The sequence below is a fragment of the Polyodon spathula genome, chromosome 2 (genome assembly GCF_017654505.1).
Source record: "Polyodon spathula isolate WHYD16114869_AA chromosome 2, ASM1765450v1, whole genome shotgun sequence".
NCBI classification, from domain to species: Eukaryota; Metazoa; Chordata; class Actinopteri; order Acipenseriformes; family Polyodontidae; genus Polyodon; species Polyodon spathula.
In genome coordinates this window covers 61,829,310-61,901,398 of record NC_054535.1, presented here as the reverse complement: position 1 = coordinate 61,901,398, position 72,089 = coordinate 61,829,310, and the positions used below count along the sequence as shown (strand labels likewise).

Genomic DNA, 72,089 nt, shown 5'->3' with positions numbered 1-72,089 from the left:
TCTGAGCATGCAGCAGGAAATTCAAATAATCTCTTTGTTTGAAAAGTATAAAACCCCTTGTGATGAGTCAAAGGGATTTCGGTCTGTGATTCAGCCTCCCGACAGTAGATGACATCAAACCAACTCGGCACTTCCCTTACCAAGATCTCTTGACTATGGCAAAAGCCATCTTTTTGAGGGGAGGCACCTTGGTGAGGGGCGGAAGTACGAGTATGTAAATTCCAGCCACTGGAGTCAAGTGAAGGATAAGGACACTTGTCAGTTGGGGATTGGTGTTCCACTGACTACAGAGGCGGGACATTACATACTAAAGGGAATGTAAGATAGGCAGAGTAACGGGTGGAGGGAGAGACTAGTTTGGTGCAGCGGGATTTTTGAAAATACTAACATTTCTTTTGTCTTTTTTTTGTTTATGTATGGTTCGCCACGAAGACGATTAAAGACGAGTTCTCACGATCTGTTTTGGATTTCACCCCTGCACTCCTCCCTCATGCCGTTTTGTTTTCTTTTGTTATTTAATTATTTTGTTGTGTATAGATAATAAAAATAAATTATTTTATTTCTGTACACATAAATTACTGTCTGGACATTCCATTTAATACACTCTCGCTCACACCCCTGCTTTAGCCCCAGCTCCTTGCTGCCCCAGACCTGCGATAGCCCCCTCTGCTATCCACTCAGACAACTACAAGACTGCACCTGGAGCCCTCAGCCCTCAAGGATATCTCACAGGTGGGCTATTGGTGTCTACCTCCTGCTGCCACAGGGCAAATGTCATCTGCATCATCCTATCGATGAGGGGTAGGGTTTTCTCAGTCTTCAGAACTTCTTGGATTATCTCCAGCCTCTGTCTTTCAAGACTTGCCAAGTCCTGTCCTTTGGGGAAGTCGGGCAAAAAGTTTACTTCAGCACACTTAGGTCTCTATGTTTGAGTGCGATGGTTCATTCTCTGGATTACTTCTGCTTCTTTTTCCTGCGTTTACACTGACCTCTTGACATCCTGCTGTCCTCAACTTGGTGCTGTTACTCATTTTGTATTTTATGCTGTTCTTCCATCCATACCAGCCAGTCTCAGATGCAAGCTATTTCAGGCAGGGGTGTTTGGAAACAAGTGCTTCAGCTGCTTTTGAAAACTTTCTGTCACTTGGGTAAGCTCTGAAACTGTAAATAATAGCTGCAACTTTCTCTAGGATGTCATGCTTTTGATCTCTAGATAACTGAAGACACTTTCTGTTTCTTTCAAAGGCAGTGTTTCCTTCTCTAAGCTTCAATTCTACATCATAAGCAAAAGTGGGTATGGGAAAAATACCTGGCGGCCATCTACTAAGTCGCTCTGGAGAGGACACATCTCACAGCAACTCTGTGTCTAGTTGAAATAGAACTGGTTTCCACCTCTGCCATGAAAAGTTTCAGCGTAGCTTTCTGTGGCAACTTGTCAATGTCCACTAGGGAGATAAGTTCTCCATCAAAATCAGGGTATTTGTATTGCAAGCTGAAGTCAGCATCCAACTTGAGCTTGTCCTTCAAAATGCTTTTCAGGTTATCAACAGACTCAGGGCAGGTGTCAAGTGTAATCTTCCTTATATTGTCAGCTTCAAAAATGGCACGAAGTTTCAAGGCTTGAAGATACGGCTGCCATATTTCAGTGGTATGTTAAACAGTTTCAACAGTTTGCATGCCCAATATCAAAACATATGAGGCAATAGTAAGGTAGTTACATAAACCAAACCAAAGTAATTTCACAACTACGCCCACTTGTAAAAGACAATGCGTCAACTAAAAGTACAGAGCAACTCCTTTACTTTAGAAACACAGTTGATCTAGGCACAAGTATCACCCTTAGGGAAAAATATGTTTTTAAAAAGTTTTATCACTAATGAACCAACAGATAACTCACCTCAAGATTACCTCAGCACTCTCTCAGTAAAATGTATCTCTTGGGGGTCAACAGCAGCTGGCCATCAATGGTGTAAGCAGCAAATGTAACAGTGTTGTTGAGCTCAGATAGCAGGTGGACAGACAGGCTCACTTGCGTAGGTGACAGCTCACAGGAACGCAGATGTTCAACATACCATGACTCAAACTGACTACAGAGAAAGGAAACAATGTAATTTACAAGATAGATCTGAGCAATTTTGCAGAATTGACGCAGACAGCCATTCACTCCAACAGATACAAACATTCCAGTAGCATAGTGAGTGCATCAACAGTGACTTTAGATGTACTGTAGATTGTGTTACTAGTTGTCTATCCTTCAATGTACACTTTTGCTACATCTGGTATTACATAAGAACATAAGAAAGTTTACAAACGAGAGGAGGCCATTCGGCCCATCTTGCTCGTTTGGTTGTTAGTAGCTTATTGATCCCAAAATCTCATCAAGCAGCTTCTTGAAGGATCCCAGGGTGTCAGCTTCAACAACATTACTGGGGAGTTGATTCCAGACCCTCACAATTCTCTGTGTAAAAAAGTGTCTCCTATTTTCTGTTCTGAATGCCCCTTTTTCTAAACTCCATTTGTGACCCCTGGTCCTTGTTTCTTTTTTCAGGCTGAAAAAGTCCCTTGGGTCGACACTGTCAATACCTTTTAGAATTTTGAATGCTTGAATTAGGTCGCCACGTAGTCTTCTTTGTTCAAGACTGAACAGATTCAATTCTTTTAGCCTGTCTGCATATGACATGCCTTTTAAGCCCGGAATAATTCTGGTCGCTCTTCTTTGCACTCTTTCTAGAGCAGCAATATCTTTTTTATAGTGAGGTGACCAGAACTGAACACAATATTCAAGATGAGGTCTTACAAGTGCATTGTACAGTTTTAACATTACTTCCCTTGATTTAAATTCAACACTTTTCACAATGTATCCGAGCATCTTGTTAGCCTTTTTTATAGCTTCCCCACATTGTCTAGATGAAGACATTTCTGAGTCAACAAAAACTCCTAGGTCTTTTTCATAGATTCCTTCTCCAATTTCAATATCTCCCATATGATATTTATAATGTACATTTTTATTTCCTGCGTGCTACATTTTTGAAGAACAACCATCCTTCTTCTGTGGGTGTTTTCTCTATTTTACTCCAATCTACTTCTGTTAGTCTCTGTTTCATTCCTTCATAGTTTGCTTTTCTAAAATTGTAAACCTTAGCTTTAGTCTTTACTTTTGAGGATTTAAAAAACACTTCAAATGAGACCATGTTGTGGTCTGAGTTTGCCAGTGGTTCTCTGACCTCTGTTTTAGTTATTCTATCTTCGTTATTTGAAAAGACTAAATCAAGGCATGCCTCCCCTCTAGTGGGTGCCTTCACAAATTGTGTTAGGAAGCAGTCATTTGTCATTTCCACCATTTCTATTTCATCCTTCGCGCTACCCACCGGGTTTTCCCATTTTATTTGGGGGAAGTTGAAATCCCCCATTAGTATGGCTTCTCCTTTGCTACACACATTTCTAATGTCATTGTATAACAGATTATTGTGCTCACCGTCTGAATCTGGCGGTCTATAGCATGCTCCTATTATTATGCCTTTTGAATTTTTGTCTGTTATTCTGACCCATATTGATTCGGTTTTATTTTCTTTGTCCAGGTTTAACACCTGGGCTTCAAGACTGTTTCTTATGTATAGCGCTACCCCTCCTCCTCTTCTGTCCTGCCTGTCTTTCCTATACAGTGTATACCCACAAATATTATATTCGTCCCCGTCACTCTCAGACAACCACGTTTCTGTAACACCTATCACATCATAGTTACCTGTTAGTGCAGTAGCTTCAAGTTCTAGAATTTTGTTTCTGATACTTCTAGCATTTAGATAAATACATTTAATGAGTTGTTGTTCTTGTTTTGATGCGGTCTCCCTTCTGTTTTTTTGTTCATTTCTCCCCCCTTCCTTTCTAGTTTAAATGCTTCCGAACCTGCTTGAGGATCTTTTCTCCGAGTAGACTAGTTCCCTTGTTATTTAAATGCAGTCCATCCCGTCTATACAGATAATCCTCGTTGTAGAATGTGATCCAATGATCAAGATAGGTGAAGCCTTCCCGTGTGCACCACGTCTTCAGCCATTCGTTTTGATTAATTATTTCCAGCTGTCCATATGGTCCTTTGCAAGGTGCGGGTAGTATACCAGAAAATACCACAGTTTTGGTTTTCTCTTTTAATTTCCTTCCTAGCTCTCTGAATTTGTTTTGCAGGGATTTTGGTCTGTCTCTTCCAATGTTGTTTGTACCGATGTGGACGACTACTACCGGGTCATCTCCTGTTCGTTCTAGGAGCCTGTCCACGTTTTCAGTGATGTGCTTGACCAAGGCTCCCGGAAGGCAGCACACTGTTGTAGTAAGGGGGGCCAAACTGCGAATTGAACTTGCTGTGTTTCTCAATATGGAGTCCCCAACAATCATGACCTCCCTTCTTTTTGCTGTCTGGTCACCACTGTCAATAGGGTCCTGGATGTTGTTCCTTTCATTCTCTTGTTGTTGGTTCTGCTCATCAAAATTCTGAAGTGACTCAAATCTGTTGGTTGTTTTGATTTCTGGTGGTTGTGTTTGACGAAGTTTCTTTTTTTCCCTGCTTCTGCCTACCTGAACCCAGCTGTTCTGACCTTCTATCTCCCTGGTGGCTTTCAGTCTGTTAGGGGTGATGCAGACTTCCATGAATTGTGGGTGTGCCAGTTCCTCAAGATCCTGTTGCTGTCTCACTTCTTCCAGCTCCATTTCTAGCATACTTACTAGTTTATGCAAATCCTGGATCGTGCGGCACTTTACGCACACTTGGTTTAGCTCCGCTGGGTTTTCTCGGATTTCCCACATCAAGCAGGTGTCACAGATTACTGGCTTGAAGACCATGTTGAGGGTTTTTTTTTGAAGTTTAGTTTCTTCTGCAGCCGTCAACCTGCTTTCAAGCTGCTTCGAAACTGCTCTGTACTTTTCCACGCCTGTACTTCTCCCACTCGCTGTCGCTTCCACTCGCTGTCGCTGGGAAGACTGCCTCGTTTAACTGCGTTGTTCTGCTGTGCTGTTGGCTCCTCCCCTCGCCCGTGTCTCAAAACGGCGCTGAATTTGAATCAGCTGCTCCGAGTTTCAGCTTGTTTGTTATCAGAAAAACACACACGGCTGTTTGACTTTGAGCTGCTGCTGTGTTTCCCCAATGTCCTCTGTTTTCTGATTAAAGCAATTCAAGATGCAATTTCTCCTTTCTGCTTTCGAAACTGCTCTGTACTTTTCCACGCCTGCACTTCTCCCACTCGCTGTCGCTTCCAGTCGCTGTCGCTGTCGCTGTGTATTGTTGAAACCAGTAGGTGACACTAGATGTTTGTATATGTGGTGAGAAATATGATGGTGCACTAAGATGATATGCCATTATGTGTTGATGTCTGGTTGCCACAGTCTTTGAAATGTTTTTGAAGCTCTGTGTGTTGTGTACTACCTGTTTGAAGAAGCAATGTTTCAGCTCAAACAGCATAGTCCAGAGGTGCACTAGGGGCGCACTTAAGGTCTGGATAGTGCTTGACATAGTGATGTTTGGGGTGAAGCCTAAACTCAGGGAAGACCTCTCTGAGAATCTGTCAGTTGTCACTTATTTTACACTGTAATACTGGATGGTTTCTACCACTTCTTTCAAGTCCATCAAGACTGCCCATGTCTTTTCTTCCTCAGGAACTGTACTACCCACCAACAAAGGAAGTAGTCTAAGTAATGTGGCATTCTCATGCTCATTTCCTCCTATTGTCCCCTTTGATGCAAAGGTCTTGGGGATTGACTGTGGTCTATCAACTTTGTCTATGTGCTGATATTGGAATAATGCAATCTTACTGTTCACTCTAAAGTAAAGTATTTAAGGCGGATATGATCTTTAATGCAAAGACACAAACTCAACCAGTACAATACCCTCCAAAAGATGAAGTATATCTGGTGGGAAGCCTGTGATAGGGTGGAAATGCTGCAGTGACTCACGCAACACACAATCTCTTTTCAACCAAACTGACTGCTCAGAGTATCACTTTGCACAACACCTTTTACATGAAGATCACGGCTGGCTTTTGTTCATGCAAAATTTCCCCTCTCCGACTTCAATAGACTGAATCTTGTCTCTAGTGGCCATACAGAATCTACAAACATACTCTGCTCTGAAAGACTCCATAAAACCTCCTAGTCCATGATTGTCAGCAGACACGCAGGACAGTGCCCTTGACATTCTAACCAATAGATTAAATGAAAACACCATCCTGTTCAAGAGTGTGAATGTCCTTTAACAAAGGTGCAAGAACAGTAGCATAACCATACTTTTGGAGATCTGTCACTTTACACAGTACTGCTAGCTGAATCACGTACAATGCTGACCGATACTTACTGGGCAGATTGGCAAGGACCTACGTGACAGAAATACGAGTTCTGGTGATTAATCTTCCTCCCGACCTGTGAGGGCGCTAAAGAACGAGAGGAGAAGTATCTGGAAGGGCTAGCCTGACAGTTCATTTCCGGGTCAGGGAAGTGGGTCAGCCTGGAAAGAAACGAGACTCTGTTGTAAGGCTGTATTGAATTGAAAGGTAAACGAGAGGCAGCTGCAAGTAATAAGGCAGCTGCAACCGTTTACCTAGATATTACCGATCCACAAAAAGGGAAACAAAACTGAACCAGGTAACTACAGACCAGTAAGCCTGACTTCTATTATATGCAAACTTATGGAAACTATAATAAGAGCCAAAATGGAAAATTACCTCTATGGTAACAGGGTACTGGGAGACAGTCAACATGGTTTTAGGAAAGGGAGATCGTGCCTAACTAACTTGCTTGATTTTTTTGAGGATGCAACATCCATAATGGATAATTGCAAAGCATATGACATGGTTTATTTAGATTTCCAGAAAGCTTTTGACAAAGTCCCGCACAAAAGATTAATTCTCAAACTGAACGCAGTTGGGATTCAAGGAAACACATGTACATGGATTAGGGAGTGGTTAACATGTAGAAAACAGAAAGTACTGATTAGAGGAAAAACCTCAGAATGGAGTGTGGTAACCAGCGGTGTACCACAGGGATCAGTATTAGGTCCTCTGCTATTCCTAATCTACATTAATGATTTAGATTCTGGTATAGTAAGCAAACTTGTTAAATTTGCAGACGACACAAAAGTAGGAGGAGTGGCAAACACTGTTGCAGCAGCAAAGGTCATTCAAAATGATCTAGACAAGATTCAGAACTGGGCAGACACATGGCAAATGACATTTAATAGAGAAAAGTGTATGGTACTGCACGCAGGCAATAAAAATGTACATTATAAATATTATATGGGAGATATTGAAATTGGAGAAGGAATCTATGAAAAAGACCTAGGAGTTTTTGTTGACTCAGAAATGTCTTCATCTAGGCAATGTGGGGAAGCTATAAAAAAGGCTAACAAGATGCTCGGATACATTGTGAAAAGTGTTGAATTTAAATCAAGGGAAGTAATGTTAAAACTGTACAATGCACTTGTAAGACCTCATCTTGAATATTGTGTGCAGTTCTGGTCACCTCGCTATAAAAAAGATATTGCTGCTCTAGAAAGAGTGCAAAGAAGAGCGACCAGAATTATTCCAGGCTTAAAAGGCATGTCATATGCAGACAGGCTAAAAGAATTGAATCTGTTCAGTCTTGAACAAAGAAGACTACGTGGCGACCTAATTCAAGCATTCAAAATTCTAAAAGGTATTGACAGTGTCGACCCAAGGGACTTTTTCAGCCTGAAAAAAGAAACAAGGACCAGGGGTCACAAATGGAGTTTAGAAAAAGGGGCATTCAGAACAGAAAATAGGAGACACTTTTTTACACAGAGAATTGTGAGGGTCTGGAATCAACTCCCCAGTAATGTTGTTGAAGCTGACACCCTGGGATCCTTCAAGAAGCTGCTTGATGAGATTTTGGGATCAATAAGCTACTAACAACCAAACGAGCAAGATGGGCCGAATGGCCTCCTCTCGTTTGTAAACTTTCTTATGTTCTTATGTTCTTAAGTGTTGCTCTGTCTCAAAGGCTAGCCACATTTTTCGTTTTGCCTGACAACTTCAGGGAGATTTTAAATTAATAATTGGTTTAACATAAACAAAGCCCTTTTCATTGGTTAATATACAGTATATTGACATGTTTGAAATTATTTTGATTGGTTCTTTTAACTAAGAAAAATGCATTTTGACATTGTATTGTTTTAAAAGCTTAGAGCAAGTTTTTTTTTTTTTTTTTTTTTTGTAAAACATCTTGACAAAGAACAATACATAATCCAAACATTTAGTATTCTACAGTCAAAAGTGTTCGCTTTTCTGCACAAACTATGCAGAATAAAATGTTTTGTGTATATATATATAGTGAAACATATTGTTTGCTGTTTTTCTTGAAACTGAATATAAGAATGATTTTTACCTTTATTACAGTGCATATTCATTATTTTGCATAGTTTATGCAGAAGAAGAGAGACTTAGAGAGATTTAAAGGCCCAGTGTCACAAAAATGTCCTTATTACAGACTGATGAATGTTCAGGATTTGTTGCTCAAGGTCTGAAGGCATTTGTCAAGTGTGAAGCATGACAGCATCACATATTTTTATTTTTTCAAAGGAACAAAATAAATGTATATATTTGTTTAATGTTTGTTTATGTTGAAAGATGGTGAACACAGATTTGTGTGAAGATTTAGTTTTTGTGAGCAAGAAAGAACACTGTCATGTATGTAGGTCTCAAACAACTCTCATTGCATGTGTCTCATTTGTTGCTCATTGTATTTTTCCAATAGCGCTTTTAGGAGAAACATTTGAGACACTGAAGAGGGGTAATTGATAGGAAAATTAGATATCACTTATTTCTCATACTGCTCAGTTTTATTTCTCTTCTAATGCTCATGTGTCTCATATTTCATTTTGTTGTCTCATTTGTTGCAAATGTTATTTCTCCAATAGCGCTTTTAGGAGAAACATTTCAGACATGATAGAGACATACATGATATGAAACTGAGACTTCAGTTTCTTCTCAGGAGAACTAAAATACATAAAGATAAGCAGTAGAATTTCCCTCTGTATTTTGATGTCTGCACCTGTTGTGAAAAGGCAGTCTGTGGCAAATGCACTGGTACAGTTGAAAAGTGTGTTTTCTACGTAAGAAAGCTGTAATAGAACTCTGAACAGACAGACAGAGCCTTTGAACTCTGTTTCACTCAAAGCACTTTCATGTTGCATAAGTTATATATATTTTTGTTTTATGCTATTTTTATAACTAGTTATTTATATTTTATTATTTTATATGTGCATACAGCTTTCTACACTTGTTTACACATAAGTTTATTGTGTAAAATCTATTTTATTACAGTTTTTCATGTTTGTGTACATGTGTTCTTTTTGAAGAAAATAAGAAAAAAGTTAGAGACAACAGGCTTGTATACTTAGAGACAATAGGCTTGTAGGTTTTGCAGACGGATTCGCCTCTGTTTTCACCTTTTGTTGCCACCAGAGCGTACTCCATGATACTTTCAAAAACTTTAATGTAGAATTTACACAAACTACTCCACATTGATAAAGTTTAAAAAATGCATATAGAATATAAATAATTAAGATTTACAGAGAAAAACAGATTAATCTCAGTTGCATAAGTATTCAAGCCCTTTGCTACTACAGTCCTAAATCAGTTCAGGTGCAAATGATTTGTTTGAAAGGTCACAAAATTAGTGAAATGGTTTCAGCCTGTGTGTACTCAAAGTGGTTTAACTTGTAGGTAATTTCCCTCAGGTATATAAAGACGTTCAAGTTGCGACTCACATAGTGATCCAACAAAGACCAAGGAGCTTTTGAAACAAGTCAGGGATTAAGTGGTAAAGGTACAGAGCAGGAGAAGGGTACAAGAGAGTGTCAGAGGTGCTGATTATCCCTATCAGCAATGAAGTCTGGAAACTGGTTCAGGAAGTCACTGTGAAGTGAAGTGATGTCACCAACATTGACCTTGAGAGATCTGCACAGTTCTGTGTCTGAGATGGGAGTCAGTGTTCACACATCAACAATAATCCGGTCCCTACACAAAACTGGCCTGTATGGACGGGTGGCAAGAAAGAAGCCATTACTCAAAAAGCCTCATCTTAAAGCACATACAGAGTTTGCAAAAAAGCATGTAGAAGTTACTGCAGACATGTGGGAAAAGGTTTTGTGGTTAGACGAGACAAAAATTGAACTTGAAGAAAATTGAAGCCCAACACTGCACATCACCCAGTCAAAACCATCCCAACTGTCAAGCATGGTGGTGGCAGCATTATGTTGTGGGGATTCTTCTCATCAACAGGGACTGGGAAGCTTGTCAGGATAGAGGGGAGAATATGTGGTGCAAAGTACAGGCAAATCCTTGAGGAAGACCTGTTTGAATCAGCCAAGACTCTGAAACTGGGGAGGAAATTAACATTTCAGTATCACCCGAAGCACAAAGCCATAGCCACACTGGAGTGGTTGAACAAAAAGAGAATTGATGTTCTTGAGTGATCCAGTCAAACTTCTGACTTGAATCGAAAATGTATGGCGAGACTTGAAGATTGCATTCCATCGACAATCCCCAACAAACTCACAAGAACTGGAGCAATTTTCCTGTGGGCAAAAATGCACCATCCTACTGTGCAAAGCTAGTAGACCTATCCAAAATAGAATTCCTCTCAACTAACAGTGAATTCTTCTGAACTAACATAGTGAATTCCTCTCAACTAACATAGTGAGTTTCTCTTAACTAGAGAATTCCTCTCAACTAACATAGCAAATTCTTCTTAACTAACAGTGAATTATTCTTTTCTTTTTATAAATTTAGTCATTGCCATGACCGCCAAAATGACTGCCGCTGGGCTTCTGTGTTAAGAAACAAGATCTCTCTGTCAGGAAACTAGTCATATTTCCAACATACCATTTTTTGGCAAAAGTTGTGGATGACCAACTTTATAACCATCTCAGCAGTAGTGATTTGCTGGACAAATTTCAATCTGTTTTTTGTTCCAGTCATAGTACTGAGACTGCTTTACTGAGAGTTTGCAATGATCTTTATATGGTTAGACTGGCATGCTTTCAATACTTGTTTTGTTATATCTCTGCAGCATTTGATACAGTGAGATTCTGTTAATTTACGGCAGTCTCATCTTGGCCCTACCGAGAAAGTTTGTTTCGTGTTTATCTCATCGTTGCCAATTTATCTCACTGGGCAACTGTACCTCTGAAATAGGTACTGTACAGTTTTGTGTTCCTCAGGGATCTGTTTTGGGCCCTTTGTTTTTCAGTGTATACATGTTACCTCTTGGGGACATTATTAGAAAATACAATCTTGACACTCATTTTTATACTGATGATACACAATCTATGCATCATTTCCTACGCAGGCAGATATGGCAATAAATACACTTACGAGTGTTTAACACTTTTTTGGCTACAAAATGAGGTTTTGTTAATTTGGTTTGTAAAATGGGTTTAATGAAATGTAATCCAATCAATATAAATTTTTATGGCAATTCCATTTTACCCTCCTCTAGAGTGTAGAACCTGGGTATTACTCTGGACCCTGAGCCTTTTGATGTCCATATTAATTTTGTTATCAGAATAACTTTATCATTTGAAAAATGTTGCCAAATTAAAATCTGTATTGGATGTAAGGGATTAAGAGATATTGACCCATGCATGTATAACTCCTCATCTTGATTATTGCAATTCTTTCTTTGCTGGTATACCTGCCACTAAACTCAGAAGGTTTCAGCTTGTTCATAGGCAGCTGCCAGACTGCTTTCTCATACTCGTAGTTCTCAACACATTACTCCAGTGCTTAGGTCCTTGCATTGGTTACCAGTGAGCTACCAAATTGATTTAAAAAGTTGCTGTAATAACTTATAAGGCCCTTCATGCATTAGCCATCCTATCTCCAAGAACTACTAACTCTATATTCTTAGTCGTTCTTTGAGATCAGAAAAGGCAGAACTTTTCATTGTTCCAAAAAGTCGTCTTAAACAGCTGGAACCAGAACTTTTTGCTGTTGTGCTCCTCGGTTGTGGAACTCTGGTCTGATTACCATTAGGCAGGCTGAAACAATGGACTCTTTTAAATCAAATTGAAAACATTTTTTTGAATGTGCTTAAGTAATTTGTTATAACTTCAGTGTATTGTATACATGAGCGATTTTATTTAGTTTCTAACTTTGTACATCACTCTGGGATGCCTTGGCTTGAAGGGCGCTATATACATAAGAACATAAGAACATAAGAAAGTTTACAAACGAGAGGAGGCCATTCGGCCCATCTTGCTCGTTTGGTTGTTAGTAGCTTATTGATCCCAAAATCTCATCAAGCAGCTTCTTGAAGGATCCCAGGGTGTCAGCTTCAACAACATTACTGGGGAGTTGATTCCAGACCCTCACAATTCTCTGTGTAAAAAAGTGTCTCCTATTTTCTGTTCTGAATGCCCCTTTTTCTAAACTCCATTTGTGACCCCTGGTCCTTGTTTCTTTTTTCAGGCTGAAAAAGTCCCTTGGGTCGACACTGTCAATACCTTTTAGAATTTTGAATGCTTGAATTAGGTCGCCACGTAGTCTTCTTTGTTCAAGACTGAACAGATTCAATTCTTTTAGCCTGTCTGCATATGACATGCCTTTTAAGCCCGGAATAATTCTGGTCGCTCCTCTTTGCACTCTTTCTAGAGCAGCAATATCTTTTTTATAGCGAGGTGACCAGAACTGAACACAATATTCAAGATGAGGTCTTACTAGTGCATTGTACAAAATTTGTATTGTACATACACGTAGTTATGGAGAATAAAACATGCATGTCTGGGGTTAAAAAAAAAAAACAAAACTCATTGTCTTCATTTCGTTTCCTTATTTTTTTTATTAACCACCCAGTTGCCCATTTGTTTTGGCAATTTCCATGTTAAAAATGCCCTTTTTTTGTTGGTGTTCATCAAATCAATAGTACCAAGGGCACGCTTGAAATCAGGACTTAAAGGCTGTGTTGCAGTAAGAAAAGAAGGGGAACAAGACTAAAAGGCTAAAATATGCACAGGAACACAGAAATTGGACTATGGAACAATGGTCAAAGGTGCTTTGGACTGTTGATTAATGGACAAAGAAACCTGTGCTTTCTGCCAGTTCTGCTGTCAATTCAATGCTCATCTTCTTTCTATTCCTTAAGGACGTTATCTTCAAGTATTGCTCATCCTTGTTAGACAGCTTTTTGGGTCGTCCTGTCCTGGGTTTGTCAATTACAGAAGATGCTTCTCTGTACTTTATCATTATGTTTACCTTGAAAATCGAGTGATGCAAGCTATTTTATTCAGTGTTTTTCCTTCTTATGCAAGTCCAGGTTATAATAGTAGAAAACACAAGTGGAGGCTTTGAGTAAGTTGTTGGTGCTCATAATGCATCAGAGTAGAAAAATGGAACATGTCTAAGACTTTTCCACAGCAGTGCAAGTATAAATAACTTTTTTTTTTTTATATACAATGGCAGCATTATAATACTTGTGCAGGCATATCACTTTTTGGAAATTATTTTTTGTGTGATAGATTTCAAAGCAGCGCACTTCAAAGCCTCATCAATGCTAACGTCTTTAACTAGCACTTATACATCAGAAAACTTTTTGTATATGATGTGATTTTCAATCACATCATATACAGTATCTTCCCCAGTTTCAGGCACGGTGTATAGCACTGTTATATGAATTATTATCTGCAAAGTGTATGTACAATAAATAGGTAATTTTGACAAGTACCAAACTTGACAAGGCTTCCTTACAACCTGCAACACCAACAAATAAACAAAAGAAAGAAATCTCCTTATTTTATTCTCTGCAGATACGCAGGCATCCATTTTTCACTCTCAGCTGTGTACATACAGATGACCCGGTCTTTCAAGCACATTTCTTAGGGACTGCTGCCATCTGCCAGTGAAAAAGAAAACTGCATACACTTTTACAATACAGTTTTCTTATTTTTTCATTGAAGCACATTAAAAAGACGTGTTAAACTTTGCAGATGCACATATAAGCACCTGCACACTACTCTCACAGAAGTGACAAATTTGGACTTGCATGCGCTCCATGTGTAAATCACGGGATAAGCACCTGGGTGGTTAAGCAGAAAAGAAAGAAAATAGTTTGAGAATTTGTTTTCAACAGCTGTTTAAAATAAATAAATAAATATATATATATATATATATATATATATATATATATATATATATATATATATATACTGAATGAGGTACTGATTAGGGGATCACCTGAACCAAATCATATTTAACGAGGAAAAGTATAAAAACCACTCCTGTGGTCATCACTATCCTCTTACAATAGGACCAGCTGGATGGCAAAACAGTGCTAGTAGTACCTCAAAAGTAATTGGAATCAAAAAATAACTATTGACCATGCCCAAAGAGTTGAAAAGGAAAGTTTTGAGTGAGGAAAAGAAGGGTTCAATTCTGGCTTTACTGGCAGAGGGATACAGTGAGCGTTGGGTTGCTTCCATCCTTAAAATTTCAAAGACGACGGTTCATAAGAAAAAGGTCAACCAGCACACACTGGGGACAACAAAGCTACAGACCGGCAGAGGGCGAAAACGACTCTTCACTGACCGGGATGACCGCCAACTCATTCGAATGTCACTCAGCAACCGTAGGATGACATCAAGTAACCTACAAAAAGAATGGCAATGGCAGCTGGGGTGAAGTGCACGGCGAGGACGGTTCGAAACAGGCTCCTAGAGGCAGGGCTGAAGTCATGCAAAGCTAGAAAAAAGCCCTTCATCAATGAGAAGCAAAGAAGAGCCATGCTGAGGCTTGCAAAAGACCATAAGGATTGGACCTAGGACTGGAGTAAGGTCATCTTCTCTGATGAGTCCAATTTTCACTAGCTTTGCCCAACACCTGGTCGTCTAATGGTTAGATGGAGACCTGGAGAGGCCTACGAGCCACAGTGTCTCGCACCCATTGTGAAATGTGGTGGAGGATCGGTGATGATCTGGGGGTGCTTCAGCAAGGCTGGAATCGGGCAGATTTGTCTTTGTGAAGGACGCATGAATCAAACCAAGTACAAGGTTGTCCTGGAAGAAAACTTGCTTCCTTCTGCTCTGACAATGTTCCCCAACTCTGAGGATTGGTTTTTCCAGCAGGACAATGCTCCATGCCACACAGTCAGGTCAATCAAGGTGTGGATGGAGGACCACGAGATCAAGACCCTGTCATGGCCAGCTCAATCTCCAGACCTGAACCCCATTGATAACCTTTGGAATGTGATCAAGAGGAAGATTTATGGTCACAAGCCATCAAACAAAGCCGAGCTGCTTGAATTTTTGTGCCAGGAGTGGCATAAAGTCACCCAACATCAATGTGAAAGACTGGTGGAGCATGCCAAGACACATGAAAGCTGTGATTGAAAATCAGGGTTATTCCACCAAATATCGATTTCTGAACTCTTCCTAAGTTAAAACATTAGTATTGTGTTGTTTAAAAATGAATCTGAACCTATTTTCTTTGCATTATTTGAGGTCTGACAACAGTGCATCTTTTTTGTTATTTTGACCAGTTGTCATTTTCTGCAAATAAATGCTCTAAATGACAATATTTTTATTTGGAATTTGGGAAAAATGTTGTCAGTAGTTTATAGAATAAAACAAAAATGTTCATTTTACCCAAACACATACATATAAATAGTAAAACCAGAGAAAGTGATAATTTTGGAGTGGTCTCTTAATTTTTTCCAGAGGGGGTGTGTGTGTGTGTGTGTGTAACATTTCATAATTTCAATATTTTACACAATAGTTCTAAGCGTAACTGAAAACTTAAAGTACAATATTAGCGTGAATTAAAGATAGGGTGTACAGACTTATACAAGACTAGACCAATAAATCTAGACTAAAGAGAACACATTAAAACCATACAAAATAAACAGAACTTCTTTATGCTTTTAACAAAACACACAAGGCTCAATCAGAATCATGGTTGAAAACAAAGTAAACAAATATCCCCTTCCTGTCCACCACAGCCTAATAATCAGTGACTTGCTTTGTTAACAAGCCAAGACAGGAACTGCAGAATTACTCACGCATTTGATTGCTTGTGCCATTAAAGGCGTGGTCTAGAGGCGCACTAGGGTAGGAGTACCCAATCACTGTCTTGGGTCAATTACACTCCAGGTTTAACAGGTAAAATAAACAAAACTAACTATTTTGGGGTCTGTATGGTGTTTTAATTGGTTCAATTTAACCATTCAGAACAGGGTTGGAACAAAGACCAGGAGTGGAATGGCAAACTTTGGCTACCTCTGCACTAGAGGCACACTCATTTGCTCTCATTAGCGACAGTCAATGCTTCTAGCTGCCCATCACTGAGCTTTTGCTCCAAGTCAAACTAACAAGTGGCTTCAGCCTCTGCCCCTCAACTGGCTTGAAACCGTCTCTGATGGGTATTTACCAGTGAACAGATGCAGTGAAAGGATTCTGCTGGATTGAAAATTCAATGAAGTAATAAATGACAAATTAGACCAAACTGCAGTTTAATAACCTTTTGATGATACCAGTTTACTCAAAACCAAGACAGACATGGACATGCAGACAAAAGCAACACCACAGGGATACAGCTTGGGTCTGGAACAACTCCATTTAATTTCAGCATTTCTTAATTCATTCAGGGGAGAAAAAAAAATTACAGACCATACAACATCCAATCATAAACATTAATCAGCTTTACTAGTAAATGCACAGTGACGGTTTGGTCCTGAAACAAAAAAGGACATTTCAACATTATTAAAAGGGGGATTCATATACTGCAACCACAAGTTTCTCTGAGTTTGAAAGTTAAAATATTGCAATGCTTGTAGTAATAGCAATGTTTTTGTGCTTTGTGCCCTTAGTGGACCAGAGGGGACGTCTTAAGAGAGATGAGAACTGAACGCATACGAGACACATCCTTTGCCTGCTTGCTGGATTTAGGGTTGAAGTCACAGAGACGGGCCACACGCTCCCACTCAGTGCCTGGATTGTTCTCATCGAGATCTGTCACCAAGGCCTCCTCTGCTTCCCTGCAATTAAACAGCAGAATGTCAGTGACCCTTCCGGATTTAGAGGCTGTACAATCTGCTAACCCCTTCTACTGCATAACGGCTCAGTAAAATCAACAGCTGAACCACAGAGACTCACAGACATTACTAAACTACTAAATCTATTTTGTTGTAGCGTATTTCAGTGGGAAAGATTTAACTTATAATCTAAAGATATTGGTAATTTACATAAAATCTGTATCTGTAAAGTGACAACTAACAACAATTCAAACAGATTATTGCAATGTTCATAATGCAACAGTTCGTAAGCAACTTCAACCATCTATTTTCAAAGTAAAAAAAAAACAATTATATATGAAATCTGACTTAAACTACCATTCGGAAAAAAAAAGGTCTTGGATGTAGAAAAGATGCGATACCTACAAGACCAATTTTTTTTTAATAAAATTTGAGTAAAAAAGGGCTCAACACAAGTTGCCAAAAACATTTGAACCAGCTGTGGCACTACCTGAGATTTGAATACAGAATTACAGCAGTTTTCTCCATCCTTTATTCCAACTTGGCTTTAGTCTCATTTGTAGCCATACTCGGCGCTGTAGTTCAGTTCATTCAAATGGTCTAACAGAAAATCAGGCGAACTACACATGTATTTATTATTATTATTATTATTGTTTGTTTGTTTTTTATCAACCACATTGTACTTGAAATATATGCAGAAGTATAAAGAAAAAAAAAGAAACTTGCAACCAAAAAATCTTCACCATAACAAAAAGGTGCCAGTATTGGTCAATGAGAGATTAGCCTTGATTAGCAATCCTTTGTTCATGACCACAAAAACTTTAAGCCAGGCCCCTTTTCATAGCATGTAGCAAAATGCATAGCTAAATGGTGAAGAACTTAACCCTTTCAGTCCTGGCTGGACCTCAAGGTCTCACCTTAACATATGGTAGTGTGTAAATGTATGCAAAACATTTGTTTTGTCCTGTTCTCATGCATACTTAATAAAGGACTTATTTCTTCAGCTTGACAACATTCAGGACTGAAAGGGTTACTTCGCTAATGTATTTTTATTTCTGTTTCCAAGCAGAAGTTAAGCACAAGGCCATGTTTAACTTAAACAAACATACATTCTCATGCATTTTTGCCCTGTCTTAAAACTGCTGTCAAAAACAAAAATAGTAAATGTGAAGCCTTAGGAATTACACAACCACCCTTTCTTCTTTTGTATTTCTATTAAAAACTGTGAAGAAAATTATTATAGGATTCAGCCCTCAACTTCACTTTCCTATCAGTATTCTTGCAATCATCTCTGCTCTGTCTCTAGTACAATACATTCAGTACAGAAACAGCAAATGGCAATGAGAAGCTAATGAGTTTCACTAACACTTTCACAGGGACACGGGTCCTACAACAAATACACACAAGACAAGGTTCACTATGAACACTGCTATAACAAGGGGAAATACAGCTTAAATGTGTGCTTAAAGATTGTAGGTTTTGTTTGGATATTTATTTATTTATTTTTTTACTTAACTGTTCTAGGCGGTAGCAAGGATGGTTTATGTTTGTGCTTAAAGGTGCATAGAAAAAGAAACAAGGAAAAACAGTTCATAAGTCAGACAGAGAAATGAAAATAAATTAGCCTTATGCAGATGACATAAGCTGGGCATGCATTTGCAAAAAAACTCAGTCTGCTTTGGAGGTGTTCTGGTGATCTTAGCTTGCAGCCTTCACAGTCTGCACATAAGCACTAAATTATGCCAATTGTGCATACCATTATCAACTACTACATAGCACTTGTTTAGCAGAATAATCTAAAAAGTATTTTAAAAAGTATATTGAGCAGAGAGGAAGGTTGCACAGCTAAGGAAGACAAGTCAAAAAGAAAATGTTAAGTTAGCATGATAACCCTGGTTCCCTGAAATTGAAATGTAACTAATACTAAATGGAACATCTCTTACAGCCCAAATTACCAGAGCACTAATATCAAAGCTGGTCCTTTAACCACGTCAACACCATGACGCACGCACGCACGTCAAATGAAAACCCACTTACAGTACCATGCCGTACCTGCGTACATCAAGTTTCCCATGCTATTCTATGAGTAGTTTCTCAATCAAACGTTTAAGGTTTCATTCTATAAGGCAGTTCTAGTACTGTGGAAAGTGCAATGAAAATCAGGAGGGTCAGGTGACATTTGTATCCAATTGCATGTCGTGTAGAGATTCCAAATCTATCTGTGTGTGTTTAGACGACTGAGATATATTGCGGGAAGCCATTCAACTTTTACAAGTTATATTATATATATATATATATTATATAGATATATATATCTATAATCTATATATATATCTATATAATTATATTTTTAAATATATATTTTATTGTTTTATTATTAGATTTACTTGCTTATTTTTATTTTATATATTTTTTAACAAAAGCTAAACTGACCACATACATGGAGAGCGACAACGGGAGTGATGAAGATTGATACCAGCGACAGTAATGCTGACTCATCACTCAGCGATGATGATGAAGAGGATGTGGAGCCAAGAACAGCAGGGGACTGGGTGTTGGGGACTGGGGATCCCTGCCATGATACCAATCCTGCAATGTTTGATTTTGCACCCGTTTACACAAATTTGCACCATTGGAGTGCTTTTGTTCCTGAAAACCTAAATTACTTACCTTGTGACTGTACTAACAAAAGAGCATGCAGCTACTTTACAGGTAAGCCAGCTGCAAACGGGAAGCTGTTTGGTTTGAAATGGCAGTGCTGTGACGAAATACTATCAAAACACAGTACTGGGTACAAGGCATTAAAGCAGGTGTCTGTGGCAGCCAGATCCACCACAATGCCTGCGCAAAGTAGCCATGTATACGCATTTGTGACTAATACAACAGAGACCACAAAAAAGGTGCAGGGTCTGCTACGAAAATGAAAACAAAAGAAAGGACACAAGAAAAATGTGCAGTGGTTGCGAAGGCAACCCCGGGTTCTGTTGTATTCAACATTTCAATCAATGGCACAGAGCAACTCGATAATGGCACATGTTTTGATGTTTGATAATTACCATTTACTGATTATTATTGTTATTAGCAGTGGTTTTGTTTTCACTGTTCAAACAAAAAAAAAAAAAAAAAAAGTTTTTATCTCTATATTGAGCATGGATATGCAGTACACAGGAGCCACAAAGGGTTAATGAAAAACACAGTTTAGGTCATTTACTTGTGTTTTATTCATCATATTTTAACATTTTATAGAAGTTACAGGTTTGAAAATATTACTATTATTATTTTCTAAATCTGGTACCTGGGAAGGGGTTTTATTTTTGCATCTGCAGTTGAAGTGATTAAGAGCCCCAGCTTGTACCTGGTGAGGTCACCGGCCCCAGGAGATAACAGCGACCGTCCCAAGGGTCTCAGCATCATTTTCTTTACAGGCCAGTTGTGTTGGAGTGAATGCAGCAACCTTGATTAATGGTTACATTTATACTACAAGCCGTCGCAAGAAATTGACCGGCAGACGTGCTAAAAGGAAGATAAACTGCCTTCAGCATTCTGTCCCAAGACTGATTGAAGGTTCATGGCATATGCATATGGTTAGGGCTTGAAGTTTTCGGTTTTAACCGATAATAAACCAGAAAAACACCCTCAAAGACCTATTTAGAAGGTTTTTTTTTTTTTTTTTTTTTTTAAACAGATAAATGTGGGTTTGGCACCATATTTTAAATAGTGTCAGTCATGCACTACTGTCTTTCTACATAAGGAAAACAGCATTCAGAAGGCAGGCAGCGTGCAAAGACACTGAAACAGACCAGTCATCAACTCTGTCATTTGTGTCAATGTGTCAGTTGCTTAAAGGCCGCAAACCCGCATCATGGCAGCGCCAGTTAGTTTTTTTGGCATTATGGAACCGAAAAAGTTACAGTAAATAGAAAACTGCTGTACAGTTATGCTTCTACTAATGCATGTTAACATTTTTTGTGCACAATGACTGCCTTATTATTATGATTAAGATTATTATTACAGTGGCTTGCGAAAGTATTGACCCCCCTTGACATTTTTCCTATTTTGTTGCCTTACAACCTGGAATTAAAATGGATTTTTTGGGGGTTTGTATCATTTGATTTATACAACATGCCTACCTCTTTGAAGATGCAAAATATTTTTTATTGTGAAACAAACAAGAAATAAGACAAAAAAACAGAAAACTTGAGCGTGCATAAGTATTCACCCCCCCAAAGTCAATACTTTGTAGAGCCACCTTTTGCAGCAATTACAGCTGCAAGTCTCTTGGGGTATGTATCTATAAGCTTGCCACATCTAGCCACTGGGATTTTTGCCCATTCTTCAAGGCAAAACTGCTCCAGCTCCTTAAAGTTGGATGGGTTTCACTGGTGTACAGCAATATTTAAGTCATACCACAGATTCTCAATTGGATTGAGGTCTGGGCTTTGACTAGGCCATTCCAAGACATTTAAATGTTTCCCCTTAAACCACTCGAGTGTTGCTTTAGCAGTATGCTTAGGGTCATTGTCCTGCTGGAAGGTGAACCTCTCTGACTCAAATCTCTGGAAGACTGAAACAGGTTTCCCTCAAGAATTTCCCTGTATTTAGCGCCATCCATCATTCCTTCAATTCTGACCAGTTTCCCAGTCCCTGCCGATGAAAAACATCCCCACAGCATGATGCTGCCACCACCATGCTTCACTGTGGGGATAGTGTTCTTGGGGTGATGAGAGGTGTTGGGTTTGCGCCAGACATAACGTTTTCCTTGATGGCCAACAAGCTCAATTTTAGTCTCATCTGACCAGAGTACCTTCTCCCATGTTTGGGGAGTCTCCCACATGCCTTTTGACGAACACCAAACGTGTTTGCTTATTTTTTTCTTTAAGCAATGGCTTTTTTCTGGCCACTCTTCCATAAAGCCCAGCTTTGTGGAGTGTACAGCTTAAAGTGTTCCTATGAACAGATCCTCCAATCTCCGCTGTGGAGCTTTGCAGCTCCTTCAGGGTTATCTTTGGTCTCTTTGTTGCCTCTCTGATTAATGCCCTCCTTGCCTGGTCCGTGAGTTTTGGTGAGCGGCCCTCTCTTGCCAGGTTTGTTGTGGTGCCGTATTCTTTCCATTTTTTAATAATGGCTTTAATGGTGCTCCGTGGGATGTTCAAAGTTTTGGATATTTTTTTGTAACCCAACCATGATCTGTACTTCTCCACAACTTTGTCCCTGACCTGTCTGGAGAGCTCCTTGGTCTTCATGGTGCCGCTTGCTTGGTGGTGCCCCTTGCTTAGTGGTGTTGCAGACTCTGGGGCCTTTCAGAACAGGTGTATATATACTGAGATCATGTGACAGATCATGTGACACTTAGATTGCACACAGGTGGACTTTATTTAACTAATTATGTGACTTCTGAAGGTAATTGGTTGCACCAGATCTTAGAGGCTTAATAGCAAAGGGGGTGAATACATATGCATGCACAACTTTTCCGTTATTTATTTTTTAGAATTTTTTGAAACAAGTTATTTTTTTCATTTCACTTCACCAATTTGGACTATTTTGTGTATGTCTATTACATGAAATCCAAATAAAAATCCATTTTAATTCCAGGTTGTAAGGCAACAAAATAGGAAAAATGCCAAGGGGGGTCAACACTTTCGCAAGCCACTGTATATCTACACAAATATCAAACCTTAAAATCAGAGCACCATGTTTAATCGTAGGAAAAAATGTAAGTAACTTGTATGCTGATATTAAATACTGCAGTACTCTAGGTCATATGATGGGGTGGGCAGAAAGTAAAAGCTGTGTCTGTAGTGTGATAGATACGCGGGCGGTAATGGGCGTAAAATGAAATCTGTTACTTCTCGGATTAAAAATGCATATTGAGTTCTACATTCTACATGTGAATATGTATTAGTGAAATGTACATTCCATTTAAATACCAGAATTCCAATTAAGGTGCGTGGCTAACTACCCCAGGACTTAAAGTGGACCACTAACAGTGTATTAAAAGGCAGAAGGACTGCCTGCCCTAAAACACACTGGTCTCAGGGTTCTGCTGATCATGACATTGTCGGCAGAATCTGGTAAAAGTATGAGGCGTGGCCCATACTGCAGCGTTGCAAATCTCTGTTACAGATGCGCCCTGGAATTAAGAGGTGGCAAGGCCTCTTGTGGAGTCGACACTGACCTTCTCTGGTGTGGGCAGGTTCTCTAGATCGTCTACAATTCACCTCGACAGTCACTACTTAGGCCTGAAGCAAGCAAGCAATTACTATGCCAGTGCCATAACCGGACAGAGCGTATTGTAAGGTTTAATGTAATACTTTTATGCCCCTTTAAATGGTAAGGAAGTGAGAAATCATTGAAACGCTGTGTATAAGGGCTCGAATGATGGTCTTCAGCTTTCCAGATAAGGTTTTGGGTCTGGGAGTAACTTACCCTCTAATTTGAACTCTGAGAGTAAAATGTATTTTTTCAGTGGGTAAAATGCAACATTACCTTGAAGTCATGAGTAATCTCGATAAATCCTGTACAATCTTCAATGATAATGGGGTAGAGTGACAGAAAGACAATGATTCTTGGTGATAAATCTCCCTCCCGACCTGTGAGAGCTCTAAATAACAGGAACAGAGTACTCTGGACTACTTGGCATGACACTTTGTTCCGAGGGTTAAGGAAGTCGGTCATGTAGAAAAGAGACAGAGCTTCAGTACACTAACTCATTGACCCTGATGGGAAATTATGTCGCAGCTGCGGATTGGAGGAGCGACTGCAATCGTTTACCAAGGGGTCATGAGTGACGATATAGATATGGGTCGAAGCGATGTTATCTGTACCTTTGTTTTTGGTTATTAATAAGTGACACGGAAGGACCTGTGTTTTTGTGAATGATCTTGAGTGTTTGTTTTGTTCTGTCTCTTGTATCCACTAGACAGCTAACACTTTCCGGAGCTGTCGCCAGAGGCCAGCACAAACCCGGAACAGCACTGCACTCGTATCACTGTACACTGTATTCTTACCACAATCACTAATTCACGCACTAACCAGACTTGTATATTTGTTTTGCGTTTAATGTGGGGGGATACAATAACAAGACTATTATTTTGGGACCAACCAGGGGATTATAATGCAAGTAATACACGGTGCTGTATTACTTACCTGCATCATTATTTACTGTTTGTTTTGCCGTCAGGCACTAGACATAAAAGAAATAAAAACAAACCTTTGCACCTGGATTACAATTGTCTGTCTGTTCTTTAATCACATGCACACTATTAACCACTTTGCCACAGGTAGGCATTAAAAAAAGAGCCTTCCATTTTAACTGCAATATTACTTTTAACTAGTGTACAACCATGTGTGTGTTCTACAAGGTTCTTTATTAACTCAGCACATTTTATTCAAGGTATCACACTGACTGCAAACAGTGGCGGCGTTTGTCCCGCGGTGTCCCCGACAGACGATGCATTTATCATGTCTGTTCTCTGAAGGCAACTTGGCCTTGCAAGAAACAGATGCATAAAACCAGGGCACAGCAGGGCTCTCTACTATGTGGCAGTGCACCTGCCACTACTCCACACTTTCAAATTAGACTTTACATGTAGAATCTACACAAACTAATCCACATTGATAAAGTTAAAAAATGCATATAGAATATAAAGTATTTAGACTTGCAGAAAAAAAAACAGATTAATCTCAGTTGCATAAGTATTCAACCCCTTTGCTACAGCAGCCCTAAATCAGTTCAGGTGCAACTGACTTGTTTGAAAGGTCACAAAATTAGTGACATTGTTTCAGCCTGTGTGTACTCAAAGTGGTTTAACTTGTAGATAATTTCCATCAGCTATATGAAGACTTTCAAGCTGCAACTCACACAGTGATCCAACAAAGCAACCATGAAGACCAAAAAGCTTTCGAAACAAGTCAGGTATAAAGTGGGAGAGGCACAGAGCAGAAGGGTACAAGAAAATGTCAAAGGTGCAGATTATCCCTCTCAGCCCAGTCAAGTCCATCATTAAGAAGTGGAAGATGCATCACACCATCCGGACAATAACCAGATCAGGTCGCCCTCCCAAACTGAGCAGCCGGGCAAGCAGGAAACTGGTTCGGCATGTCACTCTGAAGCCAACAATGACTTTGAGAGATCTGCAAAGTTCTGTGTCTGAGATGGGAGTCAGTGTTCACACATCAACAATAAGCCAGTCCCTACACAATGCTGGCCTGTATGGACGGGTTGCAAGAAAGAAGTGGAGTTTCCAAAAAAGCAAAGATGATACTGCAGAAATGTGGGAAAAGATTTTGTGGTTAGATGAGACAAAATTTTTACTTTTCAGTCTAATTTTAAGCGTTATGTCTGGTGCAAGCCCAACACCGTTCATCACCCAGTCAACACCATCTCAACTGTCAAGCATAGTGGTGGCAGCATCATGTTATGGGGATGCATCTATCCTCAGCAGGTACTGGGAAGCTTGTTAGGATAGAGGGGAGAATGGATGGTGCAAAGTACAGACGAATCCTTGAGGAAAACCACTTCCCATTTTCATGTTGTTCTTGTACTTCACAAACTTCTTCGACTTCTTCATCCGAACAGCTTGTTGTTGGTGCATATACTTGGATGACCTGAAGTTCATACTTCCTTGAAACTTTCACTATCAGTCTTGCAGACCTCTCTGATGTGCTATCAATCTCTACTAAGTTATTCTTGATTCTCTTGTGGACGATGAATACAATGAATACAATGTTCATCCATCTGTAATGCCTCGGTAGAAGAGAAGATGTCCACTCTTGAGTTCTAGTAGTCCTTCTTCTTTTCGCTGTAATTCGCTTGGTCCTATGATGTCCCACTTGATTCTTCCAAGTTCTTCTTCCAACTCGAAGTCTTGCTTCACCTGAGAAACATCTGCAGTTGTATGTGGCCAGGGCCAGTGTTCTGTGGCAGCCTAAAATCTTAACCCTTTGCAGTCCTGTCGGACCAGATTCAACATTACAATTTTCCCTTGCCGGTCCGATGACGGACAGCGGCCAACATCAAAAAGATGTCTCTAAAAAAACTAGGAGGCAAGTTCAGCATGGAAGAGGGGGTCTTGGTCTCAGTTCAGCTCCTACATGGCACAAGGCAACCCCAGCTCAACGAAGGAAGCTGGTAGTCAATGAGGCACGTAAAGGCCGTTTCCCAGGTCAAGCAGGGTGAAAGGACGAGATGGGAGAGTGTGGAACAACGCAAGATTGGCTGACAAGACCTATGAACAATGGAACAGAGCAGGATCAGTTTCCTCATCAGATCTACATATGATGTTCTCCCATCACCACAGAACCTAAACCTCTTGGTGGGTGAGGATCCCTCATGTCCTTTTTATTCATGACCTGCAACATTAAGGCACATTTTGTCAGGATGTAAGGTGGGTGTTCTGGATAAGAACACATTGTTCATCTGGTAGTTAACAGTGCTATAGGAGGATGCTGTGGACAAAGCATATGAGAGGAATAAACTTTGGTATGCTCAACTAGCTACTGAAGCGGAACAGCGATGGAGAGTCTGGGTTTGCCCAGTGGAGTTGGGTTGTCAAGGATTTGTGGCCCACTCTACAACCCGGTTTCTCAGAAATGTTAGGTCCAGTGGCCAAGAGTTGTGTTGCACAGTGAAGAACTTATTTAGTCAACGTCTGTGTTGAGACCATTTTTGCAATAGTTTTTTTGCAATAGTTTTTGTATTAAAATTGATTATTCTTTTATGTTATTTTCTGTTACAAATTGAACAAAGAAGCTGGGAGTGGTATTTTGGGTTTTTGATCTCAGGAATGTAGAAGAGACTAGGTCATCTTGGCTACCCAGTAGACGAGACGAACCGTTGGGGGGGGGGGGGGGGGGGGGGAATCTCAGAGACAACAGGTGCACAGAAATGTGAGGGGCCTTGCTTGCCTGCCTGTGGTGTTGGTGAAGTAAAGGAAAGTTTGTGAGGCTTGGAAACTTGCCACCAGTACACAGGTATAGGAAGGAGTTGTCACATTACATAATTAAAAGGGTGTGTTCTGGAATCTACAAAACTGAAGTGAATGCATTGTCTGGTGCTCAGTTCTATCAATCTTACTGTAGCCCAGAGTGACGCGACTCTGTTCAATACAATTGTTCTACTTTGAGCTTTACAAATAAACATATATCTGACACCACTAATATTGTTTATCATTTTCATTATTTCTTATAATATCTACATCATCAGATGGAAAGAAACGCAAACTAATTAAGACGCAGATGGATCACATTAGTTTATGGTAAAGCTACTTCTTAGTTGGTGCTTATCTTGGTGAGAGTAGAGTTCAAATCAGTTTTAACATCTACAGGAAATAATTTATATATTCTCGCCAGCACTGTTGAGCGTAAACGGGCCACTACATTGCTACCTGGAAAAATGACGCTGTAAAATCAGGCTGCTACGCTGAGTTTTTTTTTTTTTTTTTTTTTTTAACAGCCAAAAAATAATAATCATCCCGTGAAACATTGTTGATTATTGGGAGTACATCAACCTATGACGCAGACTCTGCATCTATCTGCTGACAACCAGATATAGAATATTATCCTGACTAGGGATGGAACGGCATACAATTTGAATGGTATGATAACCCTTAAAAAAAACACTGTGTTAACCTTAATATCACGTTTTACAGTACATCATGCAAGTTATAAAATAAAGGCTTAAATGAAGAAAGACTAATGTAAATCACTTAAATTACTGTAATTCACAAAAATAAAACCAACAAATCACACTTCCTTTCATGGAATGACTTAAATATTTGTTATTTTGTATTATAAAATGGGTATTTTAAATACTTTATCCTGATTGGTCAAAATAGGTCACATGAGGGTGTTGATATTACAGCATATTACCACTGGGTTGGCACTTTCTTTCAAAAACAGGCAAATCACTGGCAGATACCCATACACTAGAATTTAAAAACAAAAATGGCTGACATATTGGAATTTATCGCAATAAACATGACCGACGAGATTTATGTAAACGTTGAACTTTTGGGAAACCGAAGTGTACTTGAGATATTGAAAGAATCTGAATCGGACACCAATGATTAAAGTAGTGGGGGGGGGGGGAATAAAGCAAAAGTATTCAAATCTCGCCATTCTGATTGCTCTGTTCCTTCTCCCTGAACTATGGTGTTAACCTATCCCATTTTCAAAATAGTTTAACTCTTAAACTTTCAGCTTTTCATAAAATATTTGGGTCCCTCTTAAGAGACTCTGGGGTTAAAAGATGTTTTGTTGCCGTTGCTCCCACTGTCCGTTCTGCGGTCTGCCTGCCTGCTGCCACTGGACCCACCCCCTGCGCAGCTGTGTGATCTAATGCTGAACATTTATAAATTCATCTCAACGGTTCCTGCCATACCTTTTAAATGTGTCCAGGTACGAGGGTATCATGTCTTCTGTTGTGCCCTGCATTGTTTTAAATTGTTTCTAATACTGGTCCAATAGTTCTCCACGTTACCAAGCTGTAATTTGCAAAGTCAGTTTGATAAGTAACCGGGTATTCCATGCAAATAACATCTTTCTCGCCACTGTGAAGCTGTAGCACAAATCTGGTATGGATACCTCCTGTTACTACCCAGGATAACAAAGGATAATGATTTTAAAAAAAAAAAAAAAACAACACGCACTCTCACCTGATACATAAATCTTGTGAGGAAGGGTCTGCGTTTTAAGACTCATTTGTGCTGTGTCATGATGAAAATGGGCAGTAATATTTTACTTTAAAATGTAATGATAATCCAAGAATTACAAGAAGTGTAACGAATCAAAACTGCATTTTCGATGGCAATGTTCAATTAAGCACCTGAAATTATTTTTTAATTAATGCATTTTTTTTTATTTTTTTTTTTTAATGTTTTAGGGACTATTTTTTCTAAGGTCAGGCAGAGGTGGAAGGATATTTAATAAAAATAACCTTTTTGTTTAAAAAAAAAAATGTAAAAACAAGTTAATTTTTATTTGCAATGCTGGGTCTATGCTAATTTTAATTGAGACATTGGTGGTGTTCTTTTAATGCAGATTTCAGCAGTTCTGCACGTCGAGATGAATGCTGTAGACGTCACTCAGTCACAGAAATTCTGCATTGCCCAGTGCAACATCTTATTATATAATGAAACTTTATCATATATTAAACTGACGATGATCCAGACAAATGTAAATATATAGCACACTGAAAATATGTGCTCTGCTGCAAGGTTTGGAAAAGGCATTTCTCTAAAGCTGCGCGAGATGTCAAAGACAGCAGCCAAGAGCAGTTGGCTCAGTAAGTTCTGGATAACAGTACGAAACAATTGAAACATGTGTTCTGTGTTGCTGACAGTTTTCTTCAAAACCATTACCAGTTCACAAAAGATCTTCAGGCAATTCATTAAGGCTGCAAGTACCATCGCTTGATTTAGAAGAAGCGTGTTTGCAGTTGAAAAAAATGTGTTAACCGGTGTATAAAAGAATTACGACAATTACGCTGCAGAATAAAAGGAACGGTATTAAAACGTTATACTGACCTATCCCTAATACTGACAACTACCACAAAGCGTAACATGTGTATGACTTTTCCTGGCTCGCCTGCAGGGGGTTGCAAGGATCTCTGTTTCCTTCCCGCCCAGCCCCCCACTCCTGCCCTCCCACCACCACTCTGTGAAAAATTCCTGGCGAGAACATAGATTTTATATATATATATAAAAATCTATAATATCTATAATAATGTACTGTGTATATTATTATATTATATACACAGTACCAGTACACCTGCTTGAAACCAGGTTTTTCATGATTATCTATGCTTTTAACTGTATAAACTTGTCTATAAACACTTAATATTTCATTAAATGATACATGTACTTATATAAGCTGATAATCATCAGTGAACTGCATTCAAAAATTTAATTTTTAAATGAAAATGTAAATCTAGTCAACTTCAATGAAATGGTCACCCAAAGCAAGGGGATTTCAGTCTGAAGCCCAAGTCAGCTAAAAGTCTGAAATGTGTATAACATGGTGTTAGAACACTGGCCAAAGTATAAAAGTGTGTTTATTAGATGTTCTGAGTAAACTAGCATGTTACCTAATTAACCTTTTGTCACCAATTATTGTTAACTGGTGAGTTCGTGATTACTATAAATATAGTTAGCATAGGCAAAAGTTTGTCATTCCTGAATGTAAGGGAGCAGAAAATGGCAAAATATGCTCAGTTAAGCAAGGAAAAAAAAGTCTGCAACTACTTTAAGAAATGAAGGTCAATCTAAGACAAATCGCAAGGACTTTGCAAGTGTCTGTAACTGATGTGGCCAAGACTATCAAACGATTTAAAGAAACTGGCACTCATGAGGACCGAACAAAGTCAGGCAGGACAAGGGTGACCTCAGAATCAGAGAACAAATTCATTTGAGTCACAAGTCTGCGAAATGGCGATTAACTGCCCCTGAAATACAAGCTCAGCTAAATGCTACTAGAAGTACAGATGTTTCAACATCAACTGTTCAGAGGAGATTGTGTGAAGCTGGCCTAACTGGAAGAATTGCTGCAAAGAAACCATTGTTAAGAGTGCAGAATAAGAGGAAGAGACTTGCCTACGCCAAAAAACACAAAAACTGGACGTTTGAGGAGTGCAAGTCGGTCTTATGGACCGATGAGTCAATATTTGAAATATCTGGGTCCAACCGCCGAGTATTTGTAAGACACAGAGAGGGTGAGCGCATGAGTTCTGCATGTGTGGTTCCCACTGTCAAGCATGGAGGGGGCAGTGTCATAGTCTGGGGTTGCTTTGCTGGTGACAGAGTTGGTGATCTTTACCAAGTCCATGCAAGTTCAACCAGCATGGCTATCATAGCATACTTCAGAGGCATACCATTCCATCAGGATTACGGCTAGTTGGGCAGTCCTTCATTCTTCAGCAAGATAATGACCCGAAACACATCTCAAAGTTGTGTAAGAACTATCTGCCAAAGCAGGAAAATGAAGGACAACTCAATCTAATAACCTGGCCTGCCCAGTCTCCAGACCTTAATCCCCTAGAACTTGTATGGGACGAACTGGATAGAGTGTCAAATCAAAGCTACCCACAGTGCCCTACATCTCTGGGAATTGCTGCAGAAGAGCTGAGAGGACATGTCGGGTTATTTCCTGCTGAAACTTGTTAACTGGATGCCTCGTGTTTGTGAGGCTGTTATTAAGGCAAAGGGTGGCTATTTTGAGGCCAAGATTTAGAGACAATTTTCTTGAACATTGCTTTGATACAATATACAAAACAAAACATAAGGAGTAACATGTGTTTTCATTTTCGAGTATTTACAGAAACATAAACGACGTAAAATATTGTCAATTATGAAAAAAACCTAGTTTCCAGCAAGTGTACTCAAACTTTTGACTGGTACTATACACACACATACATAATCAGAACCTAGGATAAGAATTATACGATTAAAATTCCTGCAAAATTATTTCAAAATTGAAATGAGAGAAAAAGTGAATATATCAATTTATCTCGTTTTCACTAAAATGTCAAAGCTTACACCTTCCTTAGGCAGGGTGAAAGAAAAATGGCGCTTATCTCCACTGATAACTCCTGGGGTACCCAACGCAAGAGGGACTTTCAAGGGAGTAGCTTTGAGTAAGTGCTCAAGTAATTTGGGCTGCAAGAGATATCCCACTCAGTATTGGTTACATTTTGTACTTGAAAAGGGAACTAGCAGTTACCTAGACACTACATTGCAAATTCCTACCCTACAGCAGACAGAACATTTCCTTCAGATACTAATTACCAACATTATGTTTGAAGCAACTGTATATCCTCACCAGATTAATGTAGCTTACATACAATTTGCATCAACAGTGGTTCTAAAGTCAGTTGGCCACTTTGTCCACCTGTTGTGGGAAAAAAAATTGCTGCCTTAATACATTAATACTTGTACTATCTTCCTAGAATGGCCTCCATTTGTCATAAGTAGAGCCTTCACCATCAAAATAATTTTAAAAAACAGCAGAATACCAAATTCTCTCACGTACATGCGGTACACACGACTTTCTGATGGGTGGCATCTTTCAATTTGGTTAGAAATACTTTTTTGCAAGGATTTACTGTAGTTTGAAGAGGCCAAGTGAATTTAAAATTCTACTGTTCAAAGATTTGGTACTGTATTTTGATACTTGAAAGTGCTCACATGTTATAATTAAATATAAAATGAAATACATTAAATGATAACAAAACAAGCCACTTAAGGGTTTGTAATGCAGGGTACACAGTTGCTTTAAACTAGGTATTCATTCTTCTGGTTTCATATCAGAATATTTTCAAAAATAAAAAGTTAACAAGAACGTTTTTAAATAACTGTCTGTCTTAAAAACTAGAACTCAAAACGTAAATGCGCATTCAAATTATCAGTGCGTCTTAAATTGCTGTACAAATGCATTAAACCACCATTTAAACAAAATGTTTAACATTAACAGTATGGAAAATACTTGGACAGCGTAGTAAAATAAAAGAATAATAGGTCTAATTGTAGAGATGACAGGCAAGACATTCAGCTAGGAACAATACAAATACATACAACAGATTACACTTTTGACTGCAAAAAAAGTTTGGACTATCACACCTGTAAATCAAATATTTTAAATTATTAGGTATATATATATATAAGTGAATAAATAATGCAAATTCAACCATGTAAGCATCAACAACCAAATAAAAATATAGTAAAACATAAAAAAAGAAAACAAATAAATCTAACTAATCTTACTTCAGTTTGCGTTTTCTGGAAAACTACATGTCTTTGTTTTTTTGTTTTTTTTTAATCTTTTATCCTCAACCCACAGCAACGAAGACCTGTATTCTGTTTTAGGAAAGAACCCTCAAAAACAGCAAAACAGTTAACAAATCTAATATAAAGAATATGTTTATCTACATTCATGTTTACTTACTGGTCAGTATAAGATACTGAAACAGTTTGACTACTTATCCTGAGGTAGTCTTTCTGTGAAGTTACTTGGTGCTTGGTAATGATTCTAGAATAAAGAATATATAGAACAGGGGAAGGCATTGTTGCAGACAGTTATTGGTTTTACAATACAAATAACAGGCTTTTGAAATGTTAAAAATGTACCGAATGCCTAGAAAGACGATTCAATCTTAAAACAACCCAGATCTGACACTGAACGATTATCACCTGATGTAGCTTTCCCTTTGTGACTAGCAGCACTAATTAGTCCCTGAGCTCTGGAGTTGTGCCCTCTGCCAGTATTGAAAAAAAAAAAAATCTTCCCACTGATAACTTGGGATATAGGCCTATTTCAAACCTCCCTTTCCTGTCCAAAGTTCTTCAACGTGTTGTGGCACAACAACTAAATACTCTCCTCATGTTAAATAGTCTTTATGAACCACTCCAGTCAGGTTTTAGACAGCTGCACAGCACTGAAAGAGCTCTGGTCAAGGTTGTCAAGGATCTGCTGATGGCTTCTGATTCTGGGGCCCTCTCTATGTTGGTCTTACTGGACCTTAGTGCTGCCTTTGACACTGAACTATAATACTCTCCTTGCCCAACTGGAGAATATGCTTGGCATATCTGGTACAGCCCTAGGTTGGTTTAACCCCTACCTCCACGAGAGAAAGCATTTTGTCTCCTTGGGTGGTTTCAGGTCTACTACTGGACTGGTTTCTTCTGGTGTTCCCCAGGACTCCATAATGGGACCTATCCTATTCAGCATGTATATGCTTCTGATAGGTCAAATTTTTTGAAGTCACAGTGTAAATATTTAAAATCTATGCCCAGATTTATCTGCAAACCACACCTGATATTGACATGGCTGCTTCTGTGCTCACAAATTGTATTACTGACATCAAGCTCTGGATGCAACAAAACTTTCTGCAGTTAAACAGTGACAAGACTGAAGTTATGTTATTAGGTGCCCCACATCAACAGCGCAAATCCAGTTGTCGACACATAATTATTGATGGGGTACTAAGTGAATTTTGTTCCAAAACGAAAAACTTGGGGGTTATTTTTTACCCTAGTCTAACTTTTGAACCTCATAATATTCCGCAGGAATATTACCAAGTTGTCTTTCTTTCATCTTCGGAACATTGCTCGGCTGCGCTCTGTCTTGTCCATGCTTTTGTTTCCTCCAGACTTGACTATTGCAATGCCCAATTTACTGGGGTGTCAAAGAATACCATCCAAAAACTCCAGGATGTCCAGAATTCAGCAGGCAGGTTGTTAACCAGGTCCCGCTCCAGTGAACATATAACCCCTGTATTAATTTCTACACTGGTTGCCAGTCAAATTCTGTATTGATTATAAAATTTTATTGTTATCTTAAGGTCAATAGGGGAATTTCTCCCCCATATCTCTGACTTGCTGTCAAATTACACTCCTGGGCATGCTCTACAGTCCGCCAATGCTGGTCTTTTAACTGTTCCCTAACCAAGCTGCAAACAGGGACAGGGCTCACTCCCGCTCGAGACTTAAGTTTGAGTCCCTGTCTGTTATTAAATCCTGCCTCAAAACCACATTTATTTAAATTGCCATTCTTTCAGATTCTTTGTTGTTTTTATTTTCTTGATTTTTAATGTTGTTAGTAGTTTGTATCCAATTCTGAATAGGTCATGAGTTTTGTTTAATTGCTATTCTACTTGTCTTCCCTTGCTGTGTTCAGCACTTTGTGACAATCCGTTATGAAAGACGCTATATAAAATAAAGATGATTATTATTATTATTATTATTATTATTATTATTATTATTATTATTATTATTATTATTATTATTATTATAAGGATTATTATGATGCTTAGGGAATAATCTTGAACAAGCAATTTTGGTAACACTCACCATTGGTCCATCTAGACACCTTACAACAGATTGAGAAAACCAAATCAAAACGAAACAAAAAGACCAAGAAAAAAGTGACGCAGAGCAAATAAGTAAGTGACAATAGAAGAAAGGATAAAATATTAGTTTTAGCAACATACACGTAACCAATCAGGTCAGCGAAGGGTTGTCTGTAGAAAGCTTCATCTTGTACCCTAGACAGCAAGAGGTCCAATAAGAAAGCAGCAAGCAGGAGAAAAGAGAGAATGAGGTAAAAAGAAGAAGAAAGATACAGGTATAACATACTCGGAAAGTGTTGTTATTGCTTTTGGGGTTAAATTGCTTGATAGGATGACAGTATCAGATTTCAGTATTGTGTTTCTGTATTTTGGTTTGGTATTTCCTACTGCAATGCCAGAGGTGTGCGTTTAAATTAATATCTGTCAATGGAGATCTTATTAATTTAGGGAACACAAATGTATATATGTATGTATGCTGAAGTGTCAATTATACAAATGTTTCTTTCTAATGCTTTCACCAGTGTACTACTGTGCCCAAGTGTCAAGTGGCCAAGTCAACTTCAAAAATTGCCACTGGAGAAAAGATTAAACTACCCAGACAGAGTAAGGAGCAGTAGATCCAGATTTTATTTGACATTTCTGAGGCACAAGCTAAAGTATGTGGGTCTCCTAGGTATGACAAACTGATTAGAATAAAACACAGCAATAAAAAACTATTGTAGTGAAGGCATACATAATAATAATAATAATATTAATATTAAGTAACAGCTGGACAGCATTGCAGTGATTACATGATGATAATATACTGCCTTGACAAAAGACAGATACTGTAACTAAAAGAACAGAACAAAAACGTATTACTGCTCTTACGCATTGAATTGGCAATTTACCGACCACACAAGATTAACCGGCTCATAATTATTCAAAAAGCTGCAAACTGTGGTCTTCATTAATATTCTATGTTTATGCAACATCTGACCCACAAAAATACATCTAAAATGTATACCTCTGCTTGCTGACCCAAGGTAAACTGGAACCCCCTCATGTGCTATTTAGCACTCACTGCTCGGTAAGTGCACTACTTTACCTGTTGTTCACTTTTGTTTTCTCTAGCTGCTCATCTTGCCTGCAATACCATTCTTCCAGATCTATTTTAGCTTTCTCTTTCCATTCTGCTTCTAGTTTGCGGGAGTTTGCATCTGCAGAGGGTAGACAAAAATTGAATTATAAGCAACAAGAATATTCACAGGGATCATGAAAGTATATCAAATACTTTGTAAGGACACAATCCCAAGAAATTCAGTTCATCCTAGATGTGATTTGATAAAATAATCTTTTCTTGAATATAAAACAGACTTAATTTCATGCCATTGGACCGATTCAACTGTGGTTTTACCTGCCGATGAAAATCACCTCTACATATTACAAAAAAATGTATCCGACTGGTCCTTCTCTTGCTTACCCAAGAGCGCCAGACGCTCCAGCTGTTCCTCTCTCCACTTTCGAAGGCTCTCTGGCTCAGAATGTAGCCGATCAACCTGTGAAATCGCTGCATAGGTGTCAGATGGGCCGTTGCTCTCCTAGACAAAAGAATGATTTCCCTCATTTAGATTTGGTCTAGTGGCTAATCATGTGATACCTAGTTTGTTGCAGTTAGTTTAGGAATCATGCCTTCTAATGATGGTGAGTCCAGACTTGAACAGCTTTTTTCAAATGCTGGATGTGTAGGTGGTCAGTTCAGTGTGCCCCCTTGTTTTGTTTCAATTGTGGACTGATATCTACATCTATATCACAGAGGAAACGCCATTCCATTGCACATTGGGCTCACTATATTCTTCAAGACAGCAACTGAAGTCACCTTAAACAACCAAAATATGACCAGCTCCTGATTACTGCCTTGACTACCAGAACTGGCAACTATGCCGTCTGTTCTCTCACTTATGAATCAAGCTCTGGCAGCTAATAATCAACATATGAGTATGGGCAGCACAAGGAGACTTGTTTTTTTAAGCGATGTGTATGCAATTCCATCAGTTTGTTAAGAACCCTCCACCCAAATAAACAAAATACAGTATACAGTTTCCTATGACAGCCTAATCACACCCAGCTGGGAAGAGGTGTGTCAGACAGTGCATTCAGGTCATAAACCAATCAAATGTAATAAATGACTGGCCAGGACCATCAAAAGTGATTATATATATGTTAATTTAAGAAAGTTTTAATGTAAGATTGTAATGTGTTAAACTCATAAGTGTCGTTTACACATTGTTGATCAAAGGAACCAAGTCTACAGAAGCCATTTAGTATTTTAGTGTGAAGTTGTAAGACTTAATCCTTTATTGAACAATTCAACAAAACACTACATTTTCATTAAATCAAAAGCACAATAAAAAAGAACCCACCTACTGGCTCCAGGGATCAGCCATAGCCTTCCCAGCGCATCAGTATTAAAATCCTAAAAACACTACTTTTAAAAAAAAAAAAAATTATAAAATTTGACATTGAAATTGTCATGTTTTAGACGATAGCGTTTGCTGGTCTGCTCTCTGTTCTGACAGCGAAAACCCAGTTCTGCTGACAAGATGCAGGTATCACAATTGCAACTGCTCCAAGTGTCGAAAGCAGGAAGGATGTCGGAATAGTTCTCAATAAAAACCAAGCAGGCCTCTCTATGGTCTTAAAACCATGATTTTTGAGCATGTGTTTTACTTTTCCAAATTCTTGGCTGTGTCAACAGGTAAGATGCTCTGATACAGATCACCGAGTCGCTCTAATACAAGGGACGTGCACAGTGCTACGTAGGATACTGATGTAGGGAGCAGTGAAATCATTTTTACACGCTGCATTGCATAAAACTACTTTAATATAAACTAAATTATTGGTTAGGGATGAAAAGGGCATTTGTTGTCTTTTATATCTGTGTTTTAGAAACACACTGCTGATATTTTTTGCATTTTTTTATAAAATGTCCTCCATATATAAACACAGAATTCTGCATAAACATGACCTCTGAAATGCGGCGTCAACTTTATGTACTAAGGGATCTCCCCTGGAATTCTGTACTGCCGGGTGGCAGAACATTATACCGGGAGCACTTAACGTAAAAATAAACTTCCCTTACCTTAAACATATAATACAACAAATAATCTGTTGTCTTTCATTGACTGTATCTGGTTGTGCTTTTTTATGTTCTACATTTTCTTTTTCATTACTGTTTTTTATTCTGGTAAATTACTGTGCTTATTTAGCCACTCTGCGATTTGACTGGGGAGATTTAAAGTAGGGTTATTGGTTTTGTTTCACACAAAATCTTCCCTTTTAGCTTAACTACTGAGGTTATTGCTTCATTTAAATTGTTTTCCTTAAGTTTTCAGGGCATTTTGCGCCCCCCCTGCCTGCGTTCTGATCAATATAATGGCTTTTATTACTTTTTAAAAACTAACAAATATTTAAATAATTATGAGTGAATAGCTGAACATGAAAATCCTGTGTGCACTAATATTAACTATTACAAATGAGTGAGTATACCCAAGCTGTCACAAGGTTATGGCAGGGTTTGACAATAACCATGGCCCGGTGGCCCGGGGTCGGTAGACAGCGCAGTTTGGCCGGTAGTTATGAAGCCCCACAGGCCCAACTGGGCCATTAACATTTTTTAACTGTATAATGTATATAGTATAGTCCACATGGCTTATGTTTTATGAACACAAGAAAATAGGTCAGTGTGCCAAAAAGCTGAAAAAAACCCATTAAAAAAACAGTTTTTAAAAACATACCCACTCCCTCACCCGATAATGGCGCAATGGAACTCGTCTGAACTTTCGGATTTGTACAGTCAGCATCTGAGACTACGCACTGTTGGTAATACTCGTTACCTCGACATGGCAGCTTATTTATTTATTTTTACAACTATGCAACCAACTGCACCAATAAGCCAAAAGTAACGTACTTAAATCAATAATGATAAAGAAAGAAAGTATAAAAAAGACTTAATCCGGCTTCATGCTGACAGTGAAACAAATGTCAATTACCCAGACTTGCAGAAACATTAGCTTTTTTTGTTGGGAATGCAACATTTAATTGCTCTCATATCCAGTCTCACAGTAATAGTTCGCAAGATAGCAGGTGTTTGTCTGCTGCTGTGACTGCTGCGAGAGAAAAAAAAATAAATGCACCGATGGATACCCAGGTACAGCACATGGAAACTGGACAACGGGATCGAACTGTCTAAACGTTCTGATTTGGGATACAAGATCAGAAATGCCATTCACAATCTTTACAGGACCCGTTCGTATCACCAGTAAGATTGCTGATGATTTGGGAGAGGCGACAAGCGACAACGATCTGAGAACGATTACTGTGTATTATGATTATTGTTTGAATAGTGTTCACTGTTATGATTAGTATAAATCCATTAACCGTTCAGCATTGCTAACAGCTCGGTTGCGAGTTTGCTTGTAAAAAAACGAGGATCATTTGTGCACATACATTTTCAAATCTTGAATACAATATTTTCATTTTCTGACAAGTACGCCAATATGTATGACGAACACACGCCGTCCTCCGAAGTGTGTGTCGTCTGCTTATTTTCAGACTGCAGGCCCACCATGCAGCCACCTCAGAGCTACGATGTCAGAGGACAACACAGCTCTAGGCAGCTTACAGGAAAGCCCGCAGGCGCCCAGCCAGTCTACAGGGAGCGTGGTGAGCCGAGGACACCCTGGCCGACATAACGTCTGAACAATTCCAGTACTAGCTGCCATATTTAATGTCACTATGTTGTTTTAATCCAGTCACCGGTGGATGTACTTCCGGCTCACCAATACATTTGCAGCGGTGAATAAAACAATTCACCCAGTTTTGTACTTATTATTGGGCCAGTTAAAATTGTATCCGGGCCAGTAAAAACACTACCTCAGTGGCCCAAGGGGCCAGTAGTAAAAAAACTAAATATAGAGCCCTGATTATGGTAGTATATCATTGAACTACAAAGGTAAGACGAAACCACCTTGTGCTTGTTAATCAGTATCCAGTAATATCTGGAAGAACATAGAATGAAAACTCACCTAATGTTATGTTGTGAGGGTGGACTGGGAAGCCGCCCTCAACACTATAGTGCCGAACCCAGGCTTATGCGGATCTACAACATTCAGTCGGTAGAACCTAGTAAAAGTACGGTAGGGAAGCCCGCACCGCTGCATTGCTTATGTCCTGGACAGATGCCTGGAAGCCCATGAAGTCACCTGACCCCTGGTGGAATGGCTGGTGGGCTTCTTTGGCGCTGGTGCTCCCTGCAAGATTGGAAAGGAGGGGGTGGAAAGCCTCCAATTCCACCAACTAGTTAATATGAAAAGCCAAGATGGTCTTTGGCAAAAAATCAGGGTTAGTACAAACAGTAACCTTCGTTCTAAAAAAAAAAAAAAAAAAAAAAAAAAAAAAAAAAAAAAAAAATTTGGCTTCCAATACCGAGAACGTTTGTATTTCACTCACCCGCTTAGTGGAGGTGACTGCAAGCAAGAAAGCTGCCTTGAAAACCAAAAATCTGTGCTCAGCTGAGTCCATGGGCTCAAAAAGAGGTTATCGGTACATTAAGCACTACATTCAACCTCCATCAAGGAACTACACTAGTTTGCAGAAGTGTTCACCCCCTACCAATGTCACATTTTGTTGAATTACAAATAATGTGTTGTTGTGTGAAATTTAATTACTTTAAATTTAAAAGGAAGTTGATGTGGAAGTAAATAAGGCAATTACTTCACAGAGTAATTTTAAAAGGTCCTTTATTATTTCACACACACACACACACACACACACGCAGTTACATACACAGATGCTACACTGCGAATAACGATATCCCTAACGGGACATAACCCAACAAGGTTACATACAAAGATTATATTAATCACAGATCAATACAATCCATGAGACGCAACTGAACTAATTCTTACCCTTCCAAGCGGATCGGGAGAGCCCTTCGACCCTGGTAAGAGAAAGCAGCTGTCTCCAAGAAATTACCGAGCAGGACTGCGCGCTAATCCTCACGGCTGACTCTCATCAGAGCAGAGGAGAACCCCGTCCTTTATAACTTACCAAGTTAGGCTTTTGCATGCGAGAGAGTAATTGGCCAGATCACTCCCTCGAGGCTCGGCCCTCTGAATAAACTATTCCTTTCCCTAGAACATTCTAACCAAAACAAGTTATATAAGAGTGACAAAAACAAGTTATATAAGATATGGGGTTATTATAGGGCAAGGGCAAAGATGAACTCGAACGCATTTCTAGAACTTTCTAAAACACACTTTTTTTTTATTACATGTGTGTTTTCAAACAAACTTTTTTTATTCAAAAGCTGTAGTGGTTAAATTGAACATTGTTACAGTATACAAGGAGGAGGTTAAATTTCAGCAAAACTTGCAGAAACTGTATAAAATGAAATCTCGATATAAAATCTCAAGGTCATTGTTGGCATCAGAGTGACATCCTGAACCATTTCCCGCTTGCCCGGGAGGGAGGGCGACCTGATCTGGGTAGTGTCTGGGTGGTATGATGCATCTTCCACTTCTTAATGATGGACTTCATTGTGCTGAGAGGGATAATCAGCACCTTTTAAATTTTCTTGTACCCTCTGCTCTGTACCTCTCTACCACTTTATACCTGACTTGTTTTGAAAGCTCCTTTGTCTTCATGGTTGCTTTGTTGGAACACTATGCGAGTTGTAGCTTTAAAGTCTTTATATACCAGAGGGAAATTATCTACAAGTTAAACCACTTTGAGTACACACAGTCTGAAAAAGTTTCACTAATTTTGTGACCTTTCAAGAAGCTGCTTGATGAGATTTTGGGATCAATAAGCTACTAACAACCAAACGAGCAAGATGGGCCGAATGGCCTCCTCTCATTTGTAAACTTTCTTATGTTCTTATGTTCTAAATAATTTGCACCTGAGCCGACTTAGGGCTACAGTAGCAAAGTGGTTGAATACTTATGTATACATTTTTTTTTTCTGTAAATCTTACTTATTTATATTCTATATGCATTTTTTAACTTATCAATATGGAGTAGTTTGTGTAGATTCTACATGTAAAGTCTAATTTGAAAGCGTCGTGGAGTACGCTCAGGTTCCAGCAAAACGTGAATGCAGGGAGGTGAATACTTCTGTAAACCACTGTATATCCTTCACCGGTGGCCTAAGCCAGCATGTGCCTTTCAAAAATGGCCCCGCTGGCAAAGGAGCTCAGGGGGAGACAATCTATTTTTAGATGGCACACCGAGATGGCTGCCAAACAGAGTTTACTTAATACGTTTTTTAATCTTAATCTCCCCTGATCGGTGAAGCTCTCAGTGCCTAAGCCTTTCTTCAATAAATATTTTACAGAACTGACAAACAATTTTGTATCAGCTAAATAATCCTCCACTACAACCCCTCTTTCCCTTTGTTTTTTCTAAAAACTCTCTGATACTCTGCTGGCTGTACCTTCCTCTTGGCTTCTGGCTTGCCGATGACCCCAAGGCGATAGGAGTCAGTAAATTTAACCGTTAATTATTGTGGGGTTTTTGTCATTAAGAGTTAAATGTAACTTGCATTAAGGGTCTTATTTTTTTTTGGTGTCCGGATTTGGGGTTTGACTTAAATTCGAGTGAACACTGTAATTACACTGTAAAACACTAACATTTACGAATAATATTGTTTAGTTTCTTATGTTTTGTTTTTATTCACCTTGTTTGTTTTTTGTTGTTTTTTCTTTTCTTTCTTTGATTTCCTCTCTCTGTGTCAGTCCAAACACACGCAATTGCTACTTAGGACTACTTTGCTTATCGTTGTGTTCAATTACTGAAGGTCCTGATTACGTCACTAAATAAACCTGGTTTCAGCAGGTCTTAACACAGTGCTCAACTGTAAAAATTTATTACAAAATAAAAAAAAAAAAACTTAATTCTAAAACAAACGCAACGACATTTCTTTTTGCCAAATAAAACAATGTCAACAGTATATATTTAACAGTATAAAGTGCCAGAAGGACCAGTCAAGAATTGTGTCTTGTTTTATACCCAGTGTTCCGCATTTTAGGTTTTAAAAAATAAAATAAAATCCAGGAGTTTATTTTACATATAAATAGGGATACAAAAAAAAAAAAATCTGTAAAAAATAGTTTTTACATAAACACGTCTGTGAGAAAAATAAATAAATAAATAAATAAAATAAAATAAAAATCAGGCGGAAAAAATCTCAGCATACCCACTTTACATGTGGAATATAATGCGTAGCAGTTCTGGTTTCTGATTAAGTTTAATGTCCCTGGCGTGTATGATGATGCAGATTCTGTGCAAGTCGAAGACACATTTTCCAAAGTTAGCTGGTACTTTGCGAACATTTGGACAATCACTGTGCTGATGGAAATATTATCTACAGAGGGTATGAACATGACATGAGCACAGAACAAGCCATTTATTCATCATGAAATCATAAAAAGAAAATTGATAGAACTGGACGGTGCAAGCCATCAGGAGACGAATCAAAAAATCACACTGGACATTTCCATCAATGCATTCCAAAATTTTACCAACTAAAGCATCACCATTTTCTGTCAAATATGTATGATTAAGATTGTTGGAGATAGGCAGTGTTTTAGCTGATGAACAATACTGTTACACAAAGTCACCAATACATAGCTCCCTACAATAAACAGTGGCTGTCAAGCAAAAGCACAGCGCTCTGACAAACTCATTAACAGTCATTCTGCACTCTTTTTATTAAAGCATGTATACAAGCAGAATAAATTAATTGCTTGTCTCTCAGTTCACTTTCTTTTTTTAGTTTAATGTGTTGCTTATTTTTCTTTTATTGTCAGTGCGAACATGTACCTCAATGCAGCAGTATTTGCAGCGCTATGCATCCTCTGCCTCACCTGACCCCCTTCTGCTAATTTTGCTTTTTGGATGCTTCGAAACATTTGTTTTCTTTTGAATATTCAAAAAACCGATTCACGGCTTCTCCTCATTCCTCGTCCACTAAAAATAGTATATTTTCATGCAAGTACTGTAGTTGCAAGTACAAGTAGTTACTATGCCCAGCAATTGCCACAATAATCAGAATTAGGTGATAATGTGTTTGTGAAGTAATAAAGAACCACGTTTGAAAGTTATTTGATCCTCTGACATCTAAACTGCTGTATCCTAGGATACAGTGTAGGGCCGCTAATTACAATGTCAGTCAAAATAAAACAATATTTGAAATCAAAATATTGTATATTTCCTAGAAAATAGTACTGGGAAAATATTGAATAGACAAAAATTGGGTATAAAAATCAGTAAAAAAAACATTTTCAGTAAAATCAGAAAATAAACTGGAAACACTGAACACTATTTACAGTGGCTTTATTGTGTTACAATATGGAATCAAATGTATTTAAAAACTCGTAATTGTTAAATACACTTGTCTCTGGGAGGTCCCACAGCTGGTTAGTACATTACGAAGGATCCTTCAAATCAAATCCGGAATAAAGTTCTTCAAAAGCACCAAAAAATCAGGGGTAGGATTTAAGAACATTTCCAAGGCATTGAATATCCCTCGGAGCACAGTAAAGTCCATTATTAAGAAATGGAGAGAATATGGTACAACTGTGAATCTGTCTAGAACAGGTCGTCCTCAAAAACTGAGTATCCGGGCGAGAAGGGCACTAAATCAGGGAGGCCACCAGAGGCCTATGGCAACTCTAAAGGAGTTACAGTCTTCCACGGCTGAGCTGGGAGACACTGTGCATACAACAACAATAGCCCGGGTGCTTCACAAAACTGGCCTTTATGGGAGAGTGGCAAAAAGAAAGCCGTTGTTGAAAAAAAAAAACTTGCATCAAATCTTGGATGGTTTGCCAGAAGGCATGTGGGAGACTCTGAGACCAAGTGGAAGGAGTCTATGGTCTGATGAGACCAAAATAGAGCTTTTTGACCTCAACACTAACCGCTGTGTTTAGCGCTGGCCTAACACCGCACATCATCCTGAGAACACCATCCCTACCGTGAAGCATGGTGGTGGCAGCATCATGCTATGGGGATGCTTCTCTGCGTCAGGGCCTGGAAAGCTCATGAAGATAGAGGGCAAAATGGATGCAGCAAAGTACAGAGAAATCCTGGAGGAAAACCTGCTGAAGTCTACAAGAGACCTGGGACTTGGGAGAAGATTCATCTTCCAGCAGGACAATGACCCCAAACATACAGCCAAAGCCACACTTGATTGGCTTAAAAACAAAAAGGTCAATGTCCCGGAGTGGCCCAGTCAAGCCCAGACCTCCAATTGAGAATATGTGGAAAGAGTTGAAAATTGCTGTTCACCAAAGGTCCCCATCCAACTTGACGGAGCTTGAGCAATTTTGCAAAGAAGAATGAGCAAAAATTGCAGTGTCCAGATCTGCAAAGCTGGTAGAGACATATCCAAATATACTCATGGCCCTAATTGCTGCCAAAGGTGCCTCTACCAAATACTGACTCAAGGGGGTCAATACTTACGCAATCAATTAATTATTTTCTGTTTTTTACTTGTAATTAATTTAGAAAAAAATTTTGACATTATGAACTTTGTGTTGATCAGTGGCAAAAACTCCTAATTAAATCCATTTTGATTCCATGTTGTAACACAATTAAATGTGGAAAAGTCCAAGGGGGTGAATACTTTTGAGAGCCACTGTAGCTGTATTTAGGCACGGGGATTTCACTTCACGTCACATGCATTTAAAGTATTTAATAGTATGTGAGCACGGGGTTGCACAAATGAGTTCACGTGCTGGGATTCAAGTGAATAATTAATTAGTAATTGAATCCCAGCACAACAGTATATATTGATTCACATTTCACTGACTCGGGTTGTGTGTTCAGTGAGTGGAGAACGGATGTGGAGAGGAGAGAATTAAAAACTAAACGAAGGAAAAAGTAAATATAAGTTACTTTGACTCACCGTGTTTGTTGTCTGTTCGTCCACTGTTTGTTTAGTGTCTATTCATTTTGTTTGTCTATTAATTTTAGCCTAACGTGCCGTGTGCTGTTTTTTGTTTAAATCTTTTATTTTGTTCATTTATTAAACCTGCGCAAAAGCGCAATTCACATTTCACCTAGCAGTAATGTGATTTTCTTCCGGGTCTGATGTCACCACTACAGCCTGCTTGTCATAGTATTGTATAAAGCATTATTATATATTATGAGGAAATTTGTGAAGCAGAGTTCTTATTAATGAGACTTGATTGTACAATTAAACCTTTGTACGCCGATTAAGTTGTAATACATTGTTAGCACTAGCACAGCCTCTCAAAGTAGTTATCATTGCTGACAAGCCTTGAAGTGACAACCGGGCAGACAGCAGCCAGAGGATTTAGGAGAGACTGGGAAAATGACTTTTAGGTACTGAAAAAATAAAATAAATAAAAATATATATATATATATATATATATATATATATATATATATATATATATATATATATATATATATATATATATATATATATATATATATATAATATATATATATATATATATATATGGAAAACATGGATTGAGAATTGATTAGCAGTTTGCTATGCATGTGGACTGGCAGAGCTATACTGGTGTTTTTTTCTGAAAAGAGACTAATATTGCAGATAGCAGACTGTTTGGTTCAAATTGCATGTACTGCTTACAATTGATAGAGACATTGCGTCTACAAGTTTCTTGCCCAGCATTGACTGCAAGCTAACAAGATAACAATGCTGTGGACCAGAAGGGGCCAGGCTGTAAGACTTTGGAATGCAAAGCATAAAGGGGCTAAAAGGCTCCCAGGGACTGGCGTTGGACCCAGAGGTTCTCAGAGAGATCGAAAGAGATAATGCCACTGGGATCAAAGGGGCAGATTTATGGACCTTTTTTCTCCAGGAGTGTGAAGAATGCACTGAGTTCAGAGGTTGTCACACAAGACTACACACACACACACTAAATTAACAGAATAATGTGTTGTACCTTGACCATTGCTTAAGTGTCAGAGAAAGGGGAGGTGGACCATCTATACAGAAGGGTATTTAATGTCATGCAAACATTTTAATGTTGAGTATTGTTTGTCCTGTACCTGGGACCAGACTCCCTGCATATTTCAATAAACCTGGCAACTGATTGAAGAAAAGGACTCTGTGCATTTTCTTGAATCTACTTACTCACCATCTATTTTTTGTAAGTTACTTCAATAATTTTTTTTTTTTTTATTTTATTTTTTTTTTAGAAAAGGTCAGTCAGTCTCAGTCTGTGATAGCGTGTTATCAAACCTGGAGGGGAAGTGTCATAATCCTATTATGATCACGGTATTCAAAAGCCCCTTGATAAATTCACTTGGAAGAATTCGTACTTGTGTTGCCACGGTAAGCTCCGAATGTAGAAAATGTGCAACGAACTATACTGTTGAGGCATAGGTTGATAAAACAGAGGTTTAAGATTTAACCTTACCTCGTGTAGATCTCCATTCACTGCTCCATCAATGGCATCTAGAAATACATGGAGACAATTATAAAAAAAGCAGGAACTGAGGGAGCATTGGCTTACTGACCAACAAATGTTGCAACCTGTGCATATGTCACCATATCAGCACAGCTTGGAACTTTTATATCCATTTTTTCTGATTCACTTGACAATCAGTTCACTCTGGGAGGGGGGAGGTGTAAACAAACCCTGCTTGAAATGTATTCTGTGGCAGAAATAAACAGTTGTATAAAAACAATCCCATTGTTATACTACCCATTTACCACATTTATACCATGGTGTTTAATATGCTTTATCACACCTCTCAGTACTTTATCGTACTTGCATATGTTTTACATTTTTATATACTTTTACATTGCCCCTTTACGTGTAGTGTGTTAACTGACAGCTGAAACACATATTGTATGGAAGAACATTTCTTTAATTTCTTTTTCAGTTCAAATTCCAGGGTTTAAAGAAACGTGCTACGATGATAGACAGGTTGAAAGAACTGAATCTATTCAAGAACACACGACTTGACTGTCCATTTATTGCAGTCAAAATTTAAACAGCGCTTGTCAGGCGCATCAGGTCCGATTTATTTTCACATGCACTCCCCCCCCCCCCCCCCCCCCCCCCCCCCCCACCCCCCCTCTTTATAGACATGTATACTGATAAATCCTCTCCTGATCATTCTTTTTATCAAAATCCTAAATAATGCGATCCAAGTCATTATTTTATTACTATAACATCTCAAAAAGCTCGGCACATGTCTGTGATATTCTTTGAGCGCTTGATGCTGAAGCAGCTATCTCCTTTGTTATGTCTGTGTTATCTCTGTAGTTCATGGGACTATGAGATACACACTTTTTTCTTTTTTTTGGTTTCGTTCAGCTCCTATCAGTCTCACTCAGCCATTGAAAGGTTTTCTCTGCGTTCTTGGGAGAAAAAACAACTAGAGACCTGTGCTTTATGTCTTTTTTCGGACGGGAAAGGGAAAATTGTAATGTCGGACCTGGTCCGACATAGGACTGCAAAGGATTAAGTGTTACCCTAACCACTACTTTAAACACAACACAAAAACTTGGACCAGAGGACACTGTTGGATCACCACTTCACACCTAGTCACTTTGTTTCCCAAAAATACGTCAGGCCACCATCTTGGTTGATGAAGGAGAGCAATTTATTTTGCATATGAACTGTAATCTACACGGGATGATGCCTCCCAAGTTTGATGTTGGTTGGTTACACAGTGTGCGAACAGGAGCAGTTTAGAAGTTTTGGAAGGAAAAACGACAATACGAAAAAGAAAAAAAAAAAGATAACAATAGGCTTCTCAAGCCAGCTTGGACTAACAATAATAATAATAATAATACTAATAATAATAATAATAATAACAACACCACCACCACCACCTTATTTCATTCTTCAGTAACCACCGTTTGTCTATCTATGGTTGTTGTCACAGTCTTCTGACATTTTAACAGAAGCTATGACGGTGAGTTATTGGAAATGCTGGACTTGCATTTTACATTTATCTTTTGCCATTATATTCGGTGCTAATTTAGACTTGTTTCCGGAGCTCACGAAGGCCTTATGAATCTTTTCATGGCTCAACTAAAGCTTGCACTTTTAACTATACAAATAGCACGTACAGTGGCTTGCGAAAGTATTGACCCCCCTTGGCATTTTTCCTATTTTGTTGCCTTACAACCCGGAATTAAAATTGACTTTTATTTGGATTTCATGTAATGAACACACAAAATAGTCCAAATTGGTAAAGTGAAATGAAAAAAATAACTTGTTTAAAAAAATTCTAAAAAATAAATAATGGAAAAGTGGTGCGTGCATATGTATTCACACCCTTTGCTACTAAACCTCTAAATAAGGTCTGGTGCAACCAATTACCTTCAGAAGTCACATAATTAGTTAAATAAAGTCCACCTGTGTGCAATCTAAGTGTCACATGATCTCAGTATATACACACCTGTTCTGAAAGGCCCCAGAGTCTGCAACACCACTAAGCAAGCGGCACCATGAAGACCAAGGAGCTCTCCAAACAGGTCAGGGACAAAGTTGTGGAGAAGTACAGATCAGGGTTCGGTTATAAAAAAATATCCGAAACTTTGGACATCCCACGGAGCACCATTAAAGCCATTATTAAAAAATGGAAAGAATATGGCACCACAACAAACCTGGCAAGAGAGGGCCGCCCACCAAAACTCACGGACCAGGCAAGGAGGGCATTAATCAGAGAGGCAACAAAGAGACCAAAGATAACCCTGAAGGAGCTGCAAAGCTCCACAGCGGAGATTGGAGTATCTGTCCATAGGATTTTAAGCCGTACACTCCACAAAGCTGGGCTTTATGGAAGAGTGGCCAGAAAAAAGCCATTGCTTAAAGAAAAAAATAAGCAAACAATAAGCCAAAAGGCATGTGGGAGACTCCCCAAACATATGGAAGAAGGTACTCTGGTCAGATGAGACTAAAATTGAGCTTGTTGGCCATCAAGGAAAACACTATGTCTGGCGCAAACCCAACACCTCTCATCACCCCAAGAACACCATCCCCACAGTGAAGCATGGTGGTGGCAGCATCATGCTGTGGGGATGTTTTTCATCAGCAGGGACTGGGAAACTGGTCAGAATTGAAGGAAAGATGGATGGAGCTAAATACAGGGAAATTCTTGAGGGAAACCTATTTCAGTCTTCCAGAGATTTGAGACTGGGACGGAGGTTCACCTTCCAGCAGGACAATGACCCTAAGCATACTGCTAAAGCAACACTCGAGTGGTTTAAGGGGAAACATTTAAATATCTTGGAATGGTCTAGTCAAAGCCCAGACCTCAATCTAATTGGGAATCTGTGGTATGACTTAAATATTGCTGTACACCAGCGAAACCCATCCAACTTTAAGGAGCTGGAGCAGTTTTGCCTTGAAGAATGGGCAAAAATCCCAGTGGCTAGATGTGCCAAGTTTATATATACATACCTCAAGAGACTTGCAGCTGTAATTGCTGCAAAAGGTGGCTCTACAAAGTACTGACTTATGCATGCTCAAGTTTTCTGTTTTTTTGTCTTATTTCTTGTTTGTTTCACAATAGAAAATATTTTGCATCTTCAAAGTGGTAGGCATGTTGTGTAAATCAAATGATACAAACCCCCAAAAAATCAATTTTAATTCCAGGTTGTAAGGCAACAAAATAGCCAAGGGGGGGTCAATACTTTCGCAAGCCACTGCATGCTCTGTAGTGACATGTACAGTGATAGAGAGAGCAAATTTTTGAGTTTCAGGGTTTGACAATAACCATGGCCCAGCGGCCCGGAGCCGGTAGAGAGCGCAGATTGGCCGGTTGTTATGAAGCACCACAGACCCGACTGGGCCGGTTACATTTAACTAGTATAATATATATATATATAGTGTATATGGCTTCCGTTTCATGAATCCAAGAAAATGGGTCAGTTTGTCAAAAAGGTGAACATTCATTTACAAACCATTTTTTAAAAACATAAACTACGAACTAATCCTAACTTCCCTGCCACGCGTCAGATTTGTTGTACAGTCAGAATTTGAGACTGCGTACCGAAGTGCTGTGTTGGTACTCGTTCCCGAGGCAAATCGGGTTTTCTACAACTAAGCAACAAATAAGCCAAAAGGAAAGTGCTGAAATCAATAAATCATAAAGAATGTAATTATGAAAAAATATGAAGACAAACATTTAGAGTGGAGGCTTCACTGACAGGAAAAAAAAGTAACGTTTTGCCTTGTTTGGCGTCAGTTTCCCAGACTTGCAGATAAAACAGCAGCTTTATTTGTTGTGAATTCAACATTTCGTTTACATCATATCCAGTCTCACAGTAAGATGTCCCGATGGATACCCAGATATGCAATCAAAACTGTCAAACTTTTATTTGGGATCCGATGTGTTCAGGTCAAAAATGCCGTATCAACACTGGTATCACTCAGCAAGACTGGCGCTGCCTTGGGAGAGGCTACACAAGCGACAACGCTCTGAAAAGGATTGTTATTACTTTGTATTATGAATATTGTTTTAATAGTGTTTATTACGATTAGGGATAGGAATTTTGAATAGTTTCCTATTTGAATACACAGGGTGCAACCTTTTTGTGTATTCAATTACCCAAACTCTGGTCCCTTAAACTACCAAAAAAAAAAAAAAAAAAAAAAGGCAAATGTGTGTGCACAAGCATACACCATAACAGTGTAAGCCGGTAAAGTTTACCCAGATTCACAAAGTGTTAAAACAATGTCCAAGACGAGATTTCTTCGCTGTGTATCCTATTTCCTTAGGTACAAGTTTTTACTTTTGTTTAATGAATTAAAACACAGAACTCAATGAGCAGCAACGTCACAGCGCATACCTTCCAATTAAAGCAACTGTAGCATAATATTGCGTAAACCACCAAATAACAATTTTTGCTGTAGTGTATTCAGAATAAAATAACCTATCATAAAGCAACCTAAATATTCTTCGTCTGTTTAATTCTAACAAATAATACTTCTAACATAATCTTGGTGTAAATATTGTAACCTGGCCAAAATAGAAAATACATTCCAACATTACAATAGTTTAACATTACTAATTACAACTAGCCATCAAGTACTGACATCAGATGAATCGAAGTCAAGTTACTTTATTTGGCTTACAGTAACCTGTAAATAATTAAAAACAAGGATACCTGGGTACTTTTAATGGTCAGTGCAAATGTTGCCGTTACTCGATCCATTCACAGAAAGTCAACAGTAGATGTTTTACATTGAACTACAGTCCAGAGTTTAAAAAAATAATTCCTTTCCAACTCCAAGTATCTTGCATTTTCTTATAGTCACTGCGTTGTTGTGCTTAACATTTAATATGTCTTTATATTCATCATAATGTTACATTACCTTTCTAATTTCAATGTTACCCAAGTTTCGATTACCATACTTCTTTTAGCCCTTGCTATCTACATGTTTAAAGGCTAACATATTGAAAGGCTTCGTTTAACCACTTTCTTTTGAGACATGAGCTCTCTTTGGTAACATACACAGTTAGAAACATATTGAAAATAAAAACCATCATGAAAAAATATATAAATATATTGGCCCAGATAAAATTGCATTCGGGCCAGTAAAAACACTAGCTCAGTGGCCTGAGGGGTCAGTAGTTAAAAATCTAAAACGTAGAGCCCCGAGTTTACAGGGTTTTTTTGCAAAAAACTAAAAAATTCAGAGAGAGAGCATCTGAGTGTATGTACTGAAGTGCTGTTGGTAATATTCGTTACCTCGACGTGGCAATTTTTTACAATTCTTTTTTTTGTGTTTTGTTTTTTACAACTAAGCAACCAACTGCACCAATAAGCCAAAAGTAAACCTTTTAAATCAGTAATGATAAAGAAAGAAATTATGAAAAAAAATTGAAGAAAATATAGAGCGGAGTGGAAGAATGACTTAATCTGGCTTCATGATGACAGTGAAACAAATGTCAGTTACTCAGACTTACAGATAAAAACACATTGCACTTGTATGTATACGGTCAATGTTAAGTTTATTTACAATACTGTGTGAAATGGATCTCTGTAGATTAATACATGTACAACACAATACATGTTGTAGGCTGCGTAGAGATGTGTTTGTAATTTTACTATATCCTTCTTAAAATAAAAACAACAATATGCCTCAAAATAAAAAGCAACCATTTTATATAAAAATATACAGCATTAAACCCTAATGGAAAAATTCTAGTATTTTTTCATCATTTGCGAGTTTATATTTTACAGTACCACCACAAACATTCCAACACCTGGCGAAGACGATAGCGAGACGTAGGAGAATTGACAGGGAAAGCTTATCTGAAAGAGAGCTTGAGGATAAAGTACACCCCTGCGAAACACGGCCCAGCACACCTCAAACACCACAGGCAGCCATGTCACCATCATCTGGACGGCAACTGCAACAAAAAGGATGTGCCGTAAACAGCCCAGTCCTGACCCTGTTACGGAGCAAATTTTGTCTTCCCTCTTGATAAAATCTAAACCAACCCCAGGATGAAGATGGGCTGTACGTGCATAGCTTGGTCCCCACATTAAAAAGGCTAAATCCCCAGAAGAAATCCCTTGTCAAAATAAACATTCAACAGGTTCTCCACAAGGCTGAATTCCCCCAACCCAGCCTACTTATCAACAACCACCTCAGTTTTCCGATGAATCACAAAATGTATTTTATCCCAGCTACCCTAATCTCAATTAGACCTTTAATAAAAAAAGAGCACAATGCCGCACTCAAACTAATGTTTTACATTCATTCACAATTAAAACCACAACTATCAAACATAGATTTTTAATGTATTTGTAAGTTATTTTTTTATTACTATTTATATGGGGGCAGTAGTGTCGAGACGTGAATACATTCTGTAGTAATAGTGTTTGTTTGAAGGGAGAAATTTCTTTAACAGCCTAGATATACAAATATAAAAGACAAATATACCTGTATTAGGCTATACGCCAATGTAGGCCTATTACAAAGTAATTTTCTGTATTGTGTTTTATGCAGTACTTTATTTCTGAGAAACAAAAGTAATTAAAAATGATTTTAAAAAAACTGTCACTGTCTTGATTTATCCTTTAAACAATGTTGCAGCTCATTGGGATAAGCACTTAATAAACTGAAGGAGTACCGATTCTACTCTGATTTGTTAAAACTTCAAATCGAATGAGTCTGTGCGAGCTTCTTGATTATTAAAAGTCATTTGGATACGTTGTAAGCCCAATGCACGAGCGATCCACTTACAGGAGACTGAAACATCTTTCTGTCCTCCTGAACGTCTCCCCTGAGTTTAAGAGTGGGCTCAGAGTGTGTGTGTGTGTGTGTGTGTGTGTGTGTGTGTGTGTGTGTCTATATATATATATATATATATATATTATATATAATATATATATATATATATATATATAGATATATCTATATATATATATATATATAAATATTAAATAAATATGCATACACGCTTAGATCTAACAAGCTCATAAAATGCAAACCCTAGTCTGTATCTTAACTGCTTTTCTTTCTTCATAAAACACAAGTCTAAATAAGGCCCTTATCTAATAGCCTTTTCCCAACCTTGTGGCTTCTACTTGTTCGACGCTGGTACGAAGTTCAAATGCTGTTTAAACATCTAGAAGGGATATTGTTAAAACATTAACCACATTCCTATTGGACATTTTGTTAAGATTAAAAGTGCACATATACTGTATACCATATGTGGACTATAAAGGTAAGAAACAAGTGAAATTCTAAAAATAACAATTTCCAATTTTCTGCTATTTCTTGCAATGTGGCGTCCTTTCTATAGTCTTTACCATGCACGCTGGCATCAAAGAACAATATATTCTGACTAATAATTAAATTCTCATTGATGTCTTTTTTTTCTTTCTGTGGTAATATCTGCATGAGTGAGACAGTCACAGTCTGACAGGCACTACGTTTGACCTTATTTCTGATTGGTTAATTGTGACAAAAACAGCTTGTGGCATGAATAGAAATAAAACAAATGTATTTCTAAATTCGCTCGCGGCCGGTGTGCATAGCCCTTTATGCAGCTATAAATAATCAATACCAACCTTGTAATCTGAACCTGCTAAACAATCTACTGAAAAATTATTGTTAATACAATAAAATAAGTCATTATTGTCCCAGACTTAAAACTGCCAAGTCAAATGGAAAAAATACAAAGTACCATACAAAGCACATAATTTAGCTTTAAAAGCAAGTAAGCAACTACTCAAATGTTTACCGTTAATATACTGTATAAAAAAAAAAAGAATAGCAGTGTATTACTGTAACTGCTTTGCAGTACTTAACACTGTGTCAGCTTCTCTGCATTTGGTCTAGGTCCAGGGGAAATCATTTCAGTACTGTTCTGCTGTCTGTTCTACAGCCAGACTAGAGTGGGCAGTACAATAATTATGGCCTGGTGTAAAGTAAGACATTTTAGTGAAAGCTATCCCCAGCAGTTCATGGTAAACGGAGTGCACCTGTATTGTAGACCATTGCATTACAGTTAGGTCATTGGGACAGTAGCCCGAAACCGAACTCATTAAACACTAAATACGGTCATTTTTATCAATCCCAATTCATGTGTGAACTTGTACTCCAGGCTTATTTTCCAACACAAAAATGCACTATAATGTTTAAAACTGTATGCCTGCAGCACAGCTGCTTATTTGTATGTAATGAAGGCGGGATTCAGTTGCAGCATGCAGCACGTAATTGCAGAATGCAAATAAAATCGATTATCTGAGCAAAGTAAAACAATAAATAAAAAAACACAACAAACACAAATCAAGGAAGAGAGGGCGACACTGCTCAGGTCAAGACCCCCCTCCCTTGTAAAACGCAATGCCTCTTCTCCCTTGAATCATTTCCATGTAATGCATTTCTAAACAACAGTTTTAAACCGTGTCCGGTAGCCAGTCTAGTATTTATTTGTTTGTGTGTATCGCTGTAGGAGAGTTATTTAACCGCAACCACAAGGTTTCTGGATTAATGGACGTTGTATCAATTACGTTACATAACTCGAACAGAGGTATGATTATGTTACAATTTAACATCACACTGAAATCAAATCGGACCTTTGTCCTGTATTATAATCAACCGAGGGTGTGTGTTGCTATCGTGAACGTGACAGTGAAAATCGGGGCAAGGGTGAATGGTTAAAAAACAAAGTAAATGCATGGTGTAAAAAATGTACTGTAAATAAACACGTTTTGCACACCCACCGTTTAAGTCCTGGTTCGGGTCACCTGTCAGGTTGCTGAGCGAGGACGGGATCTCTCCGCTGTCCAGGATGCTGAAACCTTCGTCATTCTCGATCCCTGCGATCTCGCTCTCCTGCTGAGCCAGAAAAGCAGCAGCGGGGTCCTCCTCCTCACATAAGCCATTCCCGGTGGCGGCCTGCGGAGCGTTTAAATCGAAATCGTCCATGTTTATCCTAAATGATTTAATATTCCGTACAAATACAAATAACTAATAAAGCGGACAGGAGCGCAACCAAGAAGAAGGTCGGAGCTGGCAGATTAAAGGAAAACTGAGAATGGGAGACAGGAGGATACACATAAAGCGGAAATTTAGAAGTAGCCAATGAAAGCCAGACAGCGCTGACGGATAGCAAAATCAGCCAAACAGATATGAGGTCTGCGACCCGGGGAGTTAATCTGATACAATGAAATGAATTCAACCAAAGATGTTCTAATCAAGATTCCCAACTCCGCCTCCGCCTCCGTCACCCGCCGCGCACAGAATTATGGGATTTAGAGAGTGCGCTGTAGAAAGTGCTTCACAGGGAGTCAATGGTCCGTGTCAAATTGCGCTCCGTTTTGTAAGTTTGCGATAAGTTATTAAAATTTCTCAAACTTTTGAAGTCATTTCACTGTAGCCCAATATGTCTGTAATGAAACGGCAAATGGTGACTGAACATCATTATTAATAAAAATGCTGTTTTTGAGAACTAACGTATATAGCGCATGCGCAGAAATACAGTGTGGACAGTACCTAATTTGACAGTTTTCACAGCTATTTTACTGTGGTACAGTAGCAGTGCAGTAGCGGGAAAATGTCGACTGAGGGTGAGGAAACACAAGGGACTTTGAAGCAAAAACGAATATATTTTATTACTTAATATAATAATAATTATTATTAAATTAATAAACCTATAATAAAACTTGTAAAAGATCATCTGTGGTGTACCCCGCGTGTAGCGCAGTTTACTTTATCGGCGGGTCATAAATATTTTAGAGATTACATAGGGTTAGGGTTAAAGGTAAGCGTTAAACAAAAACCTGAAATATATATTTACAAAGTAGGATTGATGCATCACCTGAAGACATTTTAAAAGCCTCCATCCCCAAGGCAAAGTACTAACTGCCTGTGTGTAGTTACACTTAGCTTATCACCTGAGGGAAATCCAAATAAATAAATAAAATTGAAACTTTCTTCATAATTCATTGCAGTTAATGGCAGCACAGCGATTATTTTCATTTAAATTAATGAAACGAAACGTAAAAATACATAAACGTACAAATATTAATCTATTTTGTTCAGTGTCGCTTGTGTCTCAGTCGAAATTTTCTCTCTACTGCACCTATGAGAGGTGAAAGTAACAAAAAGTAAATAATATAATGCAAACTCATCTATTAACAACAAGCCTTACATTGAAAATCAGTTTACCCTTGCTCCACAGTTCTTTTAAATACGTTTTATTTGAACTGTGCAAGCACAAAGTGTAAATCATTCCCCTCAGCCTCGCCCACTATAGTAATATACAGTGAGATTCCAAAATGTTATGTTTGTATTTATTAAATATTTACTGGCCGAACAACCTCTGATATGAGCCTGAAAAGTCCACAGTAGTGTATACTGACCTTGATGTAATGTGTGTGTTTGTGTGTGTGTGTCCTGCCCACCGAGGGGATAAAACTGTCACCCAAAGGAAGCCATTTATCTTTTTCTATCGAACCCATGAGGGCGACCGATGAGACTTCGTGGTTGGTGGTCATCTTCTCTTTCAGAGAACGAGGGTTATGGTAAGTAACATAACGTTTCCCTTTCAATTCGAGGATGACCACCAATGAAATTACGTGTGGGATAATGTATACGAGAGCCGTTGCAAGGGAGAAGGAACGGCAGAATATGAGGGACGCATAAGCACTGTCTAACCCAGAGGTTAGCGGTGTGAACTTACACCCTCAAGGACCATTGTACCTAAAGAAGGCAGGGCAGGGTCTACCACTTTAAGATGGTAAAACCTGGAAAAAGTATGCGGTGTAGCCCAACTAGCCGCAGTACAAATATCAGACATTGAAGAGGGCCCAAAGGCCGTTCAATGCAGCCCCGGGGACTGTAGGCCACCCTGATGGTTTATTGTCATGTTGTCTGTCCGGATCAACACATGTGTACCGCTCAGCACTGGGAAAAAGTGGTGGAGAGCCAGGGATACCGTTTGCAAGTCCAGCAAATTTTTGTGCAGGGATGTCCAGCGGTCTGGCCAGGATCCACGCACTCCTCTGCCTTCCCAGACCGCCCAAAGTAGGTTGTGCACTGCACTGGTGTAAGCCGACTCTTTGCATCGTTGATGGTGAGGCCCAGCCTCGCCAGATGCTCAGTCACAACCGCCGTGTGGGTCACTGCTCCCCCTTGTGACTGGGAACAGATCAACCAGTCATCGAAATTCTTAGTTTATAACTTAGATTTCCTGCAGACACAGAGGAGCCAGGATAGTGTCCACGCACTGTAAAAACGTATGAGGAGCTAGGGAGAGGCCGAATGGCAGCACAGCAAACTCGTAAACGCTTCCTTGAAAAGAGAAGCAGAGATACTTTTTGTGCTCTGGACAAATGAAAACGTGAAAGCACGTGTCCCGTAACTTCACGGTGGTGAACCAGTCGTCTGGCCGGACAGACTGGAGAATGTGATGGTGCGTCAGCATTTGAACTCGGCAGTGGCGAAGGCGAATACACGCTGTCCTCCAAAGTGTGTGCCGTTAGCTGCCCGCATCTTTACACACTGCAGACTCACCGTGCAGCCACCCAGGGGCCCGTTTCATAAAGAATTGCCATTGCGAGTAGTAGCAAGTGTGCTTGCTACATCGCAGAGGTTCTTGCTGCGAGCATTTCATAAAACTGGTAGGAAGTACTATCTCATGCAATCACCTTTTTACGATCTGCGATGAGTAAATCATGAACTCGACAATCGACTTAAAGTACCGAACAAAATGGCAGCTACTAGGAAAACTAACTTTTCGAAGGAGAAAATAACAATTATTGACCTTGTAGGAATAAAAATGTACTACTCGGCAAGTTAACAGGAGCTCTAACTAACGACGAAAAGAAAAAAAGATGATCACAGAGTTATTGGTTATTGTGGGGTATAGCCTACTGTGGAAATGTAAAATTCTTGTAAAATTCTTTTTGTTGTTGTTGTTAAATCTATTCCCAAAAATGTATAATTTGTTATTAAGTTTGAAAGACTATCAAAAAGTTTACTTTGTATTTTTTTCTGATTTTATAATGATTGGTTTTAGTCTATTGTATTTTTGGTATTTATTATTTGATTATAATGACTCAAAACGCCAAGAGTATTTGTAACTCAAACGGCAAGAGTATTTGATTAGTATTTATTTACACGATACACAACATAACCTCAGTCTTGTCTTATGTCTTGTTTTCTTTTTCTAAACAATAGCATACTATTCTTCTGTGAAGAATAATTAAACATTTGCACACTTTACTGATTTCTCAGGTAAAATACTGTTAATGGCTTAATTACAGTTCCTCTGTGACGAACAGTAGCCTAATTTTCATCAGTAAAGTTGAATACAATTTAACTTTCAGTCAATTCCAAACCTCTGTTGAATTAGTCTTGATGTGACACTTAACCCTGTCGGTGTGTCATCATCTTCATTTTCTAGCATGTTATCATCAGGCAAGGGAACATCTTTATCCAAACAGGTGTTATGCAAAAGCAAACATGCGGCTATTATGAGCACACATCTTTCGGGCTTGTACAAAAGACATCCGCTGGATTTGTCAAGGCATTAGAACCTCATTTTTAAGATGCCAAATAATTTTTCCGCTACACATCTCCCTCTTTTGTGTGCCGAGATGTACAGCTCCTCTGCTCTATTAGAAGGTCGCAAAACGGGTGCGAGAAGCCATGGTTGTAATGGATAGCTGAAAAGAACCAAAATATTTCTTAGCACTGTATTATGCTATGATTTTTATTACTATTATCATTAGCATATTATTATTAACTTACCCACTGTCTCCCAGAAGCCACCCGTCAACAATGTCTTCACTGGCAAAGCGGCCGGCCATATTACAGTCCGCCCAAATGAAGCTGTCATGCGTACTCCCAGGGTTTTGAATCACAGCGTCTAACACTGACAGTTTGGCATCTGAGATTACTTGGATACTGATGGAATGGAAACCTTCCTGCATATTCTCAGCAGGGGACAGGACTGGTATTTGTGATCCATCACGGCTCCAAGTAGGCCTACTCTGGGCAGACCACATGAACGGAAGAAGTCAGCCACTATATTTTTTCTGTTAGTTTGTGCAGGAAAGCGTATGTATTCACCAATGTGACTACACAAGGCTTTAGAGACTTTAAATACACATCTAGAAACAGTAGCCTTACTTAAACCATGACAGTAGCCAATTACTTCTTGAAAACTACCGCTTGTATATAATCTCAGAGCAGTCAAGACTTGCAGTGATACGGGTAGTGACATATTTCTATGTGTTTGGTTTCTTAGTTCATTGTCCAATAAACCACATATATTCATTACTTCTGCTCTTGGCAATTGATACTTGGATATTAATTCTACATCAGTAAATGCATCAAGAGGATTTGCCTGGTCCCTAAATACTCAGTCCCTTCTTATTTCTCTGCCATATTGACGGCAAGGTAGAAGTATGAGGGCCATCTTGTCATCTACTAAAACTATTTGCGATGAAAAGTAGTACTTGTGGCTGCCCTCTAGCACTTGCAGGTTTCAGGGGAAAACCTCCTATGTCGCAGCCATGCAAACGTTTTATGAAACGCATTTTGCAACCTGCGATATGTCTGCTACTGCGATTCCTCGCAAATCGCTTTTATAAAACAGGCCAGAGCTACAGTGTCGGAGGACAACGCAGCTCTGGGCAGCTTACAGGCAAGCCCGCAGGCGCCCGGCCAGACCACAGGGGTTGTTGATGCGTGGTGAGCCAAGGAAACCCTGGATGACCTAACTCTCCTTCCCAATAATTATTCAATAATACGGATACATGGGAAAAACAGGTTGTACCAAAAGCATGGCACTGAGCAGGTGGAGTCTTTATACCAAAAGAGAAAGATTCTACAAGCATCAATCAATTTCACCCTATTTTCCTACTAAAAGTAAAAGGCAAGATTTTCTTCAGCATTATTGCTCTGAGATTGTCAACTTACCTGTTAAAGAACTGCTTCATTGACACTTCAGTACAAAAAGCGGGCAGTCCAGGTTTCCCAGGATGCTTAGAACACATCAGTGTGATCTGGCAACAAATTCAGTTAGATAAAAAGGAGAGGAAGGAGCTCCATGTGATTGAATTTGGCTAAGCATATGGTTCAGTGCCACATGAACTTCGTTAGGCAGCATTTGATTTTTTCAGTGTACTGATGATAATAATAAATTTAGTAAAAGCCTACTTTGGAGATTTGCAATTTGGTTTTTCAACTTCAATATTCAGCACTACATGGTAATTCCTAGAAGTTGGAATAATGGCAGGATGCACCATTTCTCCACTGGCTTTTACCATGGCAATGAAAGTAATTATTAGGGCATCAAATGGGTAGTGGGAGGAGAGCACTTGGTTTCTGGAATGCGACTACCACCAATTCGAGCATGCATGGATGACATGACACCCATGACTACAGCAGTAGCCTGCACGAATCAGTTATTGTTAATTAACTAATAACATTGAGTGGGCACGAATGCAATTCAAACCCACTAAATCAAGGAGCATCTCTTTAATTAAAGGCAAAGTAGTAAATAAACGGTTCCACATTAATGGTGAGGCAATACCAACAGTGTCTGAGAAGCCAGCGAAAAGTCTTGGGAGATGGTACAACAGGGATCTAAAGGACACTGTTCGTGTGGGAGAACTTAGACAACAAGCAGTGGAAGGGTTGACGAGCATAGACAGCAGCACATTAGTGGGCAAACTAAAACTCTTCTACTTTCAGTTCGGTCTACTGCCGAGGGTGCTGTGGCCACTGACTGTGTATAAGGTTTCTTTGACAACAGTAGAGAAGTTGGAAGCTTTAATCAGTTCATACATCAGGAAATGGTTGGAAGTTCCATGCTGCCTCAGCAGAGTGAGACTTTATGATAAAGGAATACTGCAGCTACCAGTCTCCGCCCGAACAGAGGAGTTTAAGTGTGCCAAAATGACATTAGTAGAGTCACATGACAAATGCCTAAGGGAGGCAGAAACTGTGTTGAAAACTGCAAGTGGAAGACGCAAAGGCTCCCTTTCGAATGATATCATTGCTCATGGAAAAGGGGGTCTTGGTCTCAGTTCAGCTCAATGGAGGAAGCTAGTAGTCAGTGAGGTGCAAAAGCAGGAGGAGAGGTTGAGGTACGTAAAGGCCGCTTCCCAGGCCAAGCAGGGAGAATGGATGAGATGGGAGATTGTGGAACAACGCAAGATCGGTCTCCCATTATCACAGCACCTAAACCTCTAAGTGGGTGAGGATCCCTCATGTCCTTTGTGTTCATCACCATGCAACATTAAGGCACATTTTGACAGGATGTAAGGTGGGTCTTAGCCAAGGACAATTTACTTGGCGTCATGACCAGGTACTGCAATGTTTGACCTTAGCATTGGAAGAGAAACGTAACCTGACCAATAAGTTGCCACCAGTCCCATCAAAACATTACACACAAGAGAAACATTCCTCCACCCTGGAGAGCAACCGCCAAGAAAAGGTATTAAAACCAAGCCTCACCCAGGACAACTGGAAGCTGCTAGAGACTGGAAAATGCCGGCAGATGTTGGTCAGTGGCTTATTTTTTAACTTGAGATTGCCACCACTAGCTTTCGACCAGATATTGTCTCATGGTCTGGATCATCACGCTTTGTTCACCTGGTAGAGCTAGCAGTGCAATGGTAGGATGCTGTAGATGAGGTGTATGAGAGGAAGAAACTGCGGTATGCTCAACTAGCCATTGAAGCGGAACATTGAGGATGGAGAGTCCGAGTTTATCCAGTGGAGCTGGGTTGTTGAGGATTTGTGGCACACTCTACAACCCGCTTTCTCAGAGACATCGGATTCAGTGGCCAAGAGTTGCGTCGCACAGTGAAGAACTTATCTGAAGCAGCAGAAAGGAGCAGCAACTGGCTGTGGTTGAGATGGAAAGATTGTGGTTGGGGATCTTAAGCACAACAGAAAGAAAGAAACTCTGATGTATAGGTAAGTAGGCTGGGTTGGGTTGAGTGGGGAACGGAGAACGACCCTGCGGTCTTAGTGGTAGTTCGAGATCTCCACTAGACCCAATCCAGCTGCTTTGGTAGTCGACGAAACCAGTGATGAAGGTACCCACTTGATGACCACAGAGATGTACCCTACTGTAACAGGGCGAGCAGCCCTAGTACGTTATTTTTAGAATGGGGTCTCCCCCTCTGCTCCTGTTATTTTCTGTTTGTATATATATATATATATATATATATATATATATATATATATATATATATATATATATATATGATGGCAAAAGCCGTGTTGTTTGTTTATTATGATTTGTTATTGTTTTGATGGCATAGCCATATTATGTTTTGTTACAGTTTTGTTTTTATTTTTTTAAATGTGTTCTGGCAGAGGCGAGGGAGTAACTCGTCTTCTGCCAGGATTGTAATCGCGTGCAGAAGGTGGCCATCTCCTGAATTAAGTGATAAATTTGTTGCTAATCAGGAGATGGTCACCTGCATAAATACCTGCAGCTCTCTCACCTCAAGGTGGGTGTACGGAGGAGAGTACGAGAGCGAGTGAGGAGCGAGATAGAGAGAGAGAGAGAGGAGAATTTATAAAAATATAAAGGAACAATGAAGGTGACTGCCCAGCCGGACCTTTAGTGTTTTGTGTTTGTGATTTATTTTTGTTAAATGTTTTGTTTTGCTCTGTGAGCAGTATTTACTGTTGTTTAAATATTTTATTTATTTTTGTATTGAAAATAAACGTCGCTCAGCACGTCTTTTTGAACTGTAGTACCTGCCTGTTTGTGTTTTCAGTTCTTCCTTCTGGCCTGACGTCACCACTCAGCCATTTCCTGCCACACGTGATGTTAGAAGCGGGATCAACCACAGCCTCCGACAGACAGACAGAAAGGATACTGCAGTTTTTTTTATTCATTTTTTTTATTTTCGTGTGGAGGAAAGAAGAGAATTGGAGGAAAGAGGAGGACTGCCCATATGGAAACCCCCAATATGAAGATGTGTGGAACCAGGGTTGCTGAGTGGTTCTGGGCAGTGGACCAGACCCGACAATCTCCAGCGCCCAACAGGGAGGAGCCTGAACATCCTGCGCCTGAGTGGGAGGAGCCCGAACATCCACTGCCCAAGAGGGGGAGACGGTGCGTCCACAGCCCCAGAGGGGGAAGGCCGAATGACCACAGCTCAGGTACCCACCAGCAGAGGGAGAATGCCTGCTGGTTCCACCTCCACTGCCGTGGGAGGATTGCTTGTCCCTCCCACCTCCACCAGCAGAGGGAAGGTACCTGCTGGTTCCGCCTCCACCAACGTGGGAGGACTGTGTGCCATTCCCACCTCCGACAGCAGAAGGAGAACACCTGCTTGTTTTGCCTCCATCATCGTGGGAGGACTGCGTGCCGCTCCCATCTCCACCAGCAGAGGAAGAATACCTGCTGGTTCCACCTCCACCTCCGTGGGAGGACTGCATGCCGCTCCCACCTCCACCAGCGGAGGGAGAATACCTGCTGTTTCCCCCACTGCAGACAGAAGGAGAGGAGCCCCTGCCGCCTTCATCACCAGAAGGGGAGGAGGTACTGCCACCTTCATCGCCAGAAGGGGAGGAGCCCCTGCCACCTTCGCAAACTGGAGTGGAGCAGCAGGAGCTGCCTCTGTCTCCACCAGCACCACCCAAGTGAGAGGAACAGGAGCTTCACAACAGGATGGACCAGGACAAGAGGCTGCCGGGCCTCAGCCACCCCTACATTTGTTGCTGAGGAGAGTACGGGGGAAAACCGCCCGGCCTCAGTGGCTGCGAGGAGGGCCAACCCCAGCACCACCGCTAGTATTGGCACTCCTCCTGCCGTCCTCCCGAAGGCCCGCTGCCGCCATTGCCTCCCGAGGATCTGCTGCTCTCCTCGCCTTCCGAGGGACCGCTGCTGCCCTGCCTCACACCGCCCATGGATGCCTGCTTCGTACCGCCCAAGGATGCCACGTCTGCATCCTGGTGCTGCCTGGTGCTCCGCAGCATCGCCTGGGGCTGCCTGTGTCTCTCTAATATCCCCTAGGGTTGCTGAGGGTTCCGCTTCGCCTGGGGTTGCTGAGGGTCCCACTTCGCCTAGGGTTGCCGAGGGTCCTGCTTCGCCTGGGGGTGCTGAAGTCCCGCATCACCTGGGGTTGCCTGTCTCTCCTTTGCTTTGCCTGGGGTCGCTGATGGCTCTGCTTACTTGGGGTCGCGGAGGACTCTGCTTCGCCTGGGGTCGCTGCCGGTTGTGCTTCGCCTGGGGTCGCTGACGGTTCTGCTTCGCTTGGTGTCGCTGACGGCTCTGCTTCGCCTGGGGTCGGTGCCAGCTCTGCTTCGCCTGGGGTCACTGCCTGGCTTGCGTCACCCTGGGTCGCTGCCGGTCTTGCTTCACCTGGGGTTGCTGCTAGTCCTGCAGGAAGCACTGGGACCAGTGCCTCAGAAAAGGGGGCTGCTGGCTAAAAAGATTGGGGGAGAGGTCAGGAGACCAGCTCCTCCAGCCGCACTTTCACTGCAGGAAGTACGGTGGCCAGAGCCCCACAAAGGGGAGCTGCCGGCCATGAAGAAGTGGAGGTCAGGAGACCAGTTCTCCCTGCTACAGTTCGGCTGGAGCCCCGAAAGAGGGAGTGACCAGCCAGGAAGACATGGGGGAGGAGGACCTCCCACCGTGGCCACCCCAGGCCATGTGTGCGGGGGGGGGGGATAGGTAACAGGGCGAACAGCCCTGTTCACTTATTTTTTAGAACGGGATCGCCTCCTCCGCCCCTATGTTATTTTGTGTTTGTTTATTATATATATTTTTGAACTGCAGTACCTGCCTGTTTGTGTTTTCAGTTCCTCCTTTTGGCCTGATGTCACCACACAGCCATTTCCTGCCACACCTACTTAGCTCAATCCAGACGGTTGTCATACTGATGCGCTGGGGAGACCACACTGTGGTTGATCCTCGGAGCCAGCATCGCAGCCGATGTATGTGCTGATGCACTGGGGAGGCAAAATAATCTGATTCCTAGAGCCAGCATTACACTTCAGCCATCAACACCAGGCAGAAGGATATCTGCATCATCAAATGGAAGGAAATGCAAATGGATCGAGACACAGATGGATCACATTAGTTTACTGTAAAGCTACATCTTAGTTGGTGCTTATCTTGGCAAGAGCCAAGTTCAAATCGACACGAATTTTAACATCTACTCTCATATAATGGAAATCATGAAGAAGTTAAAAGCAAGAAGATCAATAAATCGGTAAAAGAGGTTAAGGAAATTGCAGAGAGACTATACAATAGAGGAATTATATCAAAAGGATTTTAAAAAATACATGCAGCCACATAATGCAAGAACTGGCCTAGCAAAAGGAAATCCTACAATGCACAAAGAAAATCACCCTATATGAATGACAGTCAGCACGACTAATAATCCAACACACATAACAGCTGAAATAGGTCACATGTTGAGAAATTACCAAGCTATGTTAAGGATACAACACCATTTTTAAAAAGTCTTGAATCACTAAAGCACAACCTTCCAGAGAATACAATTTTATTTTGCATGGATGTAAAATCCTTGTACCCAAGTGTCCCTCATAAAGAAACTTTAGAAGCTTGTCAAAAAGCACTAGATAATAGACTAGATAAATCAATACCAACAACAGAGGTGCTGAACATGATAAACGTAGTTTTAGAAAACAGTTATTTTACATTTGTTAATAAGAATTACAAACAAAATGATGGTACAGCAATAGGATCTAAATTAGGAATGGATTTTGTCAGTACATACATGGGGAAATGGGAAGAACAATTACTTAGAAAGAGAACCTTTAGAATACATTTGGTTTATAGATTATATTTTTGGGGTTTGTAAACATGGAGAAGAATCTCTTTTCTAGTTTCATAAAATGGTAAATGAAATACACAGTAATATTAAGGTGGACCTTCGATGGACATGAAAAGAAACATAATTTTTAGATACCATAGTAAAACTTGAAGAAGGTTCAATTAAGATGGACCTCTTCTGTAAACCTACTGACATGCACCAGTATTTATGTCCTTGTGGCAAAGTGCCCATCTCTGTGTGTATTTTCTGATACATGTTGTGTGTTCAGTGAGTGGAGAACGGGATTGGAGACTGAGGTAAAGAGAATAATAATAATAATAACCGTTAAATCAGCTCACCGTGTTTGTCTGTATAATCCGTTTTGTTTGTCTCTTTTGTTTTGGCGAATGTGCCATGTCCTGTGTTTTTTGTTTGTTACAACCTTTTTATTTCTGTTCTGTTTATCTATTAAATGCTGAGCGAGACCATTAGCTCAGCTCCACCAAACTCCACCTCTTGTTGTTTATTTTCTGTTTCTGGTCTGACATTACCCACTCCGGCCGTCTTTGTGACAGTCCTCTACACATCCAATGCACACTAAAAGGGCAATCCCAAAGGGTCTAGGAATAAAAATACAAAGAATATTCTCAAAAGAAAGTGACTATGTAAAACAAAGAAATGTATTAAAAACAAATCTTAAAAAAAAGGATACAAAGAAAGAATTATAGAGACGGCGTTAAGAAAAACGGATAAACTAAAAAGATGATCTAATAGATTATAAAAATAGAGATTAAAAGGTCAAAAGAGTCCCATTAGTTATGACTTACTCTAAACTACTCTAAGACAGTTTGGAAACACTTGCAGATGTAATTTAGAAAAATTGAAAAAAGTATTTTTTAAGGCCCCAGTTGTAGCTTTGAAAAGAGAAGCTAATGTAGGTGATATTTTAGTTCACAATAAACATAAAAGAATAATTGACAGAATAGGTTCTACAAATACTTGCACTAGTACATGTAAAGTGTGTAAATACATGGACAAAAATAAAAATATAATTAAATATAAGAACACATATCCACTAAAAACTAATACCTACTGTAACAATAGCAATGTTGTTTATAGAATAGCCTGTGAAAAATGTGATGAAATAAAATATGTTAGAGAGACTGGAACAACTTTAAATAAAATAATTCAGAGCCACCTTTCATTAAATAGAAATTTAAAAAATGAATGAACCAACAGTACAGCATTTCACCAGTCAAGAACGTGGCATAAATGATATAAAGTTTGCAGTATTAGAACAGCTAAAATTAGACAATGTGACATATAGAAGAATAAAAGAAAGTAAATAGATAAATAGACTGAACACGATTATGCCAGCGGGACTCAACAGAAAAGAATGAACTAATTAATGCCAATAAATATATAACATTTAAAAAAATAAATAAACAAAATTCATTCAAAAGTTATGCATGCTGATGCACTGGGGAGGCCAAATCAAGGCTGATCCTCAGAGCCAGCATTGCATGATGATATAAATATAAGTTTATATAAAATAATGTTAATTGGAATTAATATAGATTTAAAGATATAAGTAAAAATGATGTCACAATATATAGAACACCGTTACATCATGTAAGAATAAATCATGGATTTGAATATAAACAATAACAAGTAGTTGTCATGCCGTCAAACACCTATAAATACCTCCAATGTTTTGATTTAAACACATGCTCCCTTTAAAAAGATATTTACAACATATTAAAACGTTGGGCAGCTGGCTCTTTGAGCTTATATATATATATATATATATATATATATATATATATATATATATATATATATATATATATATATATATATACACATACATATACACATACACACACACAGTATATACTGTATATATTGTAACTGATGAAGCAGGACATGGGACCTGCAAACCGTAGAATGGTTTCTTTATGGCAAGGACAGAGTTAAAGCCTCCATGCCAAGGTAATTACTTTTGTTTAATTATTAGTTGTCACCTGCACCTGGCAATTATTAGAGCCAGGTGCATGATATAAAAAAGGGAAGCAGTCAGTCTGCTCCAGGCTGCTGATGTTGAATGAAGAGCCCAACAGAAAGTATGGTATGTTTAAAACCTACGTTTGGTTTTATAAAAACCTGTATTAGTGTTGGTTTTGGTGTTATATGTCAGGTAAACAGCTTAGCTGTCCTGCACGTTAGACAGGGACCTACATATGGTGTCAGAACCCTGGAACGCCACTGTTGACCCAGAAAAGAAGAAAGAAAATGGATGCAGAACTAAGAGAACTGCTTGAAGAAATAAAAAGAAATAATGCTGCTCAGGAGGAGAGCAACAGGCAGTGGAGAATGGAATGGGGACTTCCAGAGCCAGGACCAACAGAGCTACAGTTAATGTTAGAGAGGTGGGTGAGGTCAACCATGAAACCAGAAGTACCAGCGCCTGAGGGAGAAGCCCCGCCGTCTCTAGCACCTGAGGGAGAAGCCCCCCTGTCTCCAGCACTTGAGAGAGAAGCAACAAACAAGGGGGAGGAGGTGAAGAAGACACTTCCACCACAGCCCTGACCCCCACCCCTGAAAACCAGTCTGGTGCCAGATGGTATGGTCCCTTGCCCCGAAGTCGTGGTTACCCTGCCGGAATGCCCAGACCTCCCTCAGCTAGTCCTAAGTACCATGTCACAGCATTGTCAGGCACAGTTGCTTGCCTGGTCCCCTGCTTCGCTCTGCCTGGACTTGCAGACTCCACGACTTGAGGGTCAGACATTGCGTGTGCTCCTCCTTTCCCTCACTTTGTTTCCTCTGAAGCTCCAGACATCGCTGTACGGTTCCGCAGTCACACACCTCTGCCTGTCGCTGCTAGCTCCTGGTTGCCACCTGCGCTCCAGTCGCCCTGGTCAAGCCACCCGGGTTCCCCCTCTCTGGTTTCCTATCTCTTCCCGAAGACACCGGAGGGACCTACTCATCCTCAAGCCCGTCCACAGAAAGGGGCGAAAATTTTAAATGTGGACTTGAGGGTGGGTGGTTGTGTTTTAGGGGGGGAGGTGGCCTTTGTATTGCTGGTGTCTTGAAAAAAAAGGGGGGGGGATATGTAACAGATGCTGCAGGACAGGGGGCCTGTAAACTGAACAATGGTTTGTTTATGGCAGGGACAGAGTTAAAGCCTCCCTGCCAAGGTAATTGTTTTGTTTTAATTATCACCTGCACCTGGCAATTATTAAAAAATTAGAGCCAGGTGCAGGATATAAAAAAAGGAAGCAGTCAGTCTAATCTAGGCTATTGATGCTGAATGAAGAGCCCAATGGAAAGTCATAAAGGTATGTTTAAAACCTACGTTTTGGTTTTATAAAAACCTGTATTAGTGTTGGCTTTGGTGTTATGTGTCAGGTAAACAGCTTAGCTGTCCTGCACATTGGACAAGGACCTGCATATGTGTAGTGAGTGCTCAATGATTGCTGGGTTTTTGGTTGGTTTGTTTTTATTTTGAATAAAAGTGAGCATAAGCGCTAAAAGATTTTGTTGTGTCAATGCCTCAGAGTTTCATGCATTTAAATAAGTATTACTGTTCAGGGGAAAAGTTTTTATTGAGAAATTATATATTAAATACAAAACTGAAATAACATAATTGGAAAAGTCTCCATCCCCCTGAGTTAATACTTGGTTGAAGCACCTTTGGCAGCAATTACAGCTGTGAGTCTGTTGGTGTAGGTCTCTACCAACTTTGCACACCTAGATTTGGCAATATTTGACTATTCTGCTTTACAAAACTGTTCAAGCTCTGTCAAGTTCTTTGGAGCGTTGATGGACAGCAATCTTCAAGTCATGCCACAAATTTTCGATTGGATTTAGGTCGGAGCTCTGACTGGGCCACTCAAGGACATTTACTTTTTTTTTCCTTAGCCACTCCAGTGTAGCTTTGGATGTGGGCTTTGGGTCATTGTCATGCTGAAAGGTGAACTTTTGTCCCAGTTTCAGCTTTCTTGCAGAGGGCAGCAGGTTTTCCCCAAGGACTTCTGTGTACTTTGCTCCATTCATTTTCCCTTCTATCCTGACAAGTGCCCTAATCCCTGCTGATAAGGACAGGATGCTGCCACCACCATGCTTCACAGTAGGGATGGTGTTCTTTGGGTGATGCGCTGTGTTTGGTTTGCACCAATCATAACACTTCGCATTGAGGCCAAAAAGTTCCATTTTAGTTTCATCAGACCACAAAACTTTTTGCCACGTTGCTACAGAATCTCCTGAGTGTTCTGTTGCATACTTCAAAAGGGATTCAAGGTGGGCTTTCTTGAGTAATGACTTCTCTTAACTGCTTTTTTTTTTTTTTTTTTTTTTTTTTTATAAAACACTAGTCAATGTTAATTTGGTCAACTGTGATATTGTTAATGTAATAGTGCAACAGACCTTATCTTTACACAAACTGAAGCAACAGGTCTTGCAGAGGAAGGCAGGACAGTACTGTAATTTATTAGTTATATGGTGTTTATTTTCTAATCCAATATTTTGCACCCTGGTTCTTTTAAAAAAAAAAAGATATAAACTGTAATACACACCACAGAGTGGATTACCAGGGATTATTGGCTGTATTTGGACCAGATTTTGTTGTGATTATATGTCAATTTGAGTAGTTCCTTAAAAACAATAATTTAAATTTTAACCCTTTAAATTTATTGATATGTCTGCACAAAAAACTGTTTTCTTAAAAACAGATTTGCCCACTTCCTTTATTGTAGTTCTGAGACTTTGATGAAACTTGTCTTGATTTCTGGTTTAAATATTGCACAATCCTTCATATCAGCTTAACTCTGCAGCATGCCGAACTGTCCATGGACTCATGCTTTGGCCAGAATTCCCTACTTCCTGCTTTTCTGTTGAAATAGAAATGCACTTTGGTTGATAGTGTATATATTGTTCAACTCATCCA

General features: G+C 39.5%; 1 protein-coding gene across 5 annotated transcripts; it reads right to left on the bottom strand.

Annotated features, from left to right (window-relative positions):
* Positions 1-16,582: 16,582 nt before the first annotated feature.
* On the bottom strand, positions 16,583-56,552 carry LOC121298978 (clathrin light chain A-like). Of its 5 annotated transcripts, XM_041226390.1 has the most exons (8): positions 56,105-56,546; positions 47,316-47,353; positions 36,321-36,438; positions 35,946-36,057; positions 35,000-35,053; positions 32,956-33,039; positions 18,536-18,571; positions 16,583-17,022 (listed from the first exon to the last, which is right to left on the bottom strand). In XM_041226390.1, the coding sequence occupies exons 1-8, from the start codon at positions 56,307-56,309 to the stop codon at positions 16,851-16,853; spliced, it is 819 nt and encodes a 272-aa protein (XP_041082324.1). In that variant the 5' UTR covers positions 56,310-56,546; the 3' UTR covers positions 16,583-16,850. The 5 variants fall into 5 exon arrangements, with proteins under 5 accessions (XP_041082324.1, XP_041082333.1, XP_041082347.1 ...); XM_041226399.1 differs by lacking the exon at positions 32,956-33,039 and having other exon boundaries at positions 56,105-56,543; XM_041226413.1 differs by lacking the exons at positions 36,321-36,438; positions 47,316-47,353 and having other exon boundaries at positions 56,105-56,552.
* Between the last annotated feature and the right edge of the window lie 15,537 nt (positions 56,553-72,089).

What these genes read in the sequence shown, in the direction of transcription:
- LOC121298978 (XM_041226390.1), bottom strand. Translation starts at nt 56,309, where the DNA reads ATGGACGATTTCGATTTAAACGCTCCGCAGGCCGCCACCGGGAATGGC. An exon ending in TGAATGGAGATCTACACGAG is followed by an intron (nt 36,439 to 47,315) that starts GTAAGGTTAAAT and finishes TCTTTTGTCTAG; the next exon opens with GAGAGCAACGGCCCATCTGA. An exon ending in GCTGACCTGATTGGTTACGT is followed by an intron (nt 33,040 to 34,999) that starts GTATGTTGCTAA and finishes TCTTTATTCTAG; the next exon opens with AATCATTACCAAGCACCAAG.